Below are 60,948 nucleotides of genomic sequence, written 5' to 3'. Positions count from 1 at the left end.
TTGAGACTAAAACCAGTCACCACACTGACCCAAAGTTACTTGACACTTGGGAGCACGGCTCTACACCAGACTCAACAGATTTTCCAAGTATTTGTAATTTAAGCATCAAAACTTAGTCTCGATATTCCAAGGTAGGTTGTTAAGATTTGTATGTTGAAACCTATTGGTTCTGCTGAAGTTCACATAGGACACGGGACAAGCTGCTGGCAACAACCTTGGTCTGGATGCACTGGAAGATTCCTCGCTCAGCTGTGGGCTGTGGGGCTTTCTGAACCTCTGGGCGGTGTGGGTCCCTCCCAGCTGTAAAGCTGTTGGGGGTCTTGGCTCTGGTACACACTCCTAAGCTCTTTGAAAGAACATTTGCCTTCTAGATGTTTCTCTACTATTGATATAATTGCCAGATAAATACAGGATGTCCAGTTAAACTTGAACTCCAGATAAACTTTTTTCTAGTATAATTATATCCCAAATATCACACAGGACATATTTATACTTTAAAAAGGAGTTCTGGGACTTGCCTAATGGTCCAGTGGTTAAGAATCTGCCTGCCAGTGTAGGGACACAGTTTCAATCCCTGGTCTGGGAAGATCCCACTTACTCGGAGCAGCTAAGCCCATGCTCCACAACTACTGAAGCCCGCATGCCTAGAGCCCATGCACTTCAACGAAGAGTAGCCCTCATTCACTGCAACTAGAGAAAGCATAGCATCTCCGGAGACCTGGCATAGGCCAAAAAGTAGATTTTTTAAAAAGGACTTCTGAATTCAAATTGGGCATCCTGTACTTTCAGTCTCTGTCAGCCCTCCTCTACTCTGCACTGTAATTATATGGAGAGCATCCTTGGTATGGTCTACTTGGTTCCTACTTCCAGTGAGAAATTTTAAGTTGTCCTCACAGGAGTTTCTGACAAATCTGCGTTTAGGGCTTTAATTCAAGAAGCTCACAGAGCCCAAGCCAATTTGGGCAGCTTTCTGGAGCTACAACTAAGACCTGCACCCACAAACACACCCACCCTTCCCTGGGAGGCTGCTTCGAAGCCCCCGTCTTCTGGGTACTGGGCCCCTTCTCTGGGGCTGGGGGTGTAGCGGGAGGAAGAGTGGCTGGATGTTTGTTAATTAACAGGAATTCTAGGTTCTTAGTTTTGGGAACAGAGCTCTAAGGCTGATTCTTAAACTTCAGTGAACTGACTGAAGGTTCCAGATCACTAGGACTGTGCTTTCTCATAGTTTTTTTCCTAGTCAAGTATGGATGTGAGAGTTGGACCATAAAGAAAGCTGAGCACCAAAGAATTGATGCTTTTGAACTGTGGTGTTGGAGAAGACTCTTGAGAGTCCCTTGGACTGCAAGGAGATCCAACCAGTTCATCCTAAAGGAAATCAATCCTGAATATTCATTGGAAGGACTGATGCTGAAGCTGAAACTCCCAATACTTTGGCCACCTGATGGGAAGAACTGACTCACTGGAAAAGACCCTGATGCTTGGAAAGATTGAAGGCAGGAGAAGGGGATGACAGAGGATGAGATGTTTGGATGTCATTAATAACTCAGTGGACAAGAATTTGAGCAAGATCCAGGAGTTGATATGGACAGGGAAGCCTGGCGTGCTGCAGTCCATGGGGTCACAGAATTGGACACGACTGGGTGACTGAACTGAACTGATGCTTTCTCAGGAAATCTGGGGAGATGCCTCAAAACCTGCGTTTTTAACAGGTCCCCTGACTGTCATCTTTAACTGCAGACTCAGGTCTGGCCCCAAATTCTGCATTTCTTAGAACCTTGGAGATGGCAATGCTGCTGGCCCATGGGCCAGACCTGAATAGCAGGGCTCTTAAAAGTGTAGTGTTCTGATGCATGCTCTGAGTGGGATAGGCTGATCGACCTTTGCTCCCACTTCTAACAAAAATATGCCCTCCTCCACTTAAAAATGAAGAGGCACTGTCACTTCTAACCATCCCCTTGCTTAGAGGCACCCAAGAAAAAGTGAGCCAAGGTGACAAGGTGGTATCAGTGGGTAGAAAATGCTGGAACTGAGGTTATGCATGTTTCCCAGTTGAAACTGTACAAATAATGCAATGATATATTTACAGCTTTAAACCTCATTAAACATTCCATAAGTACTGGGTTCTACCAGTTTTTCCTACAATGTTAACCAGAATTTTAAGAGCTTGTATGAGGTAGTTCTGATCCTAACTTCTGAGACACATCCAAAGTCCAACCTCCCCACTTCTCAGAAGAGCACTGGTCCAGCTCCCAGTCGTGGAAGGGAAGTGATCTGTGGTATCAACAGGCCAGTGATGGTGGTGATGGCAGGAGAGGAGGGGATGTTGCCAATTCTAATGGCCTCCTGATCCCTCAAGAACTGGTGTCCTTCCTTTGTGTATGTATGTTCCTGTGGTGTTGGGAAAGACTGAGGGCAGGAGGAGAAGGGGACGACAGAGGATGAGATGGTTGGATGGCATCACTGACTCAAGAGTTTGGGTGAACTCCAGGAGTTGGTGATGGACAGGGAGGCCTGGCATGCTGTGGTTCATGGGGTTGCAAAGAGTCGGAAACGACTGAACTGTTCCTGCATGTTATCTAGGACAATGCAAAAGAATACAAAGGAATATGTAATTTTCAAAAGAAATTTATTTGGCTGCACTGGATCTTAGTTGCAGCATGTAGGATCTAGTTCCCTAACCAGGGACTGAATCTGGCATGTGCATTGGGAACGCAGTCTCAGTCACTGGGCCACCAGGGAACTCCCAGAAATAAGTAATTCTTAACCAGCAATGTAAATCCAAGCGACCAGGAGCTCATAAAACCACACATAGACTCTGCTTCCACCCAGTTCCAATGCTGGAGGGCCTCAGAACCCTGGCCATGTAGAAGGACTGGTTATACCACCGGTACACCAGGCCTGCAGGACTCCTCAGGTCACTGCTGGTGTATGATTGGTAAAAAAGAGCTAAGAGTTCTTACTTTCATAAAACAGGGACAGAGCTGCTTAATCAACAGAAGAGGGCTGATGAGAACGACAGGAAACTAAGAGATGAGACACCATGGTTTGAAAGTACAGCAGCAGCAATGTGTTTAAAATTAGGTATTTATTTTGTTCCACTCAACTGAGGCAAGACATCCCTGGTTAGAGGTTCGAGGGCACCCAGATTCTTGGGAACATGATTCTTTCTGGGGGATAAGGAGAGACAGCAAGCAGCTAGAAGTCCACAGACAGTGACACACAATCTTGGAGATGCCACCAGAACTCAGACTTCACACTGAAGGAGAGGCTTTTTACTGGCAGCCATTCCTTGTATGTAACAGGGTGAAGCAGTGTAAAAGGTAAAAAGTGGCTTCCTGCCAAACTAGTTTCACTGTGGATTAGAGGGCAGCAAGGTCAGTCAAGTCACAACTGCCTAGTGTGAAGCAGACAATCCATACAAGTAGTACAGCTCTTCCAACTGGTAGACTCTCATTCACATGATTAGCCGAGGTGCACAAAAAGAAAACTTAAAGGATCACAGCAAGGACAGGATCAGAGAGGGTGAGCCATGCTGCGCAGCTCGACAGATGCAGGGGACCTGGGAGAACAATACAGCTTTCTCCAAAGGGCTGCCCCGCTGTCTCTTCTCAGATCTGTCCTACTCCAGATCTAGAAAGCTGCCTGCTTGTGCAGGATCTAACTAGGAACTCTGCTTTCCACTCTCGGAAATCTACAAGCCCTTTAAGGTCTTGCTCCCTGGTGATGCAGAGGCGGGGTAGGGGACAGTGTAGAAGTGGTCAGGGCAGCAGCAGGGGCAGCAGGCACTACACAGTCCGTCTACGGGGCAAGGTTCACTCTGCTTCGGCAGTGGCTTGTGTGTCTACGTGTTCGTGTTGGGGCAGCAGTCCATCCCTGGGCAGGCCTGACTGTGTGTCTTTGGAAGACAGACCCGATGGCAGACATGCAGCTTGGCCCAACCCAGTCTTCTTCAGACCCTGTCTAAAAACCCTTATATCTTATCATAATTCAAAAAATAAAAGACATCCCAACCCCCCTTCCCCAACCTCATCCCCAGTCCAAGTGGCTGTATTTAGGGGAAAAGTGGCCCTGGGCCAGCAGACAGGCCCCCAAGCAGATCAGATCTTCTAGTACCGATGAGTGCACGGCATTCCAGCCACAATTTCCGACTCAATTCCACAGTGGTCCTGTCCTCTGAGGATTTTGAAGAAGCCTGGAAAGCAGAGGTAAGACGCATTTAGTCTGCTTGGATTCTGACCTTTGCCGACATACCCAGCATGCATGCTCAGTCGTGTTTGACTCTTTGTGATCCCAGACTCTAGCCTGCCAGGCTCAGCTGTGCATGAGATTGCCCGGGCAAGAATACTGGAGTGGGTTGCCATTCCCTTCTCCATGGCATCTTCCCAACCCAGGGATCAAACCCACATCTCCTGTGTCTCGCAGGTGAATTCTTTACCACTGAGCCACCTGGGAAGCCACAGACCCACCCCTGAAAGACGGGGAAGTGGAAGTCACGAACCAGCCCCAAAGCTCTCACCAACCGGCACACAAGGTGCTTGGCGGGCTTCCACCTACCCTCCCACCCAGCCCTGTATCAGAGTTCTGGACGGTATGGCCCCCCGCCCCTGCACCCGTTGCCCTGAGGAACCAGGATGAGCACATCTGGCTTGAGGCCCCCATCCACATGCCCTCCTGGGATCAGAGGCAGCCCTTGTGGCAAGGGGAAACCCCAGCTCCCCAGCATAGCTGGTGGACATGATACCCACTGTGCCCTGGCTGGGGCGCCCTCTTAGCAGGGACTGCACTCACCATTGTCACCCCAATCAGTGTTCCAGGAGTTGCCAACCAGCCAGAAGGGGGTGCCGTCCTCCACTCCCCAGCCTAGGATGCGGATGGCGTGGCCTCCCATAATCTCTCCGGAGACGTGCTGGTACACCCCTGGGGAAGGACAAGGCCCTTCAGACTCAGCCTGGGCACTGCTGGTCTCCCACAGCAGCCCACCCCTTCAGCTGGCCAACCCCACACGGGACAGATAGAGCCAGAGGAAAGGACGGGCCCTGGTGTTCCACAGGAAGACTCCAGGGATTCCCGTAACATCCGTGAATTATTTAAATATATTTTTGAAAGTCCAGCACACTCGAACATAGGGGATAAATATTAAGATGGAGTGCAATACAATGTGCTTGTTGGCTGCCTTTTAAGTTAGAAACTCTGACACATCAAAATATCAACGATTATTTGTTTTCCATACTAGGACTCCATGCAATGACTTGTCAAGGCATTCTGTGGCTCAAGAGTTTTAAATGGCTACTCTGGGGCACACCGTGCAGACCGGGTGCTGGGGGAGAGGGCTGGGCTGGCAGCTGCAAGTCTGACTGATGTGAAGAGATACCCGCTAAGGTGCTCAGAGGACCACCCGGTTACTGATGAATGACTGTCCAGCTGGAAACGTGTTCTCTTATATAACATTGTTGGAAGTTAAGAACTGCCAGGTTTATAATTTTTTTCTCGCCAGGCAACTTGGTCTGTTTTTAAATGACTGGAGAGCTTTGAGTTTTCGAATAAGCAGAATACAAAGTGAGACAGAAGTCCTCAGCACAGACCACTTGTCTGGAACGGGGGATTTCTAAGACAGCTCTTGGGTGGGGGACCATCCTGCCCCCTTCCCCCTTTGAGTCCCCACAGGAAGGTGCTCTCCATTTCCGCACCCACTGGGGGCTGGGCACAAGGCTAAGACTTTGTTAAGACAAAGATGATGGAGGAGGTCACTCCGTGCAGACACGGGAAACCTGCGGACGTGATGGGGAAGCGATGGAGGTGGCGAGATGGGGCCGGTGGCTCCAGAAGGAGTAGACAGGAGGAGACGCTTGGGAGGAGCAGGAGTTGGCCATGGACAAGGTGGGCGTGAGGGGCCGAGAGAGTGGCCAGCGGCGTGTGGCACTGCTGGAGGCCCAGCGCCCACCCAGGACATCCTGCCAGCCAGAAACCCATACCTCCCTCCCCGGGTGCCATCGGTGGGGTTGTGGGGATACACACCAGACTTGTATAGCAGGAAGTCCGAGTACACAGTGAAGGCCCCCTCGACTGGGCCATTTTTGTAGATCTCTGCCATGATGTCCTTCTCGCTGCCGGAGACGCTGTAGGAACTGCATCCTGCGAAGAAACCAGCCAAGTGGGGCGGGCGCCTCCGGCAGGGGGTCAGCCACTCCCCAGTTCATGGGTTCCAGCAGGCGGGATCTTGGGGGCGGGTGTGTGTGTGTGTGTGTTTGTGTGCAGGCGGGATCTTGGCGGTGTGTGTGTGTGTGTGTGTGTGTGTGTGTGTGCGTGCGCAGTAAGCATGAGGCCCTAGACGCAGGGCAGGAGCAGAAGGCTCCTAGGCCAGATAACTCCCCCGTGACTGAGGGCTTTGGTCTCTTCCTCCCAAGACTGAGCATCTAAGACTCCATTCAGGGTGGAGACATGCAGAGAACACTGTGTGCTGCTCTCTCCCATCAAAGAGGCATTAACTGCACTGCTTCTCCTGACCTATGACTCCAATGCCCCGGCCTCCTCCTTCAGCTTCCCTGGGCCCGGGGGCGGGGGTTGCCCACCCCACTTACCAAAATGCTTGTCTTCTTTGTAGGACGGGCTGTAGCCGGGCTCACAGGTCTTGCTGCACTTGGGGGTGTCCCCCTCACCGGTGCACGGGGGCCGGGAGCCGTTCACATGGTGCTCACAGGGAGGGATGGAGTACGGTCTACAACCTGGGGGGCCAAGGAGAAGGTGGGTGTCAGCAGGAAGCCCCTCAGAGGCCAGAGAGAAGAATCAGGGCGATAGCTCGCGAGAACAGAAGTCACCCAGAGTCTGTGGCGCCAACACTGCCCTCTTGCAGTTGCTGACTCTGTACACAGGGCTGCCCTGTCTTCTACCTGAGTTTTCAGCCCAGCATTCAATGTACCCTCAACCCTGATCTTCACTTTATGGGGGAAAATGAGACCACTATTCTTCCTGCTTATAAAATCCATCTGGCTGGATGGGAGCTAAAGGAAGACACTCACCTACATGCGAGTTATAGAGGCCCCCGGACACTAAGCCTTTCTTTGTCCAGAAGTTCCAGGCTCCAGAGGGGAAGCCGCCATTACAGCTGAGGAGAGAGTCACTCATTAAACAGTGTGAGAGTTGTCCTGGCTGCTCCCAGACCACCACCAGTGCACCCATAACCGCCTTCAGCAACTGGCCCATCGGTTCTCCCAGATCCCCCAAATTCCCCAGTTCTCCTCCTGGTAGCCACTTCCTGCTGGGAGTCACCCAGGCCTGCCCACCAAGTGCGTTCATAATCATGTGCTCACCAGGAGGCTGTGTCTTCTGTCTGGACAGGGGTTCTCAAAGGGCAGCACATGAGAATCCCTGGGGCTATGTTACAATACCCATTCCAGGGATTTCACTGCTGTGGGCTGAGACCGAGGCACTCCCCTTTTACTTTCTTTTCAAGCCCCAGGTTTTTCTAATCTGCAGCCACATCTGAGAACCACTGTTGCAAAACCAAGGCCAGCACTGGCAGAAGACAGGGAGCTGTGTTCCTAACGTGGCTTATCTGGGGACCCATCAACCTCAGTTACAGAGAAGGAGACAGGCCCCAAGCGGTTCCCCGAGGAACAGGAAAGGAGAAGCAGCACAATAAAACCCAGAAACTAAACCAGGAACATGTTTTCCCCTGACTGACCCCCAATCCAGCCCTGTGGGGGGCCAGCCCGGTTTCAGGAGCCTCCTACAAGCAGTATTGCCCAGGGCCGGCTTCCAGATGCCCTGGTACCCCCTTGTGTCTCGGCAGAGACATCGTCCTGCCTGAGCGAGTATCACACCTGTCCCCTACAGGGAGCCCTCTGGTCCACGTCCACCCACAGGTCTCCTGGGGCAGCTCCCCGGGGGCTCCAACTCACCCGTCCCCACACTCGCTGCCACAACAGGTCAGCATGTCCTCAGCAGACACCTCCACGTTGACATGCCCATTGCTGTGGATGCAGATCCGGTCAGAAATGGCTTCCACAGCCCCGAAAGCCTGCAGGAACAAGCCCCACAAGGTGAGCCCCACTCTGCGCTGCAGTCCCTCCATCCCGCACCCAGGAGACCACAGTTGACACCTTGGGCCTTCCTGGTGGCTTGTTTCTCTCAAGGCAGCTGGGGGTCCTGGGGCTCAAGTTGGGCTTTAAAGCAAGAGACCAGTTCACCCCAGACCTCTACCTGGGCATTTGATTTCTGAAACATGCTGTTTTTGGGTTTTTAACATAAAAGTATAGCTTGCACAGAGGACAAATGCTGTTATGATGCCACTTATATGAGGCACCCAGACTAGTTAATATCATAAGTGCTCCCCTACCCAAAATAAAAAAGTCAGGGGTGGAGTGTACGACTTTAGCTTAACTGATGCCGACGTGGGACCCTGCAGTTTCTCTGGTCCTTTTGCTGATGTACCTCGACTGCATGATGCAGTGAATCACTTCTATGTCAAAGGCTTTAGTGTTTAACAGATTGTGTTTCGTAATCATTAGGACCATGCAGCCTCTATGTTCTGTTAGTCCCCAAACAATGATGAAAGCCTTCGCTGACATAATGCCTAGTTACCCATCCATGAATCTTGACCTAAGAACGTACTTCCCATTTTCAAGCTCCTAACTACCCCTCCCCATACCCCAGGTTAGCTATAAAAATCCAGAGGCTCCTCAGTGGTATGGAGTGCAGCTGCAAATGCTTCCAGACTCTTGTCCCCACTCATATCCCCCAGCCTGATCCTACCCTGTGAGTCACCCTATAATAAACTGATTCACTGATTGAAAAAAAAAAACAAAACAGAAAAATCACAGCACAGGGAACTAAGTGCTCTGTGGTGACCTAGATCAGGAGGAAATCCAAAAATCGGGGGATATATGTAGCTGATTCACTTGGCTGTACAGTAAAAACTAACACAACATTGTAAAGCAATTATGTGTATGTGTGTTCAGTCGTGTTCAACTCCTTGCAACCCCATAGACTGTAGCCTCCCGACTCCTCTGTCCTGGGATTCTCCTGTCCCTGAGATTCTCCAGGCAAGAATACTGGAGTGGGTAGCCATTTCCTTCTCCATCGGAGCTTCCTGACCCAGGGATTGAACCTGGGTCTCCCACACTGCAGGCAGATTCTTTACTGTCTGAGCCATCACTCCAACAAAAATTAAAAGAAAAAAACAAGTCATGAGAGACAGAAAGTAGAAGAGTGGCTGGTGGAGGCGAGCAGGAGTTTGTGCTTTGTGGGGATGGAGTCTCAGCTCTCCAAGGTGACGGGTTCTGTGGACGCAGGTGGTAACGGCTGCACAGCAATGGGAATGAACCCAATGCTACTGGCTGGCACACTGAATGACTAAGATAGTTACATTTATATCACGCATTTTACCCACACAAACACAGTTAAGCCAGCTCACTGAATACAGAAGCACTGCTACTTCATGAAGCAGTATGTGCGTGCTAAGTCGCCTCAGTCGTGTCCAACTCTGTGCGACCCTTGGACTGTAGCCAGGCAGAGCAGCGGTCAAAGCTAACAGTGTCTGCTGATGGCCCAGGACAGGGTGCTCAACAGAAACCAAAACTTCTTCAGAACCCATATGTGGGGCGTACCTTATACAGGACACTCTGCCTGTCAATTCTTCCACCTGGTCCTGCAATGATTCACAACCCCCAGGGATCTTCCTTTTACACTAGGGGAGACTGAGCCTCGAGAAGTTTATATGAATTGCCCATACTCAACCTGTATGACTTTGGATCCCCTGGCTGATCCCACCCTTACCCAGCCCCTCGTCCCAACCCTCCCTTCTGGCCAGCAGGGCCTCACCCAGCAGGAGCCACAGGATCCCTGGTCTCTGATCTCTTTGATGGTTGGGCAGTTTGGCCACTGCTCCCGGGCATCGAAGCTTTCAGGCAGAACCACATCCGCAGCAAATGCATCTCTGAAAAATCAAAGGTCTCCATCACGAGCCATCACCTTACAGAACGCGCCCCCAACCCCTGTGGCCTGGGCTGTCACTCTGCAGGGAGAGGCATGAAGATGTGTGGAGGGGGCCATGTGCAAGGACCATGTGCAAGGACATCCCCTTGGAATTTTATTAAAAAATTTTTTTGCTGCACCACGCAGCATGCAGGATGTTGGTTCCCCGAGCAGGGATTGGAATCATGCCCTCAGCAGTGATAACATGGAGTCCTAACCTCTGCACTGCCGGGGAACTTCCCACTTGGAGCTTGATAAAAACAAAACTGGGTGCTTCTCCTCCAAATAACTTATCATTCTGTTTACTTTTGCCTAAACTTATTTCATGCATATTTTTGAAGAGTTTTAACCTCAGGGTTCAGATAATTACATCTCGTGCTTTCCCCACGCTACCTCGAATCAAACATCTGCCAGATGTTCATCATTTTTCAAACATCTTCACAACTGTGTAATGGTCCCATCACTTAACTATCCCAGCCTCACAGATTTTTCTAATGCTTCCTTCAAGGGAAGTCTCTGCGTGAAAAATGCAGACTTTTCCAATAAAATAAAACATTAATGGCAGACCTCATGGCTTTTTCCAGATTTTCCTTATTCAAGACCATTCAGACCTGGGGCTTCTCCCTGTGCAGCTGGGACACCTGAGAAGCACAGGAAGAAATTCTGACGCTGGGAGCGGGGCCCTGCACCTCAGGCAGGGGCCCTGCAGCTCGGGGCGGGGGTTGGGGCGGGTGAGGCCTCTGGATGCCAGGGAAGCCTTCCTGTCTCCCCCTTTCCCCTGCGCCAAGCATAATCTCTGCTCACATGGCAGCAGTGATGGTGCAGCCAGGGGCCCTACCCGGGAGCAGGTACGCACCTCTGGGGCAGCTTGGGCCCGCCCAGGACGGTGCCACACAGCTTCTTCAGGTAGCTCAGGTCCACGTTGTAGAAGTTGTGTCCGGCCTGGAAAAGAGCCCCACCCAGAGCAGTCACCCACCAACCTGGGGGACTGGGGGTGTGGAATGTGCACACCGCCTACACAGGGCCTGACAAGGCCAGGGGTCCCCCTCAACCCCACAGAGCAAGGGTGCTGGGCACCGCTACAGGATGATGTCTCTCCCCCTCAGTTCATGTTGAAACCTAACCCCACTGTGATGCTGTTACACAGCGGGGGCCTTTAGAGATGATCAGGTCCTGAGGGTGTAGCCCTCAAGACTGGGACTAGTGCCCTTTTATAAGGAGACCCCAGAGATCAAGCTTGCCCCTCAGGCCAGGTAAGGACACAAGAAGTCACCACTTGCCACCTGGAAAAGGACCCCCACCAGAACCTGGCCATGCTAGCACCCTAATCATGGTGGGGTCTCAGCATCAACCCAGCTGTGAACTCCACGGGCGCTTGTTTACTCCCCCCTTGCACCTGCGCGTACTCATACTCATACTGTCACACACATGGACAACATACACACACCCAGGAAGGGGACAGGGCAGTGGGCACGGGCCTAAGCCAGTCAGGACCATGAATTGGATCAACTGTCCAGGACGCGCCAGCCCGTGGGCCACGGCTGCAGCCCCTCCCTCAGGAGTCAGAACGCACAGAAGGGGCCCCCAGCCCACCTTCCAAGTGGTGTTTTGCTTGTTAACAAAGTTGACCAGCTCATCGGACAGAGGCGGGAAATGCAGGCTGCTCCGGGCACTGGTCAGCACCAGCAGGCAGCTGAGGGTGGCCAAGAGCTGCCACATTTTGGAAACTGGATCAGAGATTCACCTGGAGAGGAAAGGACAAAAGACATCAGTACGTTTCTTCCTTCAGTTCAAGCGCTCAACACACACAAGGCATCACCTCGGGATGCACTGTTCCGGGGACCTCGTCCCATCCCTTCTCCACCATCTGCCCCCTCACGCTCCTTGGTGTCCCCTTCTGAAACCAGGGTGTCGGCAGAGTGCCTGCAGGGACCTTGGTACCTGTGGGCTCTCATGCCTTGTCTCAGAGTCCCAGCCCGTGCCCACAGCACACAGGACTACACGATGGACTGCATGTTTCTGCTCCCCGCTCACAAATTCAAGTTGCAATCCTACCCCAGAAGGTGGTGGTGTTAGGAGGTGGGCCTTTGGGGAAATGATGAGGTCATGAGGGTGGAGCCCCTATGAGTGGGATTAGTGCCCTGATTATATAAAAGACACTACAGAGCTCCCTTGCCTCTTCCTCCATGTGAGGACACAAGGGCAGTCTGACCAGGCAGGGCGTCCTCAGTGGATCACACTGGCCCCTGATCTTGGACTCCCAGTCTCCAGAACTGAGAGCAGTAAGTTTGTTTGGAAGCCACTGGATGTGGCGTTGTGCTGCAGCTGCCTGAATGGCTAAGAGAGACTATGTGGTCCAGGAACACAAGACAGCAAGCCAAGGAAGGGCTGTACCATGCACATAAGGCCCCACTGATTTGGGCAGAACAGCGTATCACTTAAGTCTCCAAAGCTGCTGCAGGGCCAGGGAAGGGCTCACGGTCTAAAAGGGTGCTGGTCACTGCATGGTTTGTGAACCAACTATCTCGTGAGCTATAAGGCTGGGGCAAAGGCAGCCTGCTGTCCGTCAGGACCCACCCCAGGGCCCAGGTGACAAGCAGTGCCAACAAGTCCATCCCAAACAAACAGAGAAAACCGAATCTTCACAGAAAGTCAAGCCCTCTGCTCCTGCTGCTGGGCCAGCCTGCCTCTCCACGCAGTTCTGGGAGTTTGGGCCTTTTCTCGAGTTTGAGCTCCCAAAGAGCGAACACCTTTCCCTGTGGTCATGCCTCAGCCGGGAACCCAGCGAGAGAGAAAGCACGAAACCAAAGATCAATCTCACGAGCCACATTTGAAACAACAGACAAGCAAACATAAGTCCACCTCCAGCCCCGCACGCCTTTCTTGAGAGCCGGGAAGTAGAGCTGGTTTGGCCGGTGGCACAGGTCTCCTGGGACTGTCTGCGGTTTTTCCAGTCAGACAATGACTCTGCTTCAGAGACGGGGCTCCCGAGATGAGCCATCCCACTATCACTACGGCCTTAGATCCTGGACTGGCTTGCAGGTCAAGAGACAGGCGAGTTCTAGCTAGGCCTCTGAGTCACACTCTTAGGCAAGAGGCTCTGATGAAATCAAGAAATATGACCCAGGTGCCACAGCACCACCAGGCCTGTGGAGATGCCCTCTCAGTGAGCGCGAGTGTGTGTGTGTGTGTGCACGTGTGCACTGGGGACCCTCCTGTCCCTGACCTCAGGAGCTGGTTACTGCGTCACCTCCTCAGGTCACAGGTTGCTGTGAATGGTACAGGAAGATGATGGGGGTGACAGCACGGAACACGCTGCCTCCCACACAGTGAATTATATTTAAGCAAAAACAAATCTAAATTTATCTGTTGCTTAAGCAACAAGCCACCGGGAAGAATCCATGTGTGAGGACAGCCAGGCAGTTCTGGAAAACAGCAGTGACGGAGGCCTGAACCCCTGGGGTGGCAAAGGTATGATAAGCCCTGGGGGATGCCACTCAGGAAGGGGCCCATCCACACAGCAGGCCACTTGGAGGCACAGCCCGTGTGCGGCAGAGGTGGGGGAGGAAACACACATCTCAGTGGATGGTGTTTGCACAACTGGTTGTGCATTTACAACAAGGAAAAAAATACGACTGAATCTTTACCCTCAAGTTCTTACACACACACACACATGCTACATGGAACAAAGATCTTGCATAAAAACACAGAAGTTGTATGAGAAAATAAGAACACTTAAGTAGTATTGGGACCACCCTGGTGGCTCAGGGATAAGGAAACCGCCTGCCGATGCAGGAGACACAGGTTCAATCCCCGGGCCAGGAAGATCCCGTATGCCGCAGAGCAACCAAGCCTGTGTGCCCCAACTATGGAGCCTTCGCTCTAGAGCCCGGGAACTGCAAATACTGAGCCCATGTGCCACAGCTAGAGAGTAGCCCCGGCTCGCCAAAACAAGAGAACGCAGAGAAGACCCAGCAGAGCCAAAAATAAAATAACCTTTAAGATTATTAAAACAAACAAACGTAGTACTGGAGCGAGGAATGCCTCAGACTGAGCCCTTAAGGGGAAAGTGCTTGAGGGGAAAGTGCTTGATCACAGGAAAGTAAAGCCTCCCTTCTAGAAAAAAACGAAATACAAAGTGACAGACAAAAAGCAGCCCTTACATACACTTAAGGCTTTGTTTCCCTGACAGGCAAAGGACCCAAAATCAGAATAGAAGTAGCATAACAGAAAACTAGCCAAAGGATACACACAGAACATGTACAGAAAAAGAGCTCCAGAAGGCCAACAGATATTTAAAGATGCTCATCGAGGAGGCATTCATCTTCCACCACACTACACTGGCAGAAGCTGCAGGGTCTGATCATTTTCCGCGGGGTTAGAGGTGGGGAGCCAGACGCTGCTGCTGCTGCTGCCCAGCCTCGATCAGCTCTTCAAGCCACACACCCTTTGACTCAGCAATCTGACCTTTAGAAATGTATCCTACAAGCCTCAAAATGCAAAGACACCGGTACATGCTGCTGCTGCTGCTAAGTCACTTCAGTCGTATCTGACTCTGTGTGACCCCATAGACGGAAGCCCACCAGGCTCTCCCGACCCTGGGATTCTCCAGGCAAGAACACTGGAGTGGGTTGATTCACTAAACATTCTTGGTGTTCACAAAAGACCAGAAAGAAAGCATCTAGAACAGTCACTGTTAAGTTGTGGTAAATGGTTAAATAATGAACTACAAAAGCAGCCATTAAGAAATGAGCTTGTGGAAGTGAACCACATCGTACTGATAATAATCTATATATGTGTGTGTATATATACATACAGCAAGTGAAAGAAAGCAAAGGAGCAGGTGAGTCATGCCAAGTGTGAGCCCTCAACCTGCGTGCGTTTATTCCTGTCACTTCACGCAAAACGTCTAGAAAACCATACTCACACGTTACCTGCTTATGTCCACTATGCGTGTGCGCACTCAGCTGCGTCCACCTCTGAGACCCCACAGACTGCAGCCCGCCAGGCTCCTCTGTCCTCGGGACTCTTCAGGCAAGAATACTGGGATCTGTTGCCATTTCCTCCTCCAGTTCTTCCCCACCCAAGGAGCAAACCCAAGGCTCCCAAGTCTCCAGCGCTGACAGGCAGACTCTTTACCACTGGGCCACCTAGGAAGCCCACATTCACTACACAGCCTTCCCTCTTTTTATCTTTACTCTGGAGTGAGCATGCTCTACTCTAAGCTCTGTTCCTGTAGGAAGAATAACACTGGTGCTCTCAAAGACCGAAAGCCCTAACTGAAAGAACATGTTCCGCTGAGGCCCGCGATGCATTTCCAGGCAGAGGCCTTCTCTCGAATGACTTTCTGCTCTAAACGCTCACCCTTCCTATGTTCAGTGACTCAGAGGAAGGCTGCTGCTCACATGACCCCGAGTCAGGGAGCCTCCAAACTGCCAGGAAATATTTTACTGTACACGCATGTGCCAGGAGGGACAGAGGAGCTCTCCAGGGCTTCTTTTTAAAAGGCTTCTGAGCAGAGAAGAAGAGGGTTCCTATCGACACCCTGACCTACACTTGTCATCTCAACACTGCCCTGAGAAGATGTGTGTGCTCCCCGCATACAGACCCACCCCTGCAGCTGGAGGTCAGGCTGACAGGCCCATCAGAATCATAGCTAGAAGGGTTGCCACCCTCAGCCCTCACCACAGCCTGTCCAGGTCACAGGAACACAGCTGGGTCCCCAGGAAACCAGAGGCCATCCTCGTGAATGCTCCCTGTGTATCAAAGCGGAGTGTCCCCAGGACCCCTGTGGGCTTAGCTGGCTGCTCAGTGTGCAGAATGGGGTGCTTCCATGCAACCCGGATCACACCTAAGATTTCTCTGGCTTCCTGGTAGCAGGGAATGTGGGCAGCTCCCAGCCTGAGCCCGGGATCCCACCCTGCTTTCCTGCTCTATGGGTCCTACTCCATGGCTCCTATCAACTACTCTCCCAGCTCAACCCCAGCCTCAGTGAGAACCAGACCTGTGAACCTGGGTGTTGCAGCAAAGCACAAACCACCGCCCTAATTCGCCCACTGGGGCTGCAGCATCACATAAGAGCATCTGGGTTGCAGTTCAAGGATGAGCTCCAGGCGTGTAGTCCGGAGACCTGGATTCCACTTCCTTCCTAACTGTGCACCTGCCTTCACTGAGCCTCAGTCTCACCACCTGTAAAATGGGGCCAATGACCACTCGTGTCCCCCAGTGGAAGTCCAGAGTCAGAGGAGGGTGCCTGCCAGTCAGAAGGCAACAAAGCCTCCTCCCTCTTCTCTTCTCTCCTTTTCCCATTCACAGCCTGTGCCAGACAAGCCCAGTTTGCACAAACCCCCCTACCTACCTCCACGTCACAAAGAGCCTGAAATTAAAACAGGTGTTAACTCCAGCTGACCTCCCAATGGGCCTCCCTTTCTGAATGTCCGGAAGCTGAGATCCCAGAAAATACGGAGTCAAGTTTCTCCTCCCTAGGGGACAGACTGATGTTCAGGGCAGTGGCAACTGCATTCCAGGGGGTGCCGACCTCCACAGGCACCGTGAACACGGGACAAACTACGCGCAGACAGCTGGAGGCCCAAGCTGTGCTGTTAGTGTCACGGCCTCAGCACGGAACACAGCCAGTTTTCACTTCCCCTCTTTTGGGCAAACGTTTCCCTTTTCTCATTCTGTAGGGTCTTTTTCCCCTTTAAAAACCAGGGAGAAAGAACAGAAAGTCCTTACTGCGAGGAAAGAGGGCTTCCATACAGGATTACGAAACCTGAAAGTCACCAGACCACGTCAGGGTGTGGACGGAACAGGAGCAGCTGTGGGCAGATGTGAGTTCCAGCCCTCGGTCAGCTGACTTCCTGGGAAGACAGATCATGGGCTCCTCTACACCCTCCGGCCCTTTTCCAAGTTAATCCCTAGCATTTAAAAATATGGGCTGTCTTGTGTCTTTCTTCTCCAGACCCCTAGAGCACTTTTGTGTCCAGCCTCCCCTGAGAGCACAGCTGCTCGCCATACCTCCCTGCAGCCAGCTATGGGCTCCGTGGACCAGGCCTCAAGAAGGATGGGACTGAACATGGGAGTCCTGACATCCCAGGGACATGTAGCCAAGCCTGATTTTTTATTTATTTTTTAATTAAGTTTTATTTTTGTTGGTGTTGAAATGCATGAAATCATTTATTTATGATTACAGCTGTGCAAACAGCTGGGCAAATAACCGTCCCAGGGCTTAAAGACGCACCTCTGCCCTGGGTGCCTCCATGAGAATGGGGACCTGGTAGAGTTGGAGGTGCACAAAAATGCTGATACAACACAGGCCTTCAGGACAAGAGCCCGAGCTTGATTTTCAATAGCTTTCTTATATGGTTAAGAGCCCTCTGCAGACTGGATTCTAAATCCTAAGGAGACAGGATATATATACCTGAAATGTCCACACTGGCCACCTGCAATCCACCAGCCAATTCAGAAAAAGACGGATGAATGTCCAACCAGTCTTTCATCTGGTCCTGTGCTCTTCCTTATCCATTGCTGTTGTTTAGTCTCTAAGTCGAGTCTGACTCTTTGCAAACCCAAGGACTGTAGCCCGCCAGGCTTTTCTGTCCACGGGATTTCCCAGGCAAGAATACTGGAGTGGGTTGCCATTTCCTTCTCCAGGGGATCTTCCCAACCTGGGGATCGAACCCCTGTCTCCTGCATTAGCAGGCGGATTCTTTACCACTGAGCCACCAGGGAAGCCCCCTATCCATTTCTGCCACTCAAATACTATTGACAGTTGGCTTTCATGGTCAGCTCAAAAGAACTGAGTGCCTACATTCTGCCAATAGCTGCAAATTGAGGCTGTTTCTTATGCAGCAGAGTGGCTCTAGGTAGGGGTAAGGTGGAGGGTTTGGAGGGTTGTGAACATTCAGTGGGATCATGTTAGAACTTGTGTTTCTTTCTCTTCCACAAAGACTACTCTTGCCTCTTGTTGTCGCCCTGAGCACTTGTGACCTTGAAGCTGGGGCCATTTCAGGGCACCCACACAAAACCAGGCACCCCTTCATGTCCCCTGGATGTCAGCTGTTCACTGACACCTCCATGCTGGAGCTGCACAGCACCTTGACTTCAAACGGGCTCTGACTGAATTGAAGGACACCTGGGACCCCTCCTCTCTGAATCTGAATCACAGCCTTGATGTGGTCTTTCTGTTTGATGTCTTGGTTCCTAACGGAAATGTGCTTAGTTGCTTCGAATTCAAACTGGAGCTCGGTAACAACCTAGAAGGGTGAGATGGGAGGGAGGTGGGAGGGAGGTTCAGGTGGGAGGGGACGTGGGTGAACCTGTGGCTGATTCACGCTGATGTCTGGTAGAAACCCACACAATACTGTAAAGCAATCATTCTTCAATTACAAATAAATACCTTAAAGAAAAAAAGCAAGCAGAAAGGGATGCTGGTCTTCATCCTCACAGCGCTAAACAGACAGCCAGACACGAGCTCCTTATCTGGCCCCTAGAGCCAGGCTCCCTGCAGCTGAAAGCCCCCAAGCAAGTGCTGTGACACCCAGAAAAGGTATCTACCACATCACTGCAGGCTCCACGGGATCCAGGAGCCGTGAGAAGGATCCCACCACCCTCACCCACCTAAACTCTTTAGGACACTCACAGGGACTCTCCCTGCTCCCCATCTGCCAATCGTCTGCCCAGAATGAGTGACTAATTCTCACCAAGCTCTGCAGTGTGGCTTCCTCAAGCTGCTCTCCCCTGGTGCCTGGAAACCATATGGCTGCAGTGCCCACAAATGGAACATCACTTAACACACTATTGACCAAAGATGTATTATGGTCACAGGCGTCAGTTTCTGCAAAAATTCCCCAGTCAGTAATGTGTTAAGATCAGTCACAACAGCTCACACCCTACAAAGAGAAGAAAAATGCTAGCCTAGGGCTAAAAAGAGCTTTCCAGGTGGCTCAGTGTAAAAGAATCCACCCGCCAATGCAGGAGCACAGGTTCAATTCCTGGGTTAGGAAGATCCCCTGGAGGAGGAAATGGCAACCTACTCCACTATTTTTGCCTGGGAAATCCTATGGACAGCAGAGCCTGGTGGGCTCCATGGGTCCATGGGATTGCAAAGAGTTTGGACATGACTGAGCCACGAACCAACAGGCCTAAAAAAATGGACCCCCAGGAAGGTCCTTGGCAGTCAAAAAATGTTGTTTTTTTTGAAAAGCAAGACCATTTGGGCAAGGTTCTGTAAAGCTGTGGAAGCTTTTGCTTGCCAGCTTGCTCCCAGACTCAGACGCTGACTCTACGGAGATGCTGAAGGGGTCACTCCTTCCCCACTCGGTCGGTCACTAAAACGGGCACGCTGCCTGGATTCTGAAGGACCTTGAGACTACTTTATAAAAGCTTTCAGAAATCCTTGGAAGATTCAAATGAGATTAGTGTTCCAAGCCTCTCCAGCCAGCAGGAACACAGCAGCTCCCTAATTTGAGGTTAGATGACATCTCCCTGCTGCCTGGGCACTGGGGGCCACAGAAACATAAGCAGATACAAAAGCGGGCAGCAGAGAGGCCGCACCTCTCTTATGGGTCCTGGTTTCCTTCCCTGGGGCCCTCAGAAGACACATGCCTCTCATCAGGGTGCTGCCTGGCTCGGAACAGACAGTCCGACAGCCACCCAGGAAAACAGTTTTTCAGGGACCAAGTGAGAACAGTTTCTCATGCAACACATCTCCCTGTGCACAGGCTGGTTAACCCCTCCCTCCCCAGGGTAATTCCTTCTGTCCTCAAACGTACCCCAGTGGGTGGTGGGGGGAATCAAGATCTTCCTCAAATGATGGTTTGCATGTGTGCCTGCACGCTCAGTCGCTCAACTGTGCTCGACTCTTTGTGACCCCATGGACTGTAGCCCACCAGGCTCCTCTGTCCATGGGATTCTCCAGGCAAGAATACTGGAGTGGGTTGCCATTTCCTCCTCCAGGAGTTCTCCTGACCCAGGGAACAAACCAGTGTCTCCTGCATTGACGAGTGGATTCTTTACAACTGCACCACCAGGTGAGCCCAAATGATGGTTTATTTTGCTCTTAACCACCAGCACATAGCAAACCCTAAATACCTGCAGAGTTAAGTAGAGGCAGAAGGGGCGGGGGCTGAAGGCTCCCAGTGGATGTGTGACAAGGCCTCAACCCTAAGCCATGGGACTTATTTGTTCCAATGAACACATCTTGCCCAGCTCCAGGTCAGCAGGTCATGGAGAAGCCCAGCCTTGGGTCTCTTGGCAGAATAGCTGGTCTCACTGTGCTCTATACGGAGCCCTTTCACTATCTAGATATTTGTCCCATTCTCCTTCCCGTACCCGTGCTGGTAATTCTAGGTTATCCTGATGGCCACACTGAGTGACTTACTGGCCAGGTAAGAGACATGTAACCACAGTCAGACTGCAGGCACATCCCTCCTAGCACCCAGCATTCATAACATAGTAACGCTGGAAAAGGACCCCTGGTCCTGATTAAGGCTTTTGTTTCCCAGGTGAGGGGACCTGGAGCTTGAGAAAAGACCAAGGGCAAGCTCTGGATGGGGACAGAACTGCCAGGAAATGGAACTGTAGAGATTTCTCCACAATCATCTGGGTGACCCCCCCTCCCCACATCATGTCACAAACCTGCAGGAGCCTCAGTTTTCTCATCTGTAAAGTGGAAGATTCAGACTGCCAGTACCCCGAACCCACACGTGTCCTCAAAATTAAAAAAAACAGAGAATATTATCTAACTGAAGACAAGTCCAGATGTCTAGGTTAGGATCAAAAGAAACCTTCTTAAGTTTCAGCTATTGACAAACATACTGCTGCTGCTGCATCACTTCAGTCGTGTCCGACTCTGTGTGACCCCACAGACGGAAGCCCACCAGGCTCCCCCGTCCCTGGGATTCTCCAGGCAAGAACACTGGAGTGGGTTGCCATTTCCTTCTCCAATGTGTGAAAGTGAAAAGTGAAAGTGAAGTCGCTCAGTCGTGTCCGACCCTTAGCGACCCCACAGACTGCAGCCTACCAGGCTCCTCCATCCATGGGATTTTCTAGGCAAGAGTACTGGAGTGGCTTGCCATTGCCTTCTCCAGACAAACATACTAAAACCCCACAAATTACCACTGATCAACAACAAAAATAGAAAAACCTCATCAACAATTTCCGAGGGCAAAGAATTAAACTGGAATTCCCAACCATGCAAATTAAAACAAGGACAGCTCTTCAAACACATCAGATGGGCAGAAGTTAAAGTCTGGTAATACCTAGTGTCGGTAAATATGAGGAACAAGAACCGTCAAGGCCCTTAGAATATGTGGGTGAAACCTCAGTGGACAGCACTGACATCTAGAACACGGATGGCGCACACACCATAGGACCGAGCACCTTCCCGACTTCTGCTTCTCCCCGAGAGAAACCCGTGCAACCGTCTGAGAGACAGGACACTGTAGCTGTGGGAGGACAGTGAAAAACAAAACCCACCTAACTGTCCCTTAGGAGAGAAACACACTGTGCGTTTAAAATGAACGAACTGGATCTGTATGTATCAATGTAAATCAATTTCACAGACACCAGTGGAAAAGGAAACACACGGTATAATTAAAGTCATGTGCGTTTCAATAACATTCATAAATTGATACAGATACAAGGATTAAAAGAACAATAAGGGAATTAAAAAAAAAATCATGCAGGAAAATTAGAAACAGAAACAGGGACATCCCTGGCAGTCCAGTGATTAAGACTTCACCTTCCAATGCAAGGAGGTAGGGATTTGAAATTCTTGATTGGTTGGGGAGCTAAGATCCCACACACCTAAGTGGCCCAAAAGCCAAAGCATAAAACAGAAGCAATGTTGTAACAAACTCAATAAAGATTTTAAAAACGGTCCACATCAAAAAAAAAAAGAGAGAGAGAGACAGAGAGGAGAGAAAGCAGATAGGAGTTACAATGTCCCTTAGGAACTAGACACAGACTTGCAGAAAAGAAGCTGAAAGTTGCTGCCTGCAGAGCGGGACTATGACCAGGAGGGAAGGCTCTGACTCCACCACCCACCCTCCTCGCCACCCAGACACACAAGGCTGAGACAAGGAAGCTGTGGGTGGGGCAGAAAGCAGGTGGGGATGAGGCTTGGGCTTTAAAAAGGGACTGAAGCCTAAATATTTAATGGTGTTTGATCCCTAGATCCCCCTCCTACCCAAACTAGGGTAGAAGGTGAAGATATCAGCCATGGAGGGACTCAGGAGTCATTTCTCAAGCACCTGGCTTAAGCAGCTCTGGAGTGGGCCCTGAGTGTTAACAAAGAAAGATGAAGACCCAGGGCACTGAGTGTAAACCAAGAAACATGAAGACCCAGGACCAGGGGCAGAGTGACAACTGCCTCCTAACACCCAGTGAGTCCAACACACACCTGCATGTTGCTCAAGTAGATCCATCAACCTACTGTCAACACCGACCACCCTACACACGAGACTTAACTGTATCAAGGTGATCGATCTCAAAGTTCCTTGACCTACAAAAATTACCATTTCATACAGTTCAACCTCTCACATTTCCAATACTTTCCTTCTGCCAAACTGTCAAAAACAAACAGCAGACATTGTGGGTTCTCATCCCAAAACATTTCAGTCCTTCTCTCCCAAGGACAGGGATATTCAACACAATCACAACTCATCACCACATTTAAGAAAACCACCCAACCGACTTTCCAAGGTTCACCTGAAAGCACTCTTCCTTCACTCCCCAATGCAGCTACCAGTGGTAACAAAAGAAATCTTAAGCCCTAAAACGCATGCAACTTCCTACTCCCAACTCCCAGGGTGAGCAGCTGCGGAAAGAGCCAGTTGATAAGGAGGGCCTCGGCTCAAGCTTCTGAGTCAGCAACACATGGGCAGGTGCCTCCTGGAGACAAAGGGCTTCCACCCTCACTACCTGACCAGTTCAGAAAAAGGACTGTCCTAACCCAGCGGCAGCAAAGGTAATTGGAATCAGGGCTCTTGCCTGATCCGAGTACCTCCCCCTGGGCCTGTGAGGCCCCCAGATAAGGGATCTGCACCTTTCCACTTGGCAGCACCCCAGCTCTAGGACAGATGCCCCTAAGAGGTCTGAGTGAATCCAGGGCACCTTCTTTGGGTAAGCCACACAGGGTGGGGCGGCCCAACCTCTTTCTCCACAAAGCTTAAGGGTGACCATTACCAGTGCCAACAAGAAACAATCTTCCATGAAGTTAACAACGTTATGAGAGAAGAAAAGGAAAGCGACCTTTAATCAATCCAGACACACCGCTAAGGCTCTTTGTCTTATCACCCTGCATCTAAAGATTCAACTAGATGGATGTACCTTCTAGTGAAGGCGCCTGAAGGGCAGCTTTTCCAAGGTAACCAAAGGTGCTAGGTCTCCCTTTGAACCCCATGCCCCTCCAACTGAGAATGAGTCTCAGTCAGGTAAAGGGATATGGGGCGTATCCTTCTCCCTGTGCCTGCCTATTGGCTTCCTCAGTGCCTGGGGAAAGGGTTGACTAAGGCCCATAAAGAAAGCAAATCCAATTCACATCTACCAGAACGGCCTGGCTGACTCCCAGATTCAGTCACCCCACAATGTTCCCTCTCCCAGACCTCCAGAGTCATCAGCTGAGGGGCAGGCGATGCCCCAGGGACTCTGCCCTGCCTTCCCGCCCCCACAGCACCCTGGGCCCAAGCCTGACTCCCTTCCTTAGCAGTGCAGGGTTGGAGCGGGCATTCCACTCCCCTCACACTGCCAGGGAAGCGGCTGGCACCCCGGGCACTAAAGTCCCCTGTCCTCCCCTCTGCTTAGCTTTTCCTCCATCTGTGGATTAAACTCTTCCTGTGGGTCCCCACTCCACCCAGTTCCAGGTTGAGTTTCTGTCTTCTGGGGTCCCTGGAATTGTATGACTGTGTGCTGAAAGTTGCTCAGGAAAATAATTTACAAAAAGAAAACAACTAAGACAGATGTTGATAGTATTTACTATCAACTCAGTGATCTGCGAAGACAACTGAGAACCAGAAGCTCACAAGGGGCTGGGGAGCCAGGCTGAGGTCGAAAGTCGGCGGGGATCTAGGCTAAGCTCTTCCTCGCAGACTCCTCCCTTGGGTCCACCGAAAAAACTCCCCGCCTCCGGCTCTGGAGACGGCGGACCGTGGTGTCGGGTGAGCCGGCCCGGGGTCCGAACAGCGCCCGAGATGGGGCACGAGCCTCCCGGCCAGATGGCAGTGCAGTCCGGCAGCCCGCGCGCAGAGCTTGCTTTTCTCATCACAGCCACGTCCGGGAGGGCGCGAGGCCGCTCGGTTCGCCCGGCTGCGACTGCCCGAGGGTCCCCGCTTCCCACGGCCCGGGACGCCGGCTTCCGCATCCCCTCGCCCGCCCGCACTCACCGCGCTCCGCCGCCGCCGAGGGCCTGGGCCTGCAGCCTGAGTGTCCCGGCAGCCGCTGATGCCGGTGCCCGAACAGCCGCCGTAGCTGCCCGCAGCCGCCCCCGCGCTAAGTACGGCGCCGGGCCCCGCCCCCTGTCCGGCTGCCGCGTCACGTGACCGCCCCGCCCCACTGGAGCGTCACGTGACGTCCGCCCCCACTGGGGCGTCACGTGACCTCCCGCCCGCAGCTTCGCCAGGAGCTGCCTTGACCCGGCGCCCTCCAGGCAGCGACTCATCGCAGGCCCCGGGAGCCGGGTTTCTGAGTCCCTCCTGCCTATCCCCTTGCAGAGAAGAAGGGGGCTGCAGGCGGCCCTCGGGGCCTCACCCCGCCCGGCGAATTTCCCCGGGGCCGCCCTGGACGGGACGCAGCGTATCAAAGCCTCGATCCCTACTTGTGGGAAGAGGATAGTTTTTCCTTATTTCATTGATCTAGAAACCACTGCCAGAGATGCGGGCATCGAACCAGCAGGCTTACCAGAAGAGCCTTAAAAGGCTGTTAGCTTTAATAGAATGTTAAATATGTCAGATATGTGAGTTGTTTTTTTTTTTTTCTTTTTAAGTAGTCCTCTGTCCATGGAATTCTCCAGGCAAGAGTACTGGAGTGGGTAGCTGGTTCCCTTCTCCAGGGGATCTTCCCAACCTTGGGATCAAACGCACGTCCCCCGCATCGCAGGCGGGTCCTTTACCATCTGAGCAACCAGGGAAGCCAAAGAATACTGGAGTGGGTAGCATATCCCTTCTCCAGGGGATCTCACTCGGGAATCCAGCCGGGGTCTCCTGCATTGCAGATGGATTCCTTACCAGCTGAGCTTCCAGGGAAGCCTGACTTATTACCACGGAGTACTAATCCAGAGCTGCATCAGAATTTCTATAAAGGCATGACAGGCAAAAATCCGTCTCGAAAAAGGGGTGCCAGGTGGCCTGTCCCGAAGAGGATGTACATATCAAGCACAGTGTTATATCTGGAGGTTACTTCAGGGTGGGGGTGCCTGCAGAGGTTGATGGAGATGTTTGGGGGGAGGGGGCAAGTCCCACCCTGCTCCATGAATCCACGGATGTTTGTAATACGGATGGCAACCTTGCGAAGTTGATATCATCCCAGTTTTGTTCAAGGGACTTGGGGAAATTCTGACGTTTTATCCTGGTGCTTGTTTAGTAAGAGAGCTATAGGTCTGACCAAATCCAAGGGGCCTTGACTGGCTGCTGCGTCTTGCAGATGCCTGGCCATAGGCTGTGACACAGTCACTGTGCCTTCCAGGGCCCTTCAGACAGCTTTGTGGACACATGTGCTCGCACCTGTTTGGTTCCAGTTAAGGATAAGAGGGGAAGGAAAGAAGACTCATGTATGGATGTGAGAGTTGGACTGTAAAGAAAGCTGAGTGCCAAAGAATTGATGCTTTTGAACTGTAGTGTTGGAGAAGACTCTTGCGAGTCCCTTGGACTGCAAGGAGATCCAACCAGTCCATCCTAAAGGAGATCAGTCCTGGGTGTTTATTGGAAGGACTGAAGTTGAAGCTGAAACTCCAATACTTGGGCCACCTGATGCGAAGAGCTGACTCATTTGAAAAGACCCTGATGCTGGGAAAGATTGAGGGCAGGAGGAGAAGGGGACAACCGAGGATGAGATGGTTGGATGGAATTACTGACTTAATGGACATGAGTTTGGGTAAACTCCAGGAGTTGGTGATGGACATGGAGGCTTGGCGTGCTGCGGTTCATGGGGTTGCAAAGAGTCAGACAGGACTGAGAGACTGAACTGAACTGAACCCCTGGTTGGTACACCGCAAGTGGGTGGAGTATCCAAGGAACTGAGCAATGACAGTGGGGATGAAGAAGCTCCAGCCTTGGGCTCCAGACTGCAAGTCAGTGTTTTGCCAAGTCACATTCATATGACATCAGTCCTTCTTGAATTCCGTAGAAGTGCTCATAAGAGGAGGCATGAAATGGGAGGACACACACGTGATGGTGATACATCTCTTTCTCATTAGGAGGTAGAAATGCCTTTTGAAATAGAACAAAAGAAAAATAAACAAGTACTGCAAGAGTGGAATTGAACCCTTCCTGGGAGATCCAAGAGTGCTTCATGGAGAAACACACCACAGAAGTTATTTTAGTTTTCTCTTTGCTCTCACTGGCTGTTAAGCTCCATGAGGACAAGGAGTTAGCCGTTGTTGGTCCCTCACCATCCCGAACACATAGCAGCATGCTTGCCATGTATAGAGGATGTACACGTGGTCAGTGAGTGAATTCACACATGAATGAATAATAGAAGGATCAGTAGAATTTTGCCTTAACTTGCCAGGGTAGAGGCAACTCTCCAGGGAAGAGCCCTCAGAACTTACAGAAGGCCTTGGGCCGTATGTGCAGAAGCTATTTACTTCTGAGTAGCTGGAAAAGAGGCTGGGGTCACACCGGAAGAGATGAAAACACGTCCTCACAAAAACTCAGATTCACATGTTCACTGCAGCATTATTCACAATAACCGAAAGGTAGAATGACCCAGTGTCCATAAACCCAGGATGGCAGATTGGTACACAATAGGCCATGTGCCCATATGATGAACTGTTAGTCATTTATAAAAAGGAACAAAATCCTGATACATGTCACTCATTTATAAAAAGGAATGAAATACTAGTACATGTTACAGCATGGAAAAGTCTTGGAAACATTTATGCTAAGTGAAAGAAGCCAGTGAGGAGTACTACATGTTGCATGATCCCACTTACATGAAATGTCCAGAACAGGCAAGTCTGTAGAGATAGAAAGTTGATTAGTGATTGCCTCAGCTTGGGGACACAGACAGGGAGATGGGAGATTTGGGAGGTGATAGCTGAAATATGTCGGAGAAGGCACTGGCGACCCACTCCAGTACCCTTGCCTGGAAAATCCCATGGACGGAGGAGTCTAGTAGGCTGCAGTCCATGGGGTTGTGAAGAGTCGGACACGACTGAGCAACTTCACTTTCCCTTTTCCCTTTCATGCATTGGAGAAGGAAATGGCAACCCACTCCAGTGTTCTTGCCTGGAGAATCCCAGGGACGGGGGAGCCTGGTGGGCTGCTGTCTATGGGATCGCACAGAGTCGGACACGACTGAAGCGACTTGGCAGTAGCAGTAGCAGCAGCTGAAAGATATAGGAAAGACTTCCCTGGTGGTCAAAGGGTTAAGACTTCACCTTCCGATGTACGATGCGATGTACGGGGTATGGGCGCCAAGAGCCTGAAGCTTGGAGGCGGAAAGACTGAAACGTGAAACAGAAGCAACATTGTAACCAATTCAGTAAAGATTTTAAAAATGGTCCACATCAAAAAAATCTTAAAAAAGTATGAGATCTCTTGAGTTACAAAAGTGCTATAAAATTAACTATGGTAATGGATAGTGTGCTGTGCTATGCTCAGTTGCTCAGTGGTGTCTGATTCTTTGCGACCCCAGAGGATTCTTCAGGCATGTATCTTGTGAAAGTCGCTCAGTCGTGTCTCACTCTTTGTGACCCCACGGACTATACAGATCATGAAATTCTCCAGGCCAGAATACTGGAGTGGGTAGCCTTTCTCTTCTCCAGGGGATCGTCCCAACCCAGGGATCGAACCCAGGTCTCACGCATTATGGGCGAATTCTTAACCAGCTGAGCCACCAGGGAAGCCCTGAGATGCATTTCTATGTATCCTTTAGGCCCAGAAAAAAAAAACCTTGTTCACTTAAAATGGATAAATATCATGGTATGTCAGTTATATCTCAATAAACCTATTAGAAAAATAAATTTAAAAGAGGGTTGATTAGGGAAGTATTGGAAAAGACCAATCCTTTTTGCCCTGGATTTTTTTTTTTGGCTAGCCTTTAAAAAAGTCCCATTTCTGAAGAAATACCTGATCTTCTCCCCCTTATTTGTAAACACTAGTAAATTTTGTTTTCCTCTGATGTCTTTCTGCCAGCTTCTAAATCCAGAGGGTTAGGCTGGTGGTGGAGAGATTGTTAATGGATGTTCTGTTGATATTTACTGGGTTCTTTAGTAGCTGACTGGAGAAGGGAATGGCAACCCACCCTTGCCTGAAGAATGCTTGCCTGGAGAATTCCATGGATAGAGGAGCCTGGCGGGCTATTGTCCATGGGATCGCAGAGTCGGACACAACTGTGCAACTAGCTTTCACTCTGAAAGGAGAACGAAACACGAATGATCAATCATCTATTTAAAAAAAATTAAGTCTCCGTTGAATGTGTTACAATATTGCTGTTTAAAATATATATATATATATTTTTTTTTTTTTTTTTGGCTTTTTGTCTTCAAGGCATGTGGGACCTTAACTCCCCAACCAGGGATCGAATCCACACTCCTGCATTGGAAGGTGAAGACTTAACCACTGGATCACCAGAGAAATCCCTGGATCACTCATTGCGTAATATATACCTTTTAAAGAAAATTCTCAACGGCCTTGTGATACAGAAGAGTTTCCTCCATGAAGAAGGAACTCAGAGAAGTCCTGATACATCCTACGTTACCCTGGCTTTTTAAGGGCCAAGCAGAGGTTTTAACAGGACAACAGTAGGTGTGACCCTGAAGCCCTGGCCCCTCCTCCTTCCTCAGGCAATCGGAGGCCCCGTAACTCACATCTGTGGTGGGGTTTAGGAAGGAAGAGTGGCTTTTTTCTGCTTAAGGCATTTTGCCCTCAGGAGATTGCAGTTAAAAAGCAAATAGACCACCTGGAGAAGTAGCCCAAGCTACAGAGAATCCCTGTCAGTCTGCTGCAGCTCTGAAGTTTGTCACGTGTCCTTTTGCAGAACAGCTCTTCTACTTCAGGCTCTCGTCCCTCCTGAGACTGCTTGGAAGGTTCTTTGTTTTCTCAGATCCAAGAGCTTCGGCATTTGTCTCGGAGGCAGCAACTTGACACAGTGGGTATGGTTGGTGCTCAGGTTGCCTTGTTGAGAAAGTATCTTGGCATGAGGGTCCCCCATCTGGGTGGGAGCACTCTCAGTATGGCAGCTCTGAGGCTGTGATCATGTAGCCCCTGCATCAGTGTTTTTGGCTGGGAGGAGGCAGAGTTTGGAGCCTGTCACGTGGAACTGAGTCCAAGCTCGTACTGCTTGCACAAGCCAATAATTCAATAGGTCAAGAGCTGAGTTGTGGGGACAAGAAATAGGAATTTTATTCAGAAAGCCTGAAGGCCCAGCAGATGGTGGATTAGAGTCCCAAATCAGGTTTCTTTTATACTAAAAGGGGAGATGGTAACGTCCTGGTTCTGGAGGGCCCCCCCGAAGGGATGTGTTAAATGTGTTAATTTCTTCCTGCAGTGGTTCACTGGTGGATCTGGTCAAGGTGTGTTCTGGGAGCTAAACAAAGTTATTTTTAGCTTAATGCCCATTACCTGGGAGATGGGGTTCCAGAGAAGTACTATTATAATTTAAGTTTATAGGCAACTTCCCTTTAGTGATTAACTTATAATAGAATACAAATCTTCTTCCTTACTGTTTTACTTGTTTATGTGACTCAGACCCTCTGTTCTTTAGGTTCCTCTTTGGCTAGTGAGATGGTTGTATTTACTGCATACAATTGTGAGGACTAGGTGAGTGGGGCTCCATTCATTCCCTTAGGATTTACACCCCAAACCCCATGCAGTCCCTCAAATAAATCTGGGTGCTCCCAATGGGCAGATTCAGCTCCCACTGGGTCAAAAAGTCCATTTGAGGGATATTATTTAAGCCAAGCAGAGCTGTAGTTGGAATTTGTGTTGCAACCAGCACCCTTAGCCCCAGAGGCCCCTTTCCTGGGAGGCTGACAGCACAGGTAAGTTCTTCCTTTAGGGCTTTTGTGAGCCTGAAAGCTTAATCCCCTGAAACCTCTAGCAAGTGGAAGGAAGGGTTTGAAGGAGGATTTCTTTTCCCTCCTTAGGCCCTGTCTCCAATTCATCCAAACCTACAGTGCAGAAGCACTGGATTCTACCATGAACCAGAATCTTTTGAGCTTCCCAGAGGGCCCTGACTGATGGTGTTGTAGCCACTCATTCCGGGAAACAAACTCACTCAGAAGGACAGCGCAGATAGTAAAGTGCAGTTTACTACACTGGTGGGCCCAAGGCAGAGTCTTCTCTTAGCCAAGGACCCCGACCAACATTTGTGAAAATCTTTTATACCCCATGTTTACGTGTCTGAACCCACCACTCCAAATTCCTTGAGACGTATGTAAACCAAGGAAAATACAACCCCAGTAACCCCATCATTCACGTGCTCTGTGCTCATGTGCTCAAACAGTCAAACAGTTAGCCAATAATCAATAAGCCCGAGGTTATACTCCAATAGATACAGAAAAATTTTCGGCCTGTCTGGAGGAAGGGGTGATTAGTGTATGTTTTCTCTTAGGCGATGAGTAACCTAGATACGATCTTCAAGGTTCCCCTGTCTGGAGGGCGTCTTATCCTTCTGTTGTTGTTTTCATAGGCAATAAACACAGAGTTCAGAGTCCATTGAAATGGTGGCTGAGCATGATCAGCATGAATAGGCCTAAGATGGAGGCCAGGGCCTATGAATTCCTTCTTCAATGCGAAGTGTTGATGATAGTCTCCTGCACAGAGATCTTGTTACATGAAAACTAGGCTCACCTCCTGATGGATGTAGAGCCAACAGACACAACCAAGCCAAAGATCAGGAGGAGGATGTGTTATTACTTGAGTCAAATGTGAACACAAGGGACCTTTCCCAAAGTGCTGTATCCCAGAGCAGCAAAGTTGGTACGTGCATGTTAATGAAGGGGCTTGAGCAGAGGTGAATTGTGAAGAATCAGAGCAAAGGTTGACAGAATCCAAGTCTTAGCAGATTGGAGTCAGGAGGAGGGTCAACATTACCATTGCACCCCTACCTAGTGGAGGTCTTAGTTCCTGTAGAACTCAAAGATTTATTATAGTGTACTGCTTGTTATCAATATATTATATCATTATGTATAATTATTGATTATAATTAATACATTGTATTATTATGTATCCTTTGAGGAGGAACTGAGACTCTGCTTTATCATTGCACTGTTGTTTGACTGCCATTTCTCTGTTCCTGGATTCCTTTATTTCCCTTAGAAATAATTAATTACTGAGACCTGTTCAAAAGCAAGCATTGTGGCCAGGCTTAGATCACAAAATGACTTAGACCAAAATGGGTTCTCTTATGTCAGGAAGGCCATTCCTGTTTCTCTTTCTCCAGGAGCCCCTAACCTATGTGCTTACAACCTGCCTTCTCAACACTTGGAGAATATACACTTCACATTTGTACATTTCATCATTGTAGACATTAATACGTTTTATTTATATATGTGTGTTTAGTTGCTAAGTGATTTCTGACTCCTTGTGACCCCATGGACTGTAGCCTGCCAGATTCCTCTGTATAGGATTTTCCAGGAGAGAATATTGGAGTGGGTTGCCATTTCATCCTCCACAGGGGATCTTCCCAACCCAGGGATTGAACCCTCATCTCTGGCATCTCCTGCATTGGCAGATGCATTGTTTAACACAGAGCCACCAGTGAAGCCCAATACCATAGATAGGGAGGCTTAAATAAAAGGGTTTTATTTCTCCCTGTCCCGGAGGTTGGTAGTCTAAACTCGAGGTGCCCGCAGGGCTGGCATCTGGTGAAGCGCTCTTCTTGGGTTGCAAATAGTGAAGTGAGAGTTGTTCAGTCATGTCCAACTCTTTGTGACCCCACGGACTGTCCATGGAATTCGCCAGGCCAGAGTACTGGAGTGGGTAGCCTTTCCCTTCTCCAGGGGATCTTCCCAACCCAGGGATTGAACTTAGGTCTCCTGCATTGCAGGCAGATCTTTACCAGCTGAGCCACAAGGGAAGCCCAAGAACACTGGCGTGGGTATCCTATCCCTTCTCCAGGGGATCTTCCCAACCCAGGAATCAAACCGGGGTCTCCTGCATTGCAGGCAGATTCTTTACCAACTGAGCTATCAGGGTTGCAAATGGCCCTTCTTTCTGTGTCCTCTTGTGGTCTCTCCTCCACACAGGTAGGTGGAGAGAAAGGGGTAGCAAGCTGTCTGGCTTCTCTTCATTAAAAAATTTTTTTAATTTATTTTATATTTGGCTGCGCTGTCTTCATTGCTTTGTGTGGGCTTTCTCCAGTTGTGGCGAGGGGGCTACTCTTTGTTGCAGTTCTCGGGCTTCTCATTGCTGTGGCTTTTGTTGCGGACCACAGGCTCTAGGTACAGTCTTCAGTTGCGACTCACAGGCTCTAGAGCTTGGGCCCAGTATTTGTGGTGTGCAGGCTTAGTTGCTCCACGGCATGTGGAATCTTCCTGGACCAGGGATTGAACCCTGCATTGGCAGGTGGATTCTTATCTGCTGCACCAGCAGGGAAGCCCCCTGGTTTCTTTTATGATAAAGGCATCATCATGACCTCATCTAAACCTGAGTACTTCCCAAGGATCCCATCTCCACATACCATCCCACTGGGGGTTAGAGCTTCAACTTGTGAAATCTGGGGTGACACGATTCAGTCCACAGCAGGAGTCGACACATGGGAGACACTGAGTACCCAGAACCAGAAACACGATCAAATTCAAAAGCACTGATGGCACGCGTGCGTGTGTTTGTGTTCATGTAACTCCTTACGGTTTACAGCGCATCCTCACCCTCAAAACGTTTCCACTTGGGGCCTCTTAGCAGCCCTGTGAGGTAGGCTTTTTCCAGATGAGAAAGCCAAGGAGAGGCTGGGCGATTTGCCACAGTCACGTGCACTTAAGCAGTTAAGCCTCCTGACTCAGCCCACGCGTTTCCTGTCTCTTTTTCTGAGGTCACCGGCACCACCTTTAGTACTGTGTGCCCCCTGGACTCACTCCAAGGCTGCCAAGAAGCTCACAGAGAGGTCTAAGTTGGAACTGACGAGTCTGCTTGGCGTCCCCTACTTGGGGTCTCCTGGACTGTGTCAGGCTGTTTGTGTCCTCGGTACTAAGTTTCCCCTAGAGATAAATCCGTTGACTTCCCTCTCTGTGAGAAAGCAACGTCTTGCAGTCAGCAGTCAATACGGAACATATATATAGTCAGAAGAGTGACCACAGGGAAGTACCCAAGTTCAGGGTTCTCCATCATCCGGGGGTCAAATGGGAGGAAAGTTTATTTCCATACGCCAGCGGAAATCGTTTCTGAGTATGAGATTGTTTTTGCTAAGAGGAAGTAAAGAGTGAACTGTTCCCATATTAATGCAGAGTCATTGCCCTGGCCAGTGAGATCACCACGGGGGATGTCTGATTTTTCTATGGATTACAGAAGGCTTGCTTGCTGTAGATGCTCAATAAGTACTTTTCAAAAATCAACTTCTAAGAAGATCTTTTTCTAAAAAAAAATATTTTGTTTATTTGGCTGCACCAGGTCTTAGTTGTGGCAAGCAGGATCTTCAGTTTTGACGACATGTGGGATCTTCAGTTTTGACATGTGGGATCTAGTTCCCTGACCAGGGATCACAGTCGAGCTCTCTGCATTGGGAGCGTAGCGTCTTAGCCACTAGACCACCAGGGAAGTCCCCAAGAAGATCTTTAATTTCTCATGAATTATTCTTTTGCTTGAGAATGTCTTCAGATATTAGAAGTCCATGGTGAGAAAGAGTCCTTTGTTTCCTCCAGATGTCGACTGTGTGAGCTCTCCAGCCTCGTCTGTTTATCTTGGGTTCTGCGTAGGTGAGAAAACCTCCTCTAATTGGCACATGTGTGTGTGACTGGATGAATAAAGTATCTTTTGATTGTTAATCATCTAATTTGTGTGTGTGTGAAGGGAAATAGTGGGTCAGTCATCAGGGAGGATTTTGCAAATTTTGTAAATTTGCAACAAGAGCTGAGAAGGGCTTGAACATTTGTCAGGGTCAGGATATACAGCCTGAATCCTAGTTCAGTTTTCTGCCTTCCGTTCAGCCAGGAGTAAGTCTTCCTTGATGGCTCAGTGGGTAAAGAATCCACTTGCAAGAGACACAGGAGATGGGATTCCATCCCTGGGTCAGGAAGATCCCTTGGAGAAGGAAACTGTAAGGCGAGTACAGAGAAAAAGAGAGTGAGCCACACAATCAGACAAGAAAAGGGAAATTTATTAGAGGGAAAAAGAGAGGGTGACTGGCTGTTAAAGAGGACTGGCACCCTCCCTTTCTGATGGAGTCCTTCTTATACCCCACCAATGAAAAATTCACGTAGCCGGAGGTCTGGAATCTGGTGGTCTCGCAGCTTTGAGAAGATCGGCACCAGTGAGATAACAGGATGCCATTTGGGCAGTTTGGTCAGTCTCAAGGATCACCGTGGTTTATTCTGCTTGAGAGGTTGACATAACGAGCCATCTTATCAGTGAGACCCTATGTGGACCCTATCATTCCAGCCTTTTTGATTTAGGATAAGGGCTGAAGGTCAATCTTCTGTAACTGCTTCCTGCGGAACAGGGGTATCATGTGGGGTGAGATAAGAAAAGGCTGGAATGTGGGTCAAGGGGATTTGTGTGGGGTTGAAGTTTTCGATCATCTGAGTGAGTTAGAAGTAGCTTGTGGATAGTTCAGTTGGTGCAGGCTTTTAAGTGATCCTGAAGAAATTTTGAGAAAAGATGCATTAAACATGGGCTGAAAGTTAGAATAAGGGTGAGAAGAAGGAGAGGGCCTAAAAGAGATAGGACCCAGGGCATCCAATTCCAATTGCTTAACCAGTTTTCCCATGAATTACTGAGGTGTTGGGGTATTCTTGAGGCCCTGTTTGTCAGATTTCTTGTTGATTCCTCTAGAACGCCTGATTTATTGGCGGAGAAACAGCAGGCTTCCTCCAAAACTAGGCATAGGCCTCCTTTTTCTGCTATGAGGAGGCCTAGTCCTCTTCTGTTTTGGAGGACCACGGCTGCCAGGGTTTAGCTGGTTTAGGATAGTGATAAGGCTGTTAGCTATTTCTTCCAGGCTGTCATTGAGGTCTTTAGAAAGGCTTTTATAGTAATTTAAAGAGGTTGTGAATCCTGTGGTCCCTGTTCCAATCCCAGTGGCTCTTCCTAAACTGATTAATAGAGGAATGACTTGAATTGCCCATCTGGGTCAGTTATGAGTTAGTGGATAAGGAAGGGTCTGATTGTTAGGAGCCAGATATACCAAGGTGTATGTTCCTGTCCAGTTAGTGGGAAGACATAAATAAGTAGTGGCTCCCCATAAGAAATATATTCCAGCTGTAGGAAGTCAACAGCTGAAATTGAAAGCAAATAGGAGTCTTTCTGGGAACTTGTTAGTAGTCTCTGAAACTGACAGTGAAGTCACCAGTGTGGCCCCTACAGGAGGAACATTTACAGGATATTCAGAAATGAGTCTCCCTGAGAAAATAAAACAATGCCCTGCAGTTCCTGAGACATGCTAGATCGACCTGAAGGGAAGGAGAGATGTAAAGTGTGATTACAGAGGTGTGGCGGTATAGTTCCTAGTTGGGGGTAAGAATTGTTTATCGAGTTTTGTCTGGAAAAACAGAAAGAAGCCTGTTGTTGCAGACGAATATCAGAGGGGGTGGGTGTGAAGGAGCAGTAACCAGGCTAGATCAGAGGGTGGGCTTGGGATAGTAATAGAGGCTTTGAATTTTGAGAAAAGGTCTCTCCCAAGAATAGGAGTGGGGCATTTTTGGGAGTATGAGAAAAGAATGGTAAAATGGAGTATCTTGAATTGTGCAAGGTAGAGGTTCGATTATTTGTGGCATAGATATTAAACCGTCAACCCCCATAACAGAGACCTGAGAGACCTTGGTTTTTCTGGAGTAGGCCGGCACAGCAGAGCAAGTGGCCCCCGTGTGAATGCAGAAGGAGGTCGGCTTCCCTGCCCCTGGAAGTTGCCCCGGCTCCTAGAGGTGATGAGAGTCGGAGCCTGGGGCCCTGCGCACCTTCAGCCTTCGGCAGTGAGCCCGAGGAGGCTGGGCACAGCTGGGTTGGAGGACTCCGTGGGCCTTCTCTAGCTTTGCCTGTTCTTCCCAGTTATTGAAAATCTTAAAGGCTAAATTTAAAAGGTCTCGTTGAGGGGTTTGAGGACTTTCTTCTGCCGTTTTTAGTTTCTTGCTGATATCTGGGGACGACTGGGAGATAAAATTAAAATGTGTGTTAAGAACAATGGTGCCCTCTGCTGAACTGGGGTCTAATTTTGTATATTTCTGTAGGGCTTCCGTTAACCTGGCTAGAAATTGTGCTAGGTTTTCATCTAGTCTTTGAGTTATTTCCCAGAGCTTATCAAAGTTGATGGCTTTATGCCCTGCCTTTTGAAGGCACACAATGAGGCAAGCAACCATATGGTTATGGGCTGCTTGTCCGGGTCTCCATGCCTGATAATCCCGGTAGGGGTCATTTCGGGGGACAGCTGTGGCCCCTATGGGCTTAGTGTCATCTGTCCTGTGTATCTCATCAGCATGCGCCTGAGGGAAAGGATGATGTAAATATCATGCCAGGTTAAGTCATAAGACTGGATAAGATACTTGAATTCTTTTAGATAATTATCGGGGTCTGAGGAGAAGGAGCCAAGATGCTTTCAATCTGAGACAGATCTGTGAGGGAGAATGGGACATGAACCCAAACAATGCCTTCTGCTCCAGCTACTTCCTGTAAAGGGGGGCAGGGGAAGCAGCGGGGTCCTGCTGTGAAGTGTCCTGTTTTAAATTTGTTCAGGACCCATGGCTAGGGGATTTAGGAAGGTCAGGGTAAAGCCTTGGGACCCTCAGGGTAGACAATGGGAATGAGGTCTCAGAGCTTATTTCAGGCACAGACTGGGGAAGAGGTTTGGGAGCTGTGGTGGAGGCCCGCACTTCAGAAGGAGGGGGGATGGTGCTCTGTAAAGTGGAGGTTGTGGAACTGAATCTGGAGCAGCTGCAAGGGGATTGGGAGCCGTAGTGGGTGGGCTGTGGTTGGAAGGGTCGAAGGAAGAAGAAGAGAAGTCTCAACGGAAGAAGAAGAGAAGTCTCAACAGGGATCAGGAGACATTGTATTAGGAGGATGTGGTCCAGAGTGGGCGAAGAGTATTTGAGAAGTAGAACAGTATTCACAGAGAACGAACAGCAAAGAAAGTCTTAACATAAGGGATTTCTAACCACCTGCCACTGTGGCAGCAGAAGTTATTGAGGTCCTGTAGAGTATTATAATCAAGAGTTCTGTTTTCTGGCCATTGGAACCTGTTATAAAGTCTGTATGGCGGCCAGACAGTGTTAGAACAGTAAATAAGTCTTTTTGGTCTTATCTCCCCTTGGAAGCCTGAAGCTTTCAGGTTTTGGAGAAGGCATCCTAGAGGAGTAGATTTTGAGGGCTGGGATTGAGAATTTCCCTTTGAGGCCGAATAGGGAGGTTAGACATGAGCGGGAGAAAGCAAGGAGAAAGGTCCGAGAGAAAAGGCGTCCCCATTCTCAGGACTTTCTCAGAGAGTAATAATGGTCTGCTTTGAAATGGGCGTCCCCTATTTCACAGTCAGATGGGGTGCAAGGCCGAGGGCCGAGGGCCGGGGGGATCCTCCTGCCTGGCGCTAGGACTTGGAAAGTGAGAGAGAGAGAGGATCCGAGGCAACGGGATTTCACTCACCCTTGTAAGTGATGGATGAAAAGTGGGCCGGTGTGTGGATGTCCGTCCAGCAAGGCAAGTGGAGAGTCCTGTCCCAGAGCTCGTCTCAGTTTCCCGGCAAGGTCCCAGGGAGGTCTCCCTCGGGAGAGGAGCTGACCCAGTTGCAGTAGATCTTCCCTCCCCAGTTTCGGCACCAGAATGGAAGTTGAGTGCGGAGAAAAAGAGAGCCAGCGTGCAGTCAGACAAGAAAAGGGAAATGGATTAGAGGGAAAAGACAGGCTGACTGGCTCTTAAGGAGAAGCAGCATCCTCCTTTCTGACGGAGTCCTTCTTATACCCCACCAATGAAAAATTCTCTGAGGGAATGGTCACGGAGCCGGAGGTCTGGAATCTGGTGGTCTCGCAGCTTTGGGAAGATAGGCGCCAGTGAGATAACAGGACGCCATTTGGGCAATTTGGTCAGTCTCAAGGATCACAGTGATTTATTGTTTGCGAGGTCAGCATAACGAGCCATCTTATCAGTGAGACCCCATGTGGACCCTATCAGAAACAACAACCCACTCCAGTATTCTTGCCTTGGAAATCCCATGAACAGAAAAGCCTCGAGAGCTACACTTCATGGGGTTGCAAAAGACTTGGTCATGACCGAGCAGCTAAGCACGCATAAGCACAGCCAGGAGTGGCTTTCAGTCCAGGAACAGGAGACTCATGGAAAACTGGCTGGGGTAATGGGTTCCTGAACCCATAAAACCATGGTGCCTCCTGCCAACAGAGGGAGCAGAACCTGTGGGAGGCAGGGTTCTGGCTGCTATCGGTCTGCAGATAGCACTGGGCCAGATGTTGGTCAGGAAGTGGAGGGCAACAGGACGGGTTGAGCTTAAGCCTGGACCCTGCTATCGCTGTGAACCAGCACATCAGCTCAACACCAGGGTCAGGGACTTTCCTGGCAGTCCAGTGGTTAAGAATTCACCTTCCAGTGCAGGGGACGAAGGTTTGATCCCTGGTTGGGGAACTAAGATCTCATATGCCATGGGCCAACCAAGCCTGCATAGCAGAGAAGCCTGAGCTCTGCAACAAAGACCCAGCGTAGCCAAAATTAAAGGAAAAAGCCAGGGTAGAAGAAGAACCAGGGTCCTTGGGTCTGAGACAAGCATCAGTTAATCAAGGCAAAAATATCTGTGCTCTGTTAACTTGTTCCTTTTATACTTGGTCATTTTTTTGCACTTTGGGTTTCAGTTGGGGCTTCCTTTCCCTTTAGATGCAGGTAAAATGGGTGGAAACCTTCCACTGTGATGATTTTTAAAGGATATTAAAGGTGTCCCTCGATGTTACAAATCCCCAGGTAAAGGAGGATGCTGGGGAAAAAGGTTGTGCTTGCTTTCTGAAGACATAAAGCTCCACTGTTGTTTGATTTCTTGACTGTTATTATTTTTATTTATTTGGCCATGCCGTATGGCAGGTGGGATCTCAGCTCCCCGAGCAGGGGTTGAACCTGCACCCCCTGCAGTAGAAGAAGAGTCTTAATCGCTGGACCACCAGGGAAGTCCTGCCACCCTTGTTGATTTTTGAAGCGCCCAGTGACCCTGGTGAGTTCAGTAAGCCCACTGCAGATTTAGGAATAGACCGTGAGGATGGCAGGAGAAGCCACAAGGTGGAGGAGGGCTCTGCTGTGCAGAAACCCACCCAGAGCATAGGGTTTCTTCTTCCAGAAGATGTTCTTTGCTGACCCCAGCATGCTCGATTTCATGTCGACCCCGACCCCTCCCTCCTCCTTCCCTTTCAGTGGCAGGACAGCAGCCTCCCCCCTGCTCTGATGTCGGGGTCCTTGCTGACATTCATTCACCCCACAAGGTCTCACATGTCCCAGCCTGACCTAACTCAAGATCCTTCCTGTATTGGTTGGAGTTCTGGGTTCAGTTGTATTCTCTCTTTTTAATTTCATTTCTCCAGAGAGGTTTCATTTGGAAACTCCAGCCTTGGTCAGCTGATATAGGGGAGTCAGAGCAGGACCACCGTGGGATCATCCTGGCCTCCCAGTTCTGGCTGCACCTGGGGAGAGGGGGTGCACCCAGGGGAGCCCTGCAGCTGGTGGGGGGTGGAGACGGCTCCTCTGCCCTTGGCACAGTGGAGGTGCTGGTGCGGCAGGAGCCCTCCAGCTGAGGAAACATGTTCTGGACACTCCTACCAAGGTTGTCCTGAAGGTTTCTTTAGTTCTTTTTAAGTTTATTTTTTATTATTTTTTGGCAGTGCTGTGTGGTTTGCAAGCTCCTGGTTTTAGGGCTTTGGACCTGAGCTGAATGACGCCACGGGGTTTCCTGGTTCTCTAGCTTGCAGACATCGGACTGTGAGACTCCTGCCCCCTGTAACCACAGGAGCCGGTTCCCAGAATAAATCTCCCATCCTCTCTCCCTCTCTCTGTTCATGTGTACACCTCTTGGTTTATTCTCCAGAGAACCCCAGTGATTATGTGAGCTGTACACTCACTCCAGGCTAGAGATGAGATCTAGCAAATGGAATCCAAAATGCTGGTCTTTTAATGATCTTCAGAGATGACGTGGCTGATCCCATTAGTGGGGAGTAGAGGAGGGTGAGGAGAAATAACATGGACGTGAGCTCATCTGGACTAGAGCTGGTTGGAGCCTGAGTTTCTGAAGCACCGCAGGCCTGAACCCACCGCCTGTGACGCCCGTCCCTCCAGGACCCGCATGACTGACATCACCACTTGGTGCAGTGCCGACCAAGGTGATGCAGGCATCACCTGCGCGGGATCCTCGTCACGCTGGTGTTTCCAGGGCCAGAGTTAGCAAATGCCAAGGTGATAATGTGCTGATGGCTGCTTCCCCAAGCCCCTGGCTTCAGGTTGGAGTGTGGGGCTAAGAGAAACAAACAATTTGCTAGGAGCCAGGGAGATGGCTGGGCAGGAATGAGCTATCTGTAAGCTGCCTTAGGTCTCTTCCCAGCTTGTCCCCCTCTTTTTAATTGATTAATTGATTAAAAAATTTACTTGGCTGCGCCAGATCTTAGTTGGGGCATGCAGGATCTTTAGTTGTGGCATGTGAACTCTTAGTTTGGCATAGGGGATCTAGTTCCCTGATCAGGTCTCGAACCCAGGCCCCCTGCATTGGAACCATAGAGTCTTAGCCACTGGGCCATGAGGGAAGTCTCTGGGTGCCCACTGTAAATAGGTGGGTAACGGGGTCGGCCTCCCTGGAGTCTCTGGCTCTTGTAGTGGTCCCTACTTCAGGGGTCAGGGGCAGGGGTCTTCCCAGGGGTCCCAGGAGCAGCACGGTGAGGTGCACAGGCTTGTCTCCGTGTGTCTCTTGACCTTCCTCGGTGTGAGACAAGGCAAGCAGAGGGAAGGCAGGCTTAGCCTTTGGGGGCTGGAATTTGCCCCTGGCCTTTAGTCGCTGTATAAAGTCATTGGGCTTTGATAAGCCTTGGTTTTATCCTCTGTGTCATCTGAGAAATGGGGATGGTATTTGCCGGAGGGCTGAAGTCAAGGCATCAGCAGGGTTCATTTCTCCTGATACTGCTCTCCTTGGTTTGCTGGTGGCTGCCGTCTCTCCCTTCCCTGACATGGTTTCTCCTCTGTGCTTAAGCACCACTGGGGTCTCTCTGTGTTCAAATTCCACCTTCTTTCCACAGGTCAGATTGGATTAGGGTTCACCCTGTAGGCCTGACTTCATTTTCACTTCATCATATCTTTAAAGGCTCTGTCTCCAAACACAGTCACATTCAGAGGTCATGGGGCTTAGGGTTTGGACATATGAATGTTGGGAGGGGGGCGGTGGGAATTCAGTCCATAGGGCTTCCCTGGTAGCTCAGCGGGTAAAGAAACCCCCTGCCAGTGCAGGAGACACAAGGTTTGATCTCTGGGTTGGGAAGATCCTCTGGAGAAAGAAATGGCAGTATACTACTCCAGTATTCCTGCCTGGAAAATTCCATGGATAGAGAAGCCTGGTGGGCTATAGCTCATGACGTCACAAAGAGTCAGGCACGACTGATGTGCATGCACACACATTCAGCCCATAACACTAAGTAAAGCTTCTAGCCAAGTGGCGGCCTCCACAGATCCTCATTATTCTATATCATCACTTTATTTTTGGGCAGGCCACTAGGCATGTGGGAGCATGTGGGATCTTAGTTCCCTGACCAGGGATCGAACCCGTGTACCCTGCATTGGCAGCACAGAGTCTTAACCACTGGACCACCAGGGAAATCTCCCTCATTATTAAGAAACCCTGCCATTTCTTTCACCCACTTCTTTCTCCCTGCTCCTCATTCTAGAATGTTTCCTTGGTTTGGGAGCTGATAATTATGCTGGGATAATACCAGTATTTTTCACAGAATTGATAGTGAAAGCTAATTAATGGAAGGAAGAGAGGTTGTTTTTGTTCAGTCACTCAGTCATGTCCGACTCTTTGCAACTCCATGGACTGCAGCACGCCAGGCTTCCCTGTCCTTCACTATCTCCCAGAGTTTGCTCAAATTCATGTCCATCGAGTGGGTGATTCCATTATCTCCCCGTCTATTTTCCATGAAGTGATGGGACCAGACGCCATGATCTTAGTTTTCTGAATGTTGAGCTTTAAGCCAACTTTTTCACTCTACTCTTTCACTTTCATCAAGAGGCTCTTTAGTTCTTCTTCGCTTTCTGCCATAAGGGTGGTGTCATCTGCATATCTGAGGTTATTGATATTTCTCCCGGCAATCTTGATTCCAACCTGTGCTTCTTCCATCCCAGCGTTCCTCATGATGTTCTCTGCATATAAGTTAAATAAGCAGGGTGACAATATACAACCTTGACGTACTCCGTTCCCGATTTGGAACCAGTCTGTTGTTCCATGTTCAGTTTTAATTCTTGCTTCTTGACCTGCATACAGATTTCTCAGGAGGCAGGTCAGGTGGTCTGGAATTCCCCTCTCCTGAAGAATTTTCCATAGTTTGTTGTGAACCACACAGGCAAAGGCTTTGGCATAGTCAATAAAGCAGAAGTAGATGTTTTTCTGGAACTCTCTTGCTTTCTCAATGATCCAGCAGATGTTGGCAATCTGATCTCTGGTTCCTCTGCCTTTTCTAAAACCTGCTTGAACATCTGGAAGTTCATGGCTCACATACTGTTGAAGCCTGGCTTGGAGAATTTTGAGCATTACTTTTCCTAGTGTGTGAGATGAGTGCATTTGTGAGGTGGTCTGAGCATTTTTTGGCGTTGCCTTTCTTTGGGATTGGAATGAAAACTCACCTTTTTCAGTCCTTTGGCCACTGCAGAGTTTTCCAAAGTTGCTGGAAAATTGAGTGCAGCACTTTCACAGCATCATCTTTTAGGATTTGAAATAGCTCAACTGGAATTCCATCACCTCCATTAGCTTTGTTCGTAGTGATGCTTCCTAAGGCCCACTTGACTTTGCATTCCAGGATGTCTGACTCTAGGTGAGTGATCACACCATCATGGTTATCTGAGTCATGAAGATCTTTTTTGTACAGTTCTTCTGTGTATTCTTGCCACTTCTTCTTAATATTTTCTGCTTCTGTTAGGTCCATACCATTTCTGTCCTTTATTGTGCCCATCTTTGCATGAAATATTCCCTTGGTATCTCCAATTTTCTTAAAGAGATCTCTAGTCTTTCCCATTCTATTGTTTTCCTCTATTTCTTTGCACTGATCGCTGAGGAAGGCTGTCTTATCTCTCCTTGGTATTCTTTGGAACTCTGCATTCACATGGATATATCTTTCCTTTTCTCTTTTGCCTTTAGCTTCTCTTCTTTTCTCAGCTATTTGTAAGGCCTCCTCAGACAGCCATTCTGCCTTTTTGCATTTCTTTTCCTTGGGGATGGTCTTGATCACTGTGCAATGTCACAAACCTGTACAATGTCACAAACCTCCATCCATAGTCTTCAGTCACTCTGTCTATCAGATCTAATCCCTTGAATCTACTTGTCACTTCCACTGCATAATTGTGAGGGATTTGACTTAGGTCATATCTGAATGGAAATAGTGTGAGACTTTATTTTCTTGGGCTCCAAAATCACTGCAGATGGTGACTGCAGCCAAGAAATTAAAAATGCTTGCTCCTCAGAAGAAAAGCTATGACCAACCTAGATAGCATATTAAAAAGCAGAGACATTACTTTGCCAACAAAGGTCCATCTAGTCAAAGCTATGGTTTTCCAGTAGTCATGTATGGATGTGAGAATTGGACTTTAAAGAAAGCTGAGCACCAAAGAATTGATGCTTTTGAACTGTGGTGTTGGAGAAGACTCTTGAGAGTCCCTTGGACAGCAAGGAGATCCAACCAGTCCATCCTAAAGGAAATCAGTCCTGAATATTCATTGGAAGGACTGATGCTGAAGCTGAAACTCCAATACTTTGGCCACCTGATGCGAAGAACTGACTCACTGGAAAAGACCCTGATGCTGGGAAAGATTGAAGGTGGGAGGAGAAGGGGACAGGCAGAGGATGAGATGGTTGGATGGCATACTGACTCAATGGACGTGAGTTTGAGAAAACTCCAGGAGTTGGTGACTGACAGGGAAGCCTGGTGTGCTGCTGTCCATGGGGTTGCAAAGAGTTGGACACAACTGAGCTACTGAACTGAACTAAACTGAACTGAGTAGATGATGCCATCCAACCATTTCATCCTCTGCCACTTCCTCTCCTTTTGCCTTCAGTCTTTCCCACCATTAGGGTCTTTTCCTGTGAGTCGGCTCTTTGCATCAGGTAGTCAAAGTATTAGAGCTTCAGCTTCAGCATCAGTCCTTCCAGTGAATATTCAGGATTGATTTTTTAGGATGGACTGGAAACAGTGAAAAGCCTGCTCAGTATTGCTTTACCAACAGTGTATCCTCAGGGACTTCCCTTGAGATAGTCTTACTGAGAAATTATCTGCTGGTTCTGAATCTGTGGAAGATGCATTGCTCCCAAGTCAAAAATATGCTATGAGTACAACCCACCTATTGAGCATTTTGTGATGGGTTGTTTGCTGTATAACTGAAGAAAGGGTGTTAGTGGATATTTATATATCAATATTAGGGGAGCCTTTTTGGTGAGAAGTTTTGTCTCAGTGGAAATCATATTATTATTATTTAAAAAAACATTTTTTTTTAACCATACCTTTTGGCATTGGGGGCTTCCCAGATGGTGCTAGCGGTAAAAGAACCCACCTGCCAATGCAGGAGACATAAGAGACGCTGGTTCAATTCCTGGATTAGGAAGATCTTCTGGAGGAGGGCACAGCAACCCACTCCAGTATTCTTGCCTAGAGAATCCCATGGACAGAAGAGCGTGCGGCCTATGGTCCATAGGATCACGAAGAGTCAGACATGACCAGGCACACACGCTTGTGTTGGCATGTGACATCTTAGCTCCCCGACCAGGGATCAGACCCTCATCTCCTGCTTTGGAAGTTCAGAGTCTTAACCACTGGACCTCCAGGGAAGTCTCGCATTATTATTTATTTTTATCATGCTTGAAAGAGTCTAAGTAATCTTAAAATTGAAAGGCACCTAAACATGATGGAGGGCCTTATAGGGCTGGGCGCTGTTCTGGGTGTTGAGGATACCGATGTGAAATGAAAATGTCTCCTGCCGTATCAATAAACAAGAAATGTCACAGCCATCAGTGGTTTCTGGCCTCCAAATGTGAATGAGGCCTCCCCAAACTGCCATCTAGCAGATGACGCCACCCCCCAAGGTAACTGTAGAGGAACTGGGGGAATGCAAGAAGCAGCCTTCTGCCACTCCTTAAGGTGAACAGGGAAACTGGATTGGCCCCAGATAGCTGAGGTGCATATGAAAGGAATGAATTCAGTGAGCTGGTGGAGGCTTGCGTCTTCCCACACAGAGAATGTGAAATTCCTTGACTTGATACCTGATCTTTGATGTTCAGACTGCCTGCTCTCTCTGTTGTGTACTTGTATACAGCCTGGCTGCCCCTCCTCCATTCTAGGAGCAGTCTCTCAGAACTGACTGTGGTGAGGTCTTCCCGGGCTGCAGTCCTCATTCTACCCCACATAAAACTTAACTTACAACTCTCAAGTTGTGCATACTTTTTAGTTGACACAGAGAAGGTCTTGACAGGCTCTTTGCTCTCCAGGAGGTCCACCTTCTCCACTGTCCCGAACACCCACTGCCGAAGGTGACAAGGCAGTAGAACTTTGTATCTGTAATGGGAACCCTGGCTCATGGTCACTGGCCGTGGTCCTGGAGAGTGAGGGTTCCTGGACGCTGGCTCCTGCCCCAGGCACCCTGACATCTGAATGCAGAGTGAGATCTCTGCCATACCTGTCCCACCCTACAGGTTCAAATATCACTTTCTGCCCACATGAGGCTCCCACATCCCTTGATTTGGGCCGAAGGCCTGCATTCCACCAGCTCATGCTTTTGGGATTCCATTCCCAGACCAGACCTCCCTCTGCCTGGTTGGGCTTCTTCCTGTTTGCCACTCTTTTCCTGAAAGCATGGCCTCTGGAGAGGACCCAACGGAGAGCAGTGTAGTGCCTGGGGTGGCGATGGGGAACATTCCTCCCCGCCAAGACCCAAGTGCCATTTCCTCCAGAAGCAGTGGGTCATGGCTGGGTTTTCTAAAAGCAAGAGTCTTTTTTTCTCAAGTTTCTAATGTTCAGACTCTACATGAAGCCACTGGACTTCTCCCTACACTGCATTAAGGTTGGGATCAGGGGTAGGGCAACAGAGTGGAATCACTCCTCTCACCCCTTTTGTTGTTATGAATGATAATATTCATTTATTTATAGAAACGTTGGCCAGCTATGCAAAGTCTGGTGTACCAAAGTGTGCCTTAAATATTTTATGGGGTTCTAAAAGCCTGATCTGTGGTTTGAGCTGCAAAGAGGATGACAGGAATGCCTTTATCTTTCCAGAACAGCCCCAGGTCGCTGTTAGCCCCGGCCCGGTGCTCTTTGCTCAATTGCAGTCACTGAAGTAGATTCTTATCACTGCATCCCAGTGAAATGGACTTTGGAATTCTTAAAGACAGATTTTAAAATGTATGTTATACATATATAACAAGTAAATACAAATATTAATAAAAAAGAATTTGATGGTGGTCCAGTGCTTAGGACTCCACTCTTTCACTGCTGAGGGCCCAGATTTAATCCCTAGATGGGAAATAAGATCCCTCATGCCTTTTGGCTTTGTCAAAAAAAAAAACCACTATAATATTTGCCCCATGCACTTTTATTGCACAATATCATTCAGTCTTTACATCCACCCTGTAAGAACTTTTAACAGATGGGGAAACTGAAGTAAGGCAGTGAGGTACTCTGTCCAGGGACCCACAGCTGGTCAACACTTAAGCTGGGACATGAACTCAGCTCATTTGGCTGCAATTCAGCAAATCAGTCAGGAGCAGTGACCAAAGCCACTCAGGGCAGAGATCCTTAGAGCCAGGTGCTGGGAGAAAGAAGTCAGCAAAGCAGAGGAGCCCCAGAGCCCAGCCAAAGAGGGCTGGAATTTTATTGAGGAGCTGGATGAGCTGCACTGCAACACACACAAATACATATGTGTACACACACACCACAAATACACATGTCACACACAACACACACACTCCACACACAACCACATACCCCCACACATACACCACACACAACCACACACCACACACACACCCCCACATACACACATCACGCACCACACAAACACACACACCAGACACACACCATTCATACCACATCCACAGCCACACCACACACATACACTGTACACACATCACACACCACAGCCCCCATACACATGCCTGTGGAACAGAGGAGAGGAGAGCCAGGACCAGTACTGTGACTAGGAGAATCTGGGGAGGCTTTACCCAAAGAGACCCGTGAGGGAGATTTTGGAGATTTTGGCAATAGGAGGAGGAGCGTGGGGTGGGCCGGGGAGCAGAGCCCTAGATCCCTCTGGGCAAGGGCAGGAGAGAGGCTTCCCTTTGCCCTGGCAGAGGGGGCTGAGCGGGGGAAGGACTGGGTAACCAGGAGGCCCAGTGAGCCTTCTGTTTCGAGGCTTCCCGAAGGCTCTAGCCAGGCCAGCCAGCCGTGCCTCTGGAATTTGGAGTTTGTCTTTGCAGTGTCCTCCGCTTCCCAAGCCCTCCAGCTCTTCATCTCCACTTAAGCTCCAGGCTAAGAATAAAGGCATGTCTTCCCTGAAGCATTTATTGACCTGTGGCAGGAGACACCTTGCCCTCCCCACCCCCAGTGCTGGAGCTGATGCCTTATGGTCCCTCATGATAAGTGCCCTGGGAGCCCCCCAGGGAGGGATGGCGCCCTGCTCACCTCGGTCCCTTTTCAGACCCTGTATCTGGCCCTGCCCATGGTGGTCATCCCAGCCGTTCCTCTGAACTAGCACATAGACTTGCCCTGGGGGCCCCTGGCCACTCCCTAGGACCCCGGGAGGCCTCAACACTCACCGTGCACTCAGCTTCTCTTCTCTGGGGGGCAGATGGCACTAAACTGTGACCCTCGTCGAAGTCCTGACCGACCCCTCACTCCCAGGGTCTGTGTTCCTCTTTCCCAGAAAAGGTGCCAGGCAGAGAAGGGGAAAGCCACACCTCCTGTGGCAGGACCTCTTAGGGGAGCCTCTCTGAGTCTGCAAAGGATGCTGGCAGTTGATTGTTTCAGCTGGACTGTTCACACCCAGGACACCTGCCCTCCATGATTACAAATGCAGTGCATCTCAGTCCCGGGAACTTCCTGTCCTGGGGTCAGGACAGAGCGGGGTCCAGGCCACTCTCTGGTGGCTGCCCCATTGACCACAGGGCCCGGGTACCCATCAAACTTCACCCTGTGGCCCAGGGAGGGCCCAGAGGTCAGGAAATGAAGGGATCACAAAACCATTTGGCCTCTGTCTCTTAGTGTCCAGAAACTTGTCTCTCACTGTGACAGCGGGCATGGATAGCAGGTCTCCCCTCCTGAGACCAGGGTCCTCCGAGCCCCCAGTCCAGCCACTGCTCTGGCAAGTGCAAGGTGCACATTGCTCATCTTGGGTGCCAGAGACTTCCTGATGTTTGCTTTGCTCCCTCCCCTCCGAGGGTCACGTGCTTTGGTGTAGACTAAAGCTGAAAGGAGTTGAAAGTCCTTGTCTCCTGCTTTGCCGTCACAAGGGACCCCAAGCCCTCCTCGTCCCTCTTCCTTCCCCCGCAGCTGGCAGGGTTCCTTCGTCGGCCTCAGTGCCCTCCCCAGTCCCGTGTGGGGCATCGTCTGCCCGCTGCACCTTTCTTGTGCCCCAGAATGCACTGAGCAGTTGTGCAGGTGGCCACAGCACCGCCCCAGCGGGCACCAGTCACAGAAACGAGCAGGTGAATGGCCCACAGGTCCACAATAGTCTCATGGGCCCCCTTCTGCATCTCATATCCTGTCTTTGCCATGTTGGAGTCCATGAGAGACTTCCTCGAGTTGGTGGCTCTGAGGTTCTTTTCCCATTTTGGGGAAGAACCATTAGAGAACAGTTTCTCAATCTTAAGAAAAAGACAGCTCAGGGATTATAAGCAGTGGCGATTAATGCATGGCCTCTGTGCTGGAGAGACACTAAGAGGGTGGTACAGAACAGGGCGAAACAGAGCTTGTGAGCCTCTAAGAAAGGGGTAACATCTACACAGTTCAGGAGGGTCCTTGACATAAAGCTGAGTCATCCTCACCTTCCTCACAGAGAAAGGAAACTTGTCAGGGGTCCTATCTCAGGTGACCAGGACACTCTTTCCGGCAGGAGACTGCAGTTTTGGAGGCTGTCTAGCCAGGCAGCACCAGCAGGAACTGCAGGATTTTCCTCTTAAGATGGTTCCACCCTTCTTGCCTTGGCACCTTAATTTCTTTTCTTTTAAAATCTATTATATTGAAGTATAAGCTTCCCAGTTGGCTCGGACAGTAAAGACTGTGCCTGCCAATGCAGGAGACCTGGGTTTGATCCCTGGGTCGGGAAGATCTCCTGGAGAATGGAAAGGCAGCTCACTCCAGTATTCTTGCCTGGAGAATCCCAGGGACAGACGAGACTGGAGGGCTACTGTCCATGGGGTGCTGAAGAGTCAGAGAGGACTGAAGCAACTTTGCTTGAACGCACGTGTTCCTTTCCAGATTCATATGTTGAAGCCCTGGTATCTCAGAGTGTGACTGTATTTGGAGATAAGGTCTTCAAAGGTGACTGAGCTTTTTTTAAAAATTAATTTGCCTCTGCTGGGTCTTAGCTGCTGCATATGGGATCCAGTTCCCTGACCAGGGATTGAACCCGGGCCCCCTGTGTTGGGAGCACAGAGTCTTAGCCACTGGGACACCTGGCAAGTGTCAGGACGTGGATTTTTAAGTGAGGTGGAAGCCATCTGGAGGATGACACGATCCTTCATAGGTTTTAAAAGGATCCTTGGGGCTGCTTTAATTGTGGAGGGCTTCAGGGTGGGCCTTCGTCCGGTCTGGGCGGGGTCCTTATAAAAGGAGAACTGTGGAGACTGTGTGGAAGGCACAGAGGGCGAGAGACCACATGGAGACGCGGTGAGAAGGTGACCTAGATAATGCGATTTACAAAACGATATGTCTGCTCACTCAGATGACCGAAATGCGTATCTCATAATACCATGCCTCACTCTTTGCACCCATGGCCTGTCGCCTGCCAGGCTCCTCTGTTCATGGAATGTTCCAGGCAAGAATACTGGAATGGGGTACCATTTCCTACTCCAGGGGATCTTCCTAACCCGGGGATTGTCTCTAGCATCTCCTGCACTGGCAGGGGGATTCTTCACCACTGTGCCACCTGGGAAGCCCCTCATGTATATTTGATCTCTGTCCACAGTTCCTGGCTAAAAGTTCCCCAAAGCCTTGGAATTTTCTAAGTGAGAGTGATAAATGTTAATGTGGTGACTTTTGGATCCCACCTAAGGATGGGGGCTGGTTGCCTTGGAGACCAACCAAGTGACTGGAGGGTTGGAAGTTTTCAGTCCCACCCTGGACCTCTGGGCTGGAGGTGGGATCAATTTCTATCAGCCAATGATTTGGTCAGTCATGCCTATATAATGAAACATCCCCCAAACCCAAAGGGCTGGAGTTTGGAAAGCTTCCAGGTTTGTGATCACGTGCAGATTCAAGGAGAGCAGTATGCCTGGAGGGGGTACATTCTTTGCCCTATACGACTCTTCCACCTGACTGTTACTTGAGTTACATCCTTTTGTAGGAAACCAGTCATCTAGGAAGTAAATGCTTCTCTGAATTCTGAGAGCTGCCCTAGCAAATTGACAGCATCTGGAGTGGCAAGGAGGGACAGTTTTGTAGGACCAAACCCTTACCCTGTGGGGTTTGGTGCACTCTCTGGGTAGACAGTGTGAGAACAGAGCTGAATTGTAAGACACCTTGCTGGTGTCTGAGGATTATCTGTTGGTGTGGGGGAATACCCAGCCCCCCATTAGAAATGGGGTCAGGAACCTAATTTAGTAACCATCTGCAAGCCAAGGAGAGAGGTCTCAAAAAGACCAAGGTTTCTGACACCTTGATCTCAGACTTCTAGGCTCCAGAATTTAAGAAAATTCATTTCTGTTGTCTAAAATTAATTTCTGTTGTCCAAGTCACCCAGTGTGTGGGGAGGCCCACATGGCAAGAAACTGAGGATGGCTTCCAGCCAAAAGCTAGCTAGCAACTAAGGCCCTCAGTCTAGCAGCCCCGCAGGAACTGAATCCTGCTGACAATCACATGACTGACTTTGGAAGTGGACCCTCCCTGAACTGAGCCTTCCGATAAGACCTTTACCTTGGCTGAGTACAACCTTGTGAGAGACCCTGAGCATAGGATAGCAAAGTTGTGCCCAGATTCCTGGCCCACAGAAGCTGTGTGATGGTAGAGGTGTCTCAAGATGCTGTGTGCTAATATTACTCAGCAGTAGATAATTAGTTCAGTCCTGAAAAATGCTCTTTGAGGTGGAGACTGGAGTTAATCCTAGAACCAGTCAGCACTGGCCTGAGGCAGACTCCTCGACTGTACCTGGAAACTTGAGGCTCCTGGGATGAATCACATCCTCACCTGCTCTCAAACTCCCCACTAATGAGCTGAGAAGTTTGGACAGATCTCCAAGGTCTTTTTGGTGCCAACTTTCTACAGCATGATTAAGAGCTCACAGCCAGCACACCTGGGTTGGTTGGCTTACGGCAGCCCATTGATGCTTCAGTTAAAAAGCAAGTGTTTGAGGCGCTTCCCAGGTGGCTCAGTGGTAAAGAATCCACTTGCCAATGCAGGAGACATGGGTTAGGTCCCTGGTCTGGGAAGATCCCATGTACCAAGGAGCAACTAAACCTGTGCTTCACGATGCCTGAGTCTGTGCTCTGGAGCTGAGGAATCCAAACTATTGAGCCCACGAACTGCAACTACTAAAGCCTGAGTGCCCTGGAGCCTGCCTGTGCTCTGCAACAAGAGAAGTCGCAGCGATGAGAAGCCTGCTCATCACAGCTAGGGAAAAGCCTGAATAGCGATGAAGACCCACCACAGCCAAAAATAAATAAATTAAAAAAACCATTTTTTTTTAAAAGCAGTGTTTGACTTCAGAATTTTGCAGACGGCAGCCAGAGTGTCAAATACTGTCTCCCCAAATTCATGTCCATCTAGAACCTCAGATATTCATTGGAAGGCTTGATGCTGAAGCTCCAACACTTTAACCACCTGATGTGAAGAGCTGACTCACTGGAAAAGATCCTGATGCTGGGAAAGATTGAAGGCAAAAGGAGAAGGGCACAGAAGAGGATGAGATGGTTAGAGAGCATCACTGTCTCAACCCACAAGAATCTGAGCAAACTCCAGGAGATGGTGAGAGACGGGGGAGCCTGGTATGCTGCAGTCTCTGGGGATGCGAAGAGTCAGACATGACTGAACAACAAATATACAGAAGTCACTGAGATTCTTGGATTTCCATGAAGTGTAAATATGTCACAATGCAGCCATGGAGAAGGATGACTTTGAGGATTTTAGATAATGCTAGAAACAGTTTTCCAAATCAAGAACAGGAAGCAGAAGTGTGGAGTGTGACGATGACTTAGTAAAAAAAGGCCCACTGCAGAGGGAGAGCTGAAAGACAAACAGACGGTGGGGCCGCAGCGGAGGGGCCGCAGCGGAGTTTCTCCCTTTCAATTTCTCAGAATTCTTTGATGTGTTTATATTCACTTCTGTGGAAAATAGTATAGCAGATTGCGTGAAAGGAATTCAGATTTTAAGAGAGACTGTGGAACGTACTTGTGGAATGACTTTGTGACACCATCACCCACCGCAGTGAGAACACTGTCAGCATGAACGAGCATCCCCCGTATACTTTCTTCCCTGTCTATCTCCTACCTCCCAGAGGGAACAAGCACTCAAAATTGCACTTATATTGGGACTTCGCTGGTGGTTCAGTGGTTAAGATTTCACCTTCCAAGGCAGTGGATACACGTTCCATCCCTGGTCAGGGAGCCAAGATCCCACAGGCCTCGGGGCCAAAAACCCAAAACGTCAAACAGAAGCAATGTTGTAACAAATTCAATAAAGACTATGAAAACGGCCCACATTGAAGGAGATCTTTAAAGAACTGAACAGATATCACTATTTGGCCTTTAAAAAAATAGTATTGTGAATTACAAATGTATAAATGGTGATTATTTGGCCCTACTTATTATGAGGTTTATGAGAACGGTTGCACACACCAGCTCTGTGACGGGCTGTTTTGATGCACTGTCAAAAAGCCAACATTCGTCGAAGCTCACCTCCGTAGCTGCCCTTTATTCAGTTTCTTTGATAGATGTTGGGCTTAGCTGCTCAGTCGTGTCTGACTCTTTGCGACCCCATGGACTGTCCACCAGGCTCCTCTGTCCATGAGGATTGTCCAGGCAAGAATCCTGGAGTGTGTTGCCATGCCTTCCTCCAGGGGATCTTCCCAACCCAGGGATCGAACCCAGGTCTCCCACAGTGCAGGCAGATTCTTTACCGACTGAGCCACCAGGGAAGCTGTTCGTTGATGATAGCCTTGCTTTTAAAATGTATTCATTCAGGGCTTTGTCCAGGTATTTTGGAATATAGGAATGGGGGGGGGGCAGGAAATTCAGATTTTGAGACAAAATTTTCAGAGAGTTAAATTTTTAAAAATAACAGTTGTGGCGTGATTTGACCAAATCATGGTTATTTTCTTTCCTCTTTCCCTTTCCGGCTTGTGCATTTCCCTGTCTGCTGCTGGGATGTGATTTAAGAGGGTTGCTTGTTTACCATCCCCGAGCCACCCAGGCCATTTCAGCAGGACCCAGGGCAGGATGGAGGTAGAGGCAGAGTCCCTGGATGATTCTGGGCAGGGAACAGAACTCACAGCCTAGCAAAACTCCACTGTTTTGTTCAGAAGTGGTTAGGAAATATTTTTTTTTTTTTTGTCATTTTTGCTTCCTCTCTGTATCTTTGGCTCACAAAATGACCTCAGCATCTCCTGACTGTGGAATCACATGCTTTTTCTCTACTTTGAAGTTTGAGTTTTTTAAAATCCCTAGCTTTGGCAATAGGTAAGGTGGGGGTGATGTCAGCAGTGGGGACAAAGCTTTCAGCTGCTGGCCATTTGTCCACATGAGTGAGATGAGCCCTAGGGCGCCCCGATTTGACCCTCCCTGCAGGAAGCCATGGTGCACGTTGTCCTGAGACAGGCCCTGGCCCGCTAAGGACAGTGCCCACGTGATGCGCTAGTTGACAAAGCCTCTCCAAATACACTCCCATGTGACTTCCGCAGCAACCCTGGGGGAAGACACATCAAGTGCATTTGATGGAGAGGATGATCCACTGCTAGGAGGGACAACAAGGTGAGGAAAATGTGGTTAGAGAAGATGCTGGCATTTTTAAAAGTCTCTTCCCGGGTCTCACCCTGCACTGGTGCTTTGTACATGCTTGACCCTTCAAATAAACTAGATTGCCATCCTGAGTAAGTCAGACAGATTAAGGCTGATATTGTATGGCATCCCTTATATGTGAATCTGAAAAGAAATGATACAAACGAACTTCTTTACAAAACAGAAACAGACTCACAGACTTCAAGAAGGAAATTCTGATAGCTGGCAGAGAGGGGGATGGATGGAGGAAGGGACAGTTAGGGAGTTTGGGGTCAAGGTGTCTGCACTGCTATATTTAAAATGGGTAAACAGCAAGGTCCTACCGTATAGCGTGGGGAACTCTACTCAATGTTATGTGGCAGCCTGGATGGGAGGGAATCTGTGGGAGAATGGATACATATATATGTATGGCTGTGTCGCTCAGCTGTGCATCTGAAACTATCCCATTGTTAATCAACTATACTCCAGTGTAAAATTAAAAAGTAGATAAAAAAGAAATTCTACTTCTGTATGGGCTTCCCGGGCGGCACAGTGGTAAAGAACCTGCCTTCCAGGAGACATAAGAGACAAAAGGTTCAATTCATGGGTCGGGAAGATGCCTAGAAGAGGGCATGGCAACCCACTCCAGTGTTCTTGCCTGGAGAATCCCATGGGCAGAGGAGCCTGGCGGACTACAGTCCCTGGGGTGGCACAGAGCTGTACACGACTAAAGAGACTTAGCACGCACGCACGCACAGTAGAGGCTCCTGGCCCAGATCGGTTGCCCTGTCTTAGACGGTGATGCGAGACCAGGTCCTTCTGTCCTGGGAACTAACACAGGACTTTCTAACTGATTCATGTAAGGAGGGTGAGCTGGTCCAAAGCTTCCTGGGCCCCAGTGTCTGGGAACTGAGGCCAGATGGTAACTGGAGGGGTGGAGGAGTGGGTGTTTCGGCATGATGGCTGAAGCAGCTAGGACAGCTAGCTCAGCCAGCAGTTGGAGCAACACATTCTCACCCTTGTTCCTCTCTCTTCCTGTGTAACAGACTTTCCCTCAGGTTTCTTTTACCGTTAGGTGACAACTGTCAGACTTTTCCCCACTTTCACATAGAGAATTGCATCATTCTTCATGGTTATAGAGCCATTCAAAGATCACCGTAAAATGATCAAAAGCAACTGATTATCTCTAACCATTAAAAGAATGCCTTTTTGCCTTGGCATCAACCAACTGGGCTGAATTCTGTGATGGGCTTCTGGTGACTTTAAAGTGGAAGTGTTCTCTTCTCCCTGGGAAATGTTCCACTTTAGGATAGGAGCAGACAAGTTTTTTTTGTTTGTTTGCTTGTTTTGTTCCTTTCCTTTCCTCCATTTGACATGAGTCTGTAAATGGAGAAACAGTACTAAAGCAGAATGAAATGAGGGACTTCCCTGGTGGTCCAGTGGTTACGACTTACTTTCCAATGCAGGGGGTGTGGGTTCTATCCCTGTTCAAGGAGGTAAGATCCTACATGCCTTGCAGCCAGAAAACCAAAATATAAAACAGAGGCAGTGTTGTAACAAATTCAATAAAGACTTTAAAAAATGGTCCACAGGAAAAAAATCTTTAATTAAAAAAAATGAAATGAGAAACCCAAAGAACAAACAGGAAACCCTAAGTAAACCCTCAAGTTTGGTCTTGGGATTTTATCTGTCCCGGGAACCATCCACTCAGCCCCCTTGCAATGTGAGTCCTTGGCCAGGTCAATGACACAGGAGATGCAAAAGATGTACGTAACACAGAAGGGATGACAGTACACAGTTTACTGGGTCCCAAGATCACCCTGCCTAAACCCCTTGCGGAGATCCTAACAGGTACTGTGGCCACACATCGTTAGAATAAAATATCTTCGTGTCCGTCATGGGTTCATAGCTATAATCAGACCACTTAGCCAAAATGCACCCCAGAGGACATTCTTTAGGGATAGTTAAAATATTCCTCAATTTTTAAAGACGCAAACACCACACATGAATGCCACCATCCAAAGAAACGAACTGGTTCACAAATCAAGTAAAAGGCCAGTAACTCATTCCTCTCTCCCACTCAAATACAAAGCAAATTGGCTTACTCTGGAGAAAAAACCCCAAACAGAGAGGAAATAAAGTTTCTAGCTGTACACTAGAGTGACTTTATTGAGCCTGTCGGCTGGCTCCCAGATGACAATTCCTTGCTCTAATTGCCAAACTGCAGCCAGTGCTGCTTCAGGGAATTCTGAAGGGAAGATTCTGAGGACAAGGGGTCCCAGGAGTTGGACAATTCCTGGACAATCGTCCGGGACAATTGCTGGACAATTCCCCAATCTGGGGGCCTCTGGCCACGAGCAGCAAGGCTCCTGGTTGGTTTCAGAAGGTGGGCGACTTGTGCCCTAAGGAGCCATCTTCCAAAAGGTAGAGTTCAGACTTCCTCTGTACTCAAAGGGAAAGGGGTAAAGCCCTGGTTCGAGCCAGCCTTCAGAGGGGATGGGTTAATTTCTTCCTTCCTGCAGCATCCATGGGTGTGTCTGATCAGGGCGCTTCCTGTGAGCTAAACAAGGTTATTTTAGCTTAACGCTCACTATCTGGGAGGGTTTCAGAGATGGTCCATTATGCATCATTTAAGCTTATAGGCAGCATTCTTTCAGTGATTAACTTGTAACAGAAAAGCAAGATTCTTCCTCATTATTGATACGCAGCCACCTTCATGAATGATCTTACCTGGGTCTCCTGGGTAACTTGCTGCAGCTTCCACATCAGCACGCGCTGCTTCACTTTGCATTTTTACCTTAGGCAGATGACTTCTTTCCTTGAACCTTATAAACCAACTTCTGCTAGCTTCACTTTTCTTCACAGCTTCCTCACAGTCACGTCTCTGTGACCCCATGGACTGCAGAACTTCAGGCTTCACTATCTCCCGGACTTTGCTCAAATTCATGTCCATTGAGTCAGTGATGCCACCCAACCATCTTATCCTCTGTTGACCCCTTCTCCTCCTGCCTCAGTCTTTCCCAGCATCAGGGTCTTTTCCAATGAGTTGGTTATTTCCATCAGGTGGCCAGAGTATTGGAGCTTCAGCTTCAGCGTCAGTCCTTCCAGTGAATACCTCCATTCCCCCAAAGTTTCCTTATACCCCCTTGTAACTCATCCCTGCTTTCACACTTATCCCCAGTTAACCACTGATGTGCTGTGACTGAGGATTAGTTTCCATTTTTAACCGCCACACAGTGCATTCTCTTTTATGTCTGGCTGCTTTCATTCATCATAACGATTTTGAAAATTACCAGTGTTATTATGCATATCGATACTTTGCTCTTTTTAAAAAGTTAAATAACTTCTTTTAGCAAGCTATAATTGGCACACGGCAAACTGCATGTTTTTAAAGTATACATTCTGATAAATTTTTACCTGTGAAAGTGAAAGAGGAGAGTGAAAAAATTGGCTTGAAGCTCAACATTCAGAAAACTAAGATCATGGCATCTGGTCCCATCACTTCATGGGAAATGGATGGAGAAACAGTGGAATCAGTGTCAGATTTAATTTTTTTGGGCTCCAAAATCACTGCGGATGCTGATTGCAGCCATGAAATTAAAAGACGCTTACTCCTTGGAAGGAAAGTTATGACCAACCTAGATAATATATTAAAAAGCAGGGACATTACTTTGCCAACCAAGGTCCATCTAGTCAAGGCTATGGTTTTTCCAGAGGTCATGTATGGATGTGAGAGTTGGACTGTGAAGAAAGCTGATTGCCGAAGAATTGATGCTTTTGAACTGTGGTGTTGGAGAAGACTCTTGAGAGTCCCTTGGACTGCAAGGAGATCCAACCAGTCCATTCTAAAGGAGATCAATCCTGGGTGTTCATTGGAAGGACTGATGCTAAAGCTGAAACTCCAATACTTTGGCCACCTCATGGGACGAGTTGACTCACTGGAAAAGACTCTGATGCTGGGAGGGATTGGGGGCAGGAGGATAAGGGGACAACAGAGGATGAGATGGCTGGATGGCATCACCGACTCTGTGGACATGAGTTTGAGTGTACTCTGGGAGTTGGTGATGGACAGGCGTGCTGTGATTCATGGGGTCGCAGAGTCGGACACGACTGAGCCACTGAACTGAACTGAACTGAATGCACCATGAAAACCGTTACATTAATTAAAATACTGAAAACACGCGTCACTCCAGGATTCTCATCCAGCCCCAAGCCGCCTTTCCAGCCGTTGCTTGTCCTCGGCGCCCTCCGTTAATGTCGACGGCGCCACCCAGTGGCCCATCTGGGAACAGTCGCCAGGGCCTGGAGAAAAGGAGGAGGTTCTGGGTGTGCAGAGGCGGGGAGCGTCCGCTTGGGCTCTCGGGATGGATCAGGTGGCAAATCACCCCAGGCCGGCCGGGGGGCCTCCCCACATGGAGGTCTGAGGGCGACACACAAGCCAGCTAGAGCTACCTCCGCTGCTTCTGCTGTCTTGACATTAATTTTTGAAAATGGGGTAAGAAAAACTAACCCAGCATTGTAAATCAACTATACTTCAATTTTAAAAAACAAAAATGAAAAAATGTGGCAAGAAAGAATTTATTCAAAACTATTGCAGGGCTTCCCTGGTGGCTCAGTGGTAAAGAATCCGCCTGTCAATGCAGGAAAGAATCCGCCTGTCAATGTTCCATGCCTGGTCTCGGAAGATCCCACCTACTGTAGAGCAGCTAAGCCCGTGCTCCACAGAAAGAGAAGCTGGTGCGCAGCACATTACAACTAGAGAGTTGCCCCTGCTGGCTTCAACTCGACAAAAACCTGTGTAGTACAGTCGAAAATAAATAAAATTATATTAAAAAAAGACTGTTGCAAAAGGGGGCCATGACTGTGGCAGCAGGAGAGAGAGATGATGCTCAATTCTTACCACAACAAAGGCAAGGGGATTTCTACCCAAGGAGCAGGGTGGGGGTCGTGAACGGAAAATGACTAAGAGGAGACGTCAGGGTTAGGGTAGATTCTTGCTAAACTGACGTAACAGGATTCTTGCAAAATAGATAGCAAGTGGGGGGCATGAGGAACTTGAGCAGACAGCCATGGTGATAAGGTATCAGGGTGCTCAATCATCAAAAATGGGGGGATTCTTGCTCAGCTGTGTCAGGCAGCCTGAAGACAGCATGCGGGCCAAGGTGGAGACCCAGCTGGGAGGAGGGCTTAGAGGATGTTGACTATAAAGTTTGGTCAAGGAGAGAGTCTCGGTCACAAAACACATCCATGGAGTCTGCATGTATTGGAGTCAATAGCATACAGATAATTAAGCTCTTGCATCTTTTAAGCTGTTCTCTAAAAAACAAAACTCATAATTTCCTCTCTGCTGCTGCTGCTGCTGCTAAGTCACTTCAGTCGTGTCCGACTCTGTGTGACCCCATAGACGGAAGCCCACCAGGCTCCTCCGTCCCTGGGATTCTCCAGGCAAGAACACTGGAGTGGGTTGCCATTTCCTTCTCCAATGTGTGAAAGTGAAAAGTGAAAGTGAAGTCGCTCAGTCGTGTCCGACCCTTAGCGACCCCACAGACTGCAGCCCACCAGGCTCCTCCATCCATGGGATTTTCTAGGCAAGAGTACTGGAGTGGCTTGCCATTGCCTTCTCCAAATTTCCTCTCTAGAGTCTGTAAACTTGAAAATAGGAGTTTGGCAAGCCCTCTGTAGAACAGAGGAGCTTTATGAAGACAAGGAACCCCCATTCTGGCTTCTATCCTGGTATCTCATATTCCCCAAGTCCATTATTTATTCAACAGACATTTATTGAGCACTTACTGTGTGACAGATACCATTGTAAGTACAGAGAATATAACTGATCGAAACAGATCCCTGCCTTCTTTGGGGTTCACATTTTACTGGAGGGAACCAAATAATAGGCCAAATAAATAAGTAAAATATATACTGTATCTAGGGGCTTCCCTGTGGAGAAGGCAATGGCAAGCCACTCCAGTACTCTTGCCTAGAAAATCCCATGGACGGCAGAGCCTGGTAGGCTGCAGTCCATGGGGTCGCTAAGGGTCAGACATGACTGAGCGACTTCACTTTCCCTTTTCACTTTCACACATTGGAGAAGGAAATGGCAACCCACTCCAGTGTTCTTGCCTGGAGAGTCCCAGGGACGGGGGAGCCTGGTGGGCTTCTGTCTATGGGGTCACACAGAGTCGGACACGACTGGAGTGACTTAGCAGGGGCTTCCCTGGTGGCTAAGTGGTAAAGAATCAGCCTGCAAACCCAGGAGACGTTGGTTCGATACCTGGGCCA

General features: G+C 49.3%; 1 protein-coding gene across 2 annotated transcripts; it reads right to left on the bottom strand.

The window, feature by feature from the left end:
* Window positions 1–3,066: 3,066 nt before the first annotated feature.
* CTSB (cathepsin B) lies at window positions 3,067–24,511 on the bottom strand. 2 transcript variants are annotated; one of them, XM_055428037.2, is made up of 10 exons: window positions 24,357–24,511; window positions 11,566–11,716; window positions 10,829–10,914; window positions 9,820–9,934; window positions 7,899–8,017; window positions 7,017–7,102; window positions 6,579–6,722; window positions 6,016–6,132; window positions 4,789–4,917; window positions 3,067–4,192 (listed from the first exon to the last, which is right to left on the bottom strand). In XM_055428037.2, exons 2-10 carry the CDS (start codon window positions 11,689–11,691, stop codon window positions 4,107–4,109), a joined length of 1,008 nt encoding a protein of 335 aa, XP_055284012.2. In that variant the 5' UTR covers window positions 11,692–11,716; window positions 24,357–24,511; the 3' UTR covers window positions 3,067–4,106. The 2 variants fall into 2 exon arrangements, with proteins under 2 accessions (XP_055284012.2, XP_055284013.2); XM_055428038.2 differs by lacking the exon at window positions 24,357–24,511 and adding an exon at window positions 14,907–15,226.
* Window positions 24,512–60,948: the final 36,437 nt, after the last annotated feature.

Source organism: Moschus berezovskii, chromosome 7 (genome assembly GCF_049115385.1).
Source record: "Moschus berezovskii isolate FMDL1 chromosome 7, NW_MosBer_1.0, whole genome shotgun sequence".
Lineage (NCBI taxonomy): Eukaryota > Metazoa > Chordata > Mammalia > Artiodactyla > Moschidae > Moschus > Moschus berezovskii.
Note: the sequence above shows the minus strand (reverse complement) of the source record. Positions and strands in the feature narration are given on the sequence as shown.

Excerpts from the sequence above, each read along its gene's own strand:
- CTSB (XM_055428037.2), bottom strand. The coding sequence starts at position 11,691 with ATGTGGCAGCTCTTGGCCACCCTCAGCTGCCTGCTGGTGCTGACCAGT. Across the intron at positions 8,018-9,819 it reads GATCCTGTGGCTCCTGCTGG|GCTTTCGGGGCTGTGGAAGC; the intron begins GTGAGGCCCTGC and ends TTGTTCCTGCAG. Across the intron at positions 4,193-4,788 it reads CACTGATTGGGGTGACAATG|GCTTCTTCAAAATCCTCAGA; the intron begins GTGAGTGCAGTC and ends TCTGCTTTCCAG.